The 70,522-nt window shown below is 43.0% G+C and overlaps 3 protein-coding genes and 1 long non-coding RNA gene across 9 annotated transcripts in view; 2 read left to right on the top strand and 2 right to left on the bottom strand.

Annotated features, from left to right (window-relative positions):
• Nucleotides 1-11,023, top strand: part of SLC44A5 (solute carrier family 44 member 5) — an 86,943-nt gene extending 75,920 nt beyond the window's left edge. For 4 of the 5 annotated variants that reach the window (XM_085512469.1, XM_015870851.3, XM_085512467.1 and 1 more), the window contains exons 17-22: nt 192-295; nt 1,519-1,592; nt 2,114-2,184; nt 3,652-3,740; nt 4,375-4,459; nt 6,046-11,023. In XM_085512469.1, the coding sequence (XP_085368595.1) occupies nt 192-295; nt 1,519-1,592; nt 2,114-2,184; nt 3,652-3,740; nt 4,375-4,459; nt 6,046-6,158 (536 nt within the window). In that variant the 3' untranslated portion in view covers nt 6,159-11,023. The remainder of the gene's footprint in view (nt 1-191; nt 296-1,518; nt 1,593-2,113; nt 2,185-3,651; nt 3,741-4,374; nt 4,460-6,045) is intronic. The other variant, XR_014933093.1, reaches the window with a different exon arrangement.
• Nucleotides 11,024-18,437: 7,414 nt separating this feature from the next.
• Nucleotides 18,438-29,490, bottom strand: LHX8 (LIM homeobox 8). The gene is made up of 8 exons (XM_015870893.3): nt 29,328-29,490; nt 28,889-29,047; nt 25,882-26,003; nt 24,227-24,447; nt 23,658-23,761; nt 20,801-20,896; nt 19,839-20,022; nt 18,438-19,041 (listed from the first exon to the last, which is right to left on the bottom strand). Exons 1-8 carry the CDS (start codon nt 29,406-29,408, stop codon nt 18,965-18,967), a joined length of 1,044 nt encoding a protein of 347 aa, XP_015726379.1. The 5' UTR covers nt 29,409-29,490; the 3' UTR covers nt 18,438-18,964.
• Nucleotides 29,491-31,571: 2,081 nt separating this feature from the next.
• Nucleotides 31,572-70,114, top strand: LOC146759094 (uncharacterized). Of its 2 annotated transcripts, none has more exons than XR_014933097.1 (3): nt 31,572-31,748; nt 40,881-41,079; nt 69,612-70,114. It is a non-coding gene; the product is annotated as an uncharacterized LOC146759094 (long non-coding RNA). The 2 variants fall into 2 exon arrangements; XR_014933098.1 differs by lacking the exon at nt 69,612-70,114 and adding an exon at nt 41,202-41,866 and having other exon boundaries at nt 31,610-31,748.
• Nucleotides 31,861-33,311, bottom strand: LOC146759095 (uncharacterized). The gene is made up of 4 exons (XM_085512474.1): nt 33,070-33,311; nt 32,810-32,989; nt 32,546-32,686; nt 31,861-32,182 (listed from the first exon to the last, which is right to left on the bottom strand). Exons 1-4 carry the CDS (start codon nt 33,165-33,167, stop codon nt 32,005-32,007), a joined length of 597 nt encoding a protein of 198 aa, XP_085368600.1. The 5' UTR covers nt 33,168-33,311; the 3' UTR covers nt 31,861-32,004.
• Nucleotides 70,115-70,522: the final 408 nt, after the last annotated feature.

Below are 70,522 nucleotides of genomic sequence, written 5' to 3'. Positions count from 1 at the left end.
TCACATGGGACATGAATCTCATCTGAGATCTACTGAGCTAAATTTGGTTAGGAAGTAGAGTCTGCACCCAGGAGAAAAGAAATAACGTTTCTGCTTTCGCCACAGTTTTAAGATTGTTTTCTCAGTATGTTTCTGTGTTTTGAAAACTGTTCCTAAGTTCTGCCTGTGATGTACTTTTTCCTTTTCTTCAGGTACACAGAACTCCTTCACTAGATTTCTACTCTGCTGCCTCAAATGCTGTTTCTGGTGTTTGGAAAGATTCTTAAAATTTATAAACAGAAATGCCTACATCATGGTATGTGCTGTCTTTGCATGTGGTCTCCCCTACCTGGGACACTAAGATACCTTAGCAACTACTAGTTGGTAAACAGCCAGCAGTACTAGAATCTGCTGAATAAATAAAGTGATTTATGGGAGTTTTCAGGAAATGCATGTGGTGCTGCGATGGAAAAGTAATTTTTTTTTTTCCTTCTTCTAAGCTATGCCTTTTCTTGCCTGTCCTTGTCCATTCTCCCTACCCTACAAAGAAAAGTGGAAGGCAATGGCAGCACTGGTTAATTTCCCGCTCTGATTCAGCAGCTTGAGTCCTACTTCAACAAGAATGCTGACTTGTTTTTTATTGCATGTTGATGTGACACTTCTGCTTGGAGGCAGTGTTTGAATAAGGAAGTCAGAAGGTGTGTGCTTTCTTCATTTGCTCTAGGTAGACAAAGGCACAAATTCTATTAGAAGCAGCAGTGATGTTACTCTAAAATAAATCTTGTTTAGCTTCTGGAAGAGAAATCCCAGACTGTCACCTAAATATATGCCTGTTTCACCTTAGGATGTTCTGACTTGAAATAATTTAAGTGATTGAATGCTAATCACAGGCATTATCTCAAAGTAAGTGGTATTAATAGGTCAATTTTGACCCATGTTATTTTTCTGAGCATCTTGTTCACAGCTGGCAAACTGATTGCACTCCAGAAGAGCTTTCTAGACACTACCAGCTCTACAGACATTATTCCAGAAAGATGAAATGGTTTTGTTCCTCTATGACTTCAGTGGCCATACTTAAAGCTTATGTAAATCCACTGATTTTGGTGCCAATATTGCTGATTTCTTTTTGAGACAGTCAGGTCCAAGTCATTACCTAAATGGCTCAACTCACCTCTTCAAGCACCTTTTCCATTGGCTATAAATCTGACAAGAATAGCTAGCAAAGAGAGAAAAATCCCTCAACACATAGTATATTTTGCTCTGTTTGTAATACGTAGTTGTGACCTTTCAGGTGACAGATTTGTAAGGGGCAGCATGCTCAATATCAAGTGATTTGGAAAAGAAAGATGAACGATACTTTGTCACAGTCTGATGGCAAACATTGAGAGGTAACAGGTGTCTGGGAAAAGTGCTTTATGTTCATGGTAGTGTTCCCAGGCCATACACTAGAGGGAGCTATGCGTTACATGCAGTGTGATTCCTAACTACAAGAGTGTATCCTAATCATTTAAAACACTTAACAGCTCTGTTATTTTGCAGATTGCCATATATGGTAAAAACTTCTGCACCTCGGCAAAGGAGGCATTCTTTCTGCTCATGAGAAATGTGGTGAGGTAAGGGGCCATCTCCCAGTCCTTGGAAATGTTAGGATTTGGCATGTTATGGAATCATGGAACGTGGCAAGATGGGACTGAGCAAAAAGAGGACCTACCAACAATCTACATAAACACTGCTTTTTGTTATGGTGTTTATTTTGTCTCTTTTGGGCTAGCTTATCTGTGACCCTAATAGGAAGTTTGAAATAAGAATATTTTGACACTTTTTTTTTCTTTTACTGACAACAGCAATAAGCAGTCTACAGACCTAATTCATTAGGCCTAATTCATTAAGGCCTAATTCAGCAAGATGCTTGGGTTGGTTTTTTTTTGTTTTGTTTTGTTTTTTGCCTCATTGGATTAGGCTATAATGAAGTTTGTCTCAGCATTGCTTTTCTGCGTTGTTACATTGTCAGTCTGTGAAACCAGCAGAAAACAGCTTCCTGTTTGCATTTTGTTAGTTATCCAAAGATGTCATGAAAAAGAATACAAATTTATGTTTTGTGATAACTGTATATTGTTTGTCCTTTGCTGAACAGAGTTGCAGTTCTGGACAAAGTTACAGACTTTCTTTTATTCCTGGGGAAAATTCTCGTAGCTGGTGGTGTAGGTAAGATAACTGTTTTTTTTTCCAAATTCCTATTTACTGTTACCTACAAGTATTCCTCCTGTATTCATATATGCCTAGTTAACATTTAGGAGGTTCTCCTTCATCTGGCTATTGAACTTTTTATTTTATTTTTTCTCACTTTTTTTATTCCCTTCGTGGTTGTGACAGCATCTTTTCTGTAATTGCTTTAATTAGGCTGGCAGTTGTTGCTAGCAGAAGGACTTCTGCAGCCAAAGCGTTATAGCTGGATCAAATCAAATTCATATCCATTAAATCAGCCGTAATCTGTTCTCCCTCCATGAGAATTGAGCAGACATTCTCATGACATTCACCTGAGAGTAGACTGCACGCATATGAGAGGAGGTGGTGCAGGTCTGCAAGAGATGGGCATGACGTTGTGCCATGTTCAGTCCCATTCAAAAGAATCTCCAACCAAAAGTAAAAGAAGATGTTTTTAATATCCATACAGTTTTTTCTTTGCTGTCAGTAGATATAAAAATATATATTTTTGGTATTTTATGGCTTGAATTGATTTTTAAAAAATGAAACACTTTCAGAAATTCAGGTTGGTATTGTTTCCTGACAGCTTATCTACGTTGTGACAGCAGTTTCAAAACATTGTTTCACTAATAAGCGTATTTTGTATCCTGTGTACTTTAAAAGATTACTAGTGAACAATATTTTTAGTAGAAATTGAAAATTATTATCAAGACCAGATATAATTTTTTCTGTCGCTATTATGGAATGCCTTGCATGCTGGGGCACAAAACTGATTTGAAAGGTTTTTTGAAATGTAAGCCATGAAATATTGAAGCTAATTCATGCCTTCTTTCTTTTCAAAAACAAATTATTTTGGCTACTTCCATTTTAAATGAACTGTTCTGTTCTAAATCTATTATTGTGTACTTTACTAGTGCTGCTATTTCTTTCTTTCTTTTTTTTTTTTTTTTAATATGAAAGAGGTAAGAATTTCTTCAAGCAATAAAATCTAAAGCAGGATTTTGCTGACTGCTATTATTTTGGGGGAAAAAAAGTCCACCCACTCATCTTTTGTTATTATCCCACATTATTGTCTTTTTCATTATCAGTTATTCATTTTGAAATTAATTCCAGTAGTCTGATGAAATAAAACAACTGTTTAAAGTCTTCCTTGACCAATGAATATCATTATGGTAACTGATTCATTTACGTCTCTCTTCTGTTCGGAATAGGGATCCAGGAGATAGTTAGGATGGAGGAATTGATTATTCACAAACTTGTATAAACCAACCTTGGATCTACTGTGTGCTGTTTTTGTCACATCCCTTCTTTAGGTGTTAAGAGATATGGTTTAGTGGTTTGTTGTAGCTATGGTAATGGGAGGACAGTTGGACTAGATAATCTTGTAGGTCCTTTCCAAACTTGTGATTCTATGATTCTGTGAAATCAGTTACCCCAGGAATTACTAATCTTTTGTGCTCCTTGCAGGTGTTCTTGCATTCTTCTTCTTCACACAGAGAATACCAGTCTTTGCCCAGGAAGCACCAGCACTAAATTACTACTGGGTACCATTGTTGGTAAGGCAACCATCTAATCCCCTGAACACAGAAGGCAGTTCAGGATGTTCAGATTAGTCAGGGTGTGTTCTGGTAACAACAGCTTCTGTCATGCTCTTCAGAGAGGAGTGATCTGATATATTCTGCTCCTCTGGGTTGCTCAGACAGAAGTCACACTGCAGTAACTCTTCACCTTCTGAAAAAAGAAAAAAAAAAAGGTTTTAGATTTTCTTTGTTCAGACTTCCCAAACAGCAAAGGCTGATTGTGAAGCACCAATGACATTGTGCCTTATAATGAAGAAAGTCTGTGATGTATCTCTTCTTGCTTCTGTAGCTCATGTAGACTCTGGAACAACTCCAGGGTGAGTTATTACTTTGAGATTACAGTCTTGAAGGAGTTCAGAATGTGCTTGACAGATATTCTCCATAGAGGAGGTTGAAATGTCTTCAGTTTGACAGCTGAAAAACTAGTGGCTACTGCATGCAAAGTCTTGGGTGTCTAATCACTTTCCACAGCATCAGTAGCATCTGATAGAGTTAAGGAGGTGCAATTAAATCTTCCATAATTTGCTTAGCAGACTAGGTATCTGACTTAACATTGCCACATTGGTGTCAAGCTAACATTTTGGGTTTTATTGTGGTTTGTCTTTTGTAGACTGTCATTATTGGCTCCTACCTAGTGGCACACGGGTTCTTCAGTGTCTATGCAATGTGTGTTGATACACTTTTCCTCTGCTTTTGTAAGTACTGAGTTTTCTTTTATTAACATCTGCAAGTCACAGGAGGAGTACAAAACTACCTTGTCTGTTGCTTACAGAATTTCATTTACATGGTTGGAGATTGCGTGAGGAAAAGTATTACTTTGCTTTTCAAACTCACTCTTCAGTACATGCTTGAGTGCAGAAGCGTGTCTCAGTTTTAAAGTAGCAGAAGAGAGCTGCAGCTCATATGGATATTTGGCTGTCTGGGAAACTGTTGATCATGGCCTGAACCTCTGACTGACCACCTGAGGCAAGCAATGAGTCAGCTGTGGGAGCACAGGTGAAGGTAATTCAGCTGTGCTACTGGGAGGGGTGGAGCCTGGTTCCACCTCTCCTAGATCCCATTTAAGGGCTGTCTGCCACTAAGGAAGGATCTTTCTGGAGATCACTCCTTTGTGGAGTTTACTGTGAGCCTTCAACATCGGTGAGCGTTTCCATTTGTTATAGATTACCTTTCCATCACAATAACCTTTGTTTAGTTAATGAATATACACCAGCTTTTCTTTTTCAGATGTTTTTTAACTATTACTAGCAGTTTGCTTCTGAGTGCTTTGCACAGAAACCTGTAAAAAAATCTTCTATCTTCTTGTTAACGACAGTTTTATATATATATATATAAACATATATATATATATAGGTAGCCTGTTTTTAAAAAAAGAAAAGAAGTGTGGGGGGGGAGGGGAGAAGAGAACAAACAAAGTATTACTTCTGGAGCTATCTACTTTTATAACCAGAAACTTTGCAAAATTCTCAAAGAAACTAAGTCTATTTCCAAAGTGCGTGATTAGTCAGTTGACACTGAGCTCCATCACCATTAAGCTCTTGTACTATTACTCCCAGATGCCCCTTTTACTACTGACTTTTCACTTGCTCCAGTTTCTGCCTTCACTTGTTCTGCATGAAGGCTGAAATAAAATCAGCAGTACTCTGTGCAAACCTGTCATTCTAAGGCTATACCACTGGTTCTTCTCAGCACATGTTCCACATTGTTTTATACGATTGACCAAATATACTAAGAATTTACATCTTTTCTCATGAAGTTTGAGTATTGCTGGTTATCCCTGTACTTTACTTTAAATCCATGTTTGTTTTTCTTCCCGTGCTTCTACTTGGTGTCCTACAGTAGGCAATACTGTAGGATATTATGCACTCACAGCATTAGCTTTTTGGAAGATTTCATCTCCAGCAGTGAAAAAAATGTCCAGTTGAAAAAAGTACTTACACCCAGAGCTACCTCTGGGTCAGAATGTCAAGCCGCTTTAGGAAAAAAGTGGCCACGAGCATGGAGGCATCATGAGTTCCTGAAAACTTTACTTATAGCACCAAGCCAAAGAAATGCTAAATGAAAGGGATATATCATTGTCATTTAAAAATAATTAGTCGTGTGCCTCTGCTTTATGTGAAACAGTGTCTGGCTTGTGGACAAGAAGTTTTTTTATGGTGTTCTTCAGCAGTTTAACAATTCAGCTACATTCCCCTGAGGGTTTTTAAAATGTTGATTCTTTTGCTCTCTCTCTCTCTCATGTTTGTGCTTGGTGTTCTGCTGCTTTGCTGCATAAATTCAGGTGAAGACTTGGAAAGAAATGATGGATCTACAGCAAAACCCTACTTCATGTCAGCTAGCCTTCACCGAATTCTAGGGAAGAAGGAGCTAAGTCCTAAGAAGGCAATAGGATAACATGCAATAAACCTCAGCATCAAAACAGTGTTACTTTTAAGCAAAATGTGTATAAATTAGGCACAAGTAAATACTGTAAATGATGTTTCTGGTTAATGGGTGATTCTTTTTTCCTCTTACTTACATCTTTAAGGAATCATCAACACTGATAATGTTTTATTAATTTAAAAGCTTAAGCTAACAGCTGTGAAACAAGGCCACATTTTAGTCTATAGAGTGCCTATGGAAAGAAAAATGTAAATTTGAAGCTTTTGTAAGTCTATAATAATGTTTTAATAACTTTTTTTAACACAGGTTGCTGCCTTAAGCGACAGCAGTTTTGATAACATTTCTTTTTATAAGTGTATATATTTGTAAAAGATATTCAGGCAATTTTTTGAAAGCACTACATGTACTCTAACTAGCCATAAAAAAAAAAAGATAGTTTGGGAGTCTCTAGTTAACGGGAGATGCTACTAAATTTGTAAATATGGTGCTATGATTGTATTTTTTGTATATGCTGGTTGTCAGCTATTTAAACTGTGATTATACATGCATTAATGGTTCCCTACTCTAAAAATGTAATAACATTTTAATCATGTTAACAACTGTGTTCTAAGAAATGATGGTACCCTGCAGTCCTGAAGAAGATAATCTAAGAGGACTACACAGTCTTCTGTTGGTACTGCTTAAAGTGAAGTTTTCTTTGAGTTGTGCTTAAAAGATTATATAATTGAGACAGGATCCTATGGTGCTTGAAAAAGTGATTTGTGGTTCACGCAAATGAAGTTTTGTTTGGTCCAAGGTGGCAAAGATATCATTTTCCAGCTGATGTGTAAGAGACAGATGCTTGCGTTAATGTTGCACCCTTAATGAGTCTTTGTATTCTACATTATGAGAAAGTTGAGCTGCACTGAAAGGGAAAACAAAATGCAGTATTGGAGGAAAGTCTTGGCTGTATACGTACACAAGGATCTCCATTGTGTCTTCCTAGTTCAGAAGGGCTTCTGAGTAGTTACTGCAGTGGTAGTGTGGGTTCTGAGAGCCAATGAGTGCACTTTATACAGGTCTCTGGTCACTCAGTGGCTTATACAGTAAGATAGGAAGATATTGAACTTGAGTCTCCTCATGATGCAGCATTAATTAGCTACTGAAAGAAGCTCCAAAAGATTTGGTGTCCTCTTTGATTATTAAGATTATTGGTTGCTAGAAAATACATTGAGAAAAAACATATTAACATTCTGTTCAGGTCTATGAACCTCCCTTTAGTAGAATTGTTGCTGGGGCTAGTTACAGCTTTGCTCATAAAAAATATCTTAGACTCTGTCTACAGAGTACATTTCAAGTTTATTACTTCCATGAGCTGAACTAAAAAGGTTTTAACGTTTTAGGACCCAGCTACACTGAGGCTGGATTCCACAGTACTAAATGAGGTATTCCATTACCCACTTTCAAGAGTTGGCATATGACATAGCTCTTCTAAATCCATGGCAGGAATTCAGCTGCTAGAAGTACTTTTCTAGCCCAAAGAGTCTCTTGCTATCACAGAGAGAAAGGCAAATTCTTTTCCAAATGATCTGAATTCATTTTTCTGGGGAAAATTTACTGACAATATATGTTTGAAAGTGGTTTTTGCTCTGACTTATGGCTTCAGATTGTGATAATTTGAATCACAACAAAGATAGAAAAATTATCCTTTATGCAATAGGTCTGGGGTGAATGCACGAGTGTTATCACCTACCTGCTTGAAGTCATGGCCGTGATAGGATCATATAGTCCTGTGAATGGTGGTACAAGTTGCAGGATGCTGGTATGAGTTCTCTGATCCAGCAGACACTGTAGCTCTTCCCCCTGAAATATAAATTAGTGGTTCACTTTTGGACTTAAATAACATAAAATAAAGGCATACAGTTTGCAGCTGAACTAGTGACTGAGGGCACCTTTGGTTTTTGAGCACCTCACTTGAGACATTATTAACTTGACTTTCAGAAAGGGCTGAGAAACATAGCTTCTGAAAACTGACTTATGGTTTTTGTCTTCATCATCTTTCCTTTATCATATGAGTGGCAGTGAATATTGAAACCCCTATAACTCTGATGTCATCTGAGAATTCAGCCAATAACATTATGGGCATATGTCACTCTTCTTAGAAATCCCATTTGTCTGTGGTTGCGGTCACTGCTCTACTTATTATTATCTCTTAACTACCACATAATTAGTTTGCAGCTAAGGAAACTGCATTAGGTAATCTGTATTTCACTACTGGACCCCATTGTCTTTCTGGGACCTCAGCTGAAAAAGCTCATTTCTGAATACAATGTGCTTTTTTTTTTATCATATGAATGTAACCATAGAGATTATTAGTAATAAAGTGTAACAGAGTAGTATACAGTTATTTGATTAGATTACTTTTGTAACGAACCTATGCATTTACTAAAGGAATTTCTAAAAGTAAAAGTTTTAAATTGCATTATTATTTATATACAGTAAATATATATAAATGTGTATAAATCGCTCCACTTGCTATTTTGTGAATATAAATTATTTAGAATGTAACTCATCATCATTTCTGAGAAGAAAACTTAAAAGCCATTTTCTTTATGATATAACTAAGAGAACTGTGAAAATAAAAGCAATACCGTATGAATTTTATAATCAATAAATGGAATAAATAAGTAATAATGATTTAATAGTAAAATTGGCTTAAAAATTAACTACTATTAATGATAAAAGTAGAAATTATGGCAAGTATTTACTTGAAAAAAATTCACTTAAAACTTACAAGACTGATTATAATGGCCCCTGATTATTACTGTGTACCTGTGTCCAAAGATTCACACCACAGGTACTAGTGGCAACATCTGTGGATTTGGACATCTCCCTTGTTGCTTAATTTAGTATAAAATTTAAAATTCTGCTCTCTGCTTTAGAGTGGGAAGTGTGGTTAATATAACACAGTGAAAGGTTGTTTTCTTTGATCCTAAGCCAGCAGGTCTTGGTGATAGAATTTCCACTCTTTCCATGAGGCACAGGGCATCCCTGCGTAGTACCAGGCGCTGTGGTGGATCTGCTTATGGTCAGTAAAGGACTAACTGGTAGGACCTGGAAGCCCAGAAGCTTGTCGTAGTGCTGTTGTGCATAAGGGACTCAGCAGGTGGTAGTGGGATTTCTGCCATCCTACCCAGCCCCAGGCTGTGCGTTTCTCTGGCTAGAGGAAGAACTGGAGAGATGGGATGGCTATGAAGAAAAACCCATTTATTTCCATAAAACTTATTTGGAACTTCTTGAACAAGCAGAATGTAGAAACTAAGAGATACTAGAAATTAGTCAGTATTGTAGCCGTGCAATACATTTGCTTTAGTTCTGGTTTAATTCATTGTGTCTCCCTGTGATATACTAATGGGTGGCTTTTATTTGCATGTCTTATACCAAAGTTTTAATGTCAAGCCTTCAGATTTTGTAAAGAAAACAAACAAAAAATGAACCTCCTCCCTCCAACTCCTTCTCCCTCCCCCCCCCCTCCAAAAAAAAAAAAGAATGAGATTATTTTCCATAATGAGGTTTTTTTTCCAAGCAGTATCCAGCAGTTGGTTGTTGTGGATCGGGTGCTATGAGGATGCTGAGTAGTCCTTCAAACATCAGTGTTTAAATGAAAAATGAAGTATTTTACTATTGCACATTCTGCAGTGGGCTGGTAGGATGATCTGGCAGCCACAGCGTCACGCTTATCCTGGGAGAGGTCACTAAGTGTTCTAAAAGTGGTTGTCATAGAAGTGACTGTAGGAGACTGTCCTCTATGGTGTGGAATGTCCCTTTGACCCATCACTTGTTGCTCAGCCTGGACGTCTGCGTCCTCTGACAAAGTGCCTTACCTGGCTGTTGTTTTACCTGGCTTCTATCTTGAAGTTTATTCGCATCACATAAATGACACAACAGAAAAGACTAGCTGGGAGAAACAGTGCTCTCTTTATTGGAAATTAACTGGTATGGAGTTTAATTTTAGAAAAGAAATGTTAGATTTATTTAAATTGCATAATGCAACATGCACCATTTTTCTGTTGCTGTTGTCAGATCATGAAAGAATGGTTTGCTGTTTGGCCCAGGAGAAAACACGTGACAATTGTGCTGTTGCAAATAACTAAATAAAACCCCTGTAAGAGCATTCAGTTCTTTATCACTTTTGATTTCTGGGATCGTGGACTTCCAAGTGTGGCCAATTCTGCCCTTGGTGGCAGTGTCCCTGTGCACTGTACCTGTGGCTGCAGGGAGAATTGGGCCACCGCTGCTTAGAATAAAAACAGCTGGGAAATGCATCTGGCACTACTGCAGTGTGTGTGTGTGTGTGTGTGTTGATCACGAGCATAAAGCTCATCCTCCGTTTTAAGACTGATAGTTTGCTATTCTGGAAGTGTTTTATAAACGATTCTAAATTTTTTATCTTTTGATACAGGTGATGATTTTTGAGGTAATAAGTAATTTGTACCGCACTGTAATCAAATGGGAAATATAACTGTTTCATCGTGTTTAATTAATATTAGTAGTACTAATATTTCAGTTGTCTGTTACGTTACACAAAGTCCACAGGCATTTGTCCCACATAACGAGGTGTAACACCACAAAAAAGCTCTCCGAGGATTAAGAAGTGGAAATTACTGTCTGTTTCAATAATTAATGTGATTGTTAAAGGTATATTATTATTGTGCCAAAACCAAATTAACGCGAGCACGTGGCAGTTTGAGCTCTAAAACCTGTTCGCTTCTGCTATGCAGAAATAGGAACGTATTGTTTAAATACTTTTGGTAACCGAAGTGTTTAATATTTAATTTTGTTGTCGCTCACTGTTTTACAGCTCTTGGGGATTGTTCTAATAAAGATTTAGATACAAAGCGGAGTGCGTGTGTTCGTGCCCCGCGCTGCGCACAGCGCTGCTCCGGGGGGGCGCGGGGCGCTCAGCGCGAGCCGGGCTCGGGGCGGTGGGACACGGGAATGGAGCCGCGTGTCCTGAGGGGGCCGCGTGCTGCTGGTGGTGCTGAAGTTCAGCGTTTGCATTTCGTGAGATAAAAGGTGGGATTTGGTTGGACCTGTTCAAAATCTCATTTCACCAGACGAGTTTAAAGCAGCCGAAGTCATACCCTGTAATTTGGTCTTAACGGGCGTGCCAAAAGTTGTGCTTTTCTCCCGTCCTTGTGTGAGCCCTCGGCTCGTGCCGGAGGAGCTGCTGGAGGCGCTGCAGCTGCACGCACACAGTCCCGGTTTCTGTGTAGGCCCTGTGTGAGAGTGGAGGAAGAGGAGCAGTGCTGCTGCCTGCAGTGCGGTTTGTCCGGGCTGACAGGAGAAATTAAAACAATTTCTTTGAGACAGTGCTAAAGTGCTTCAGAGCTGAGGATGGATTTCAGCAGAGGCGGCTCAGCAGCTCTGGAGCTGTGCTGTGCAGGCAGGACAAAGGCAGAATTCAAGCGAGGTGTTGACAGCCGCAGTATGGCTGCTATGCAGTGCCGTGCATTTGAGAGGACATTCTGCTCTTGAAGTCTCAGTGCAATGAAACCACACAGTAGAATGTGTTAGTTAACAAAACAGACACGATGCTTACAACTGAGCAAGTGCAGCTGTCTGTCTTGGACGTGGTGACTGGACAGCAAATGGATGCATGCAGATTCATGGGGTATATAGGAAGCTTTCGTCTCAGAGTTGCAACGTATGTCATTTAAAGCTATTTTTTAAGCACATTAGAGCTTGCATTAAGTGATAATTGCTTGGAGAAGTAACTGCTGTCAGTTCTGATGGGGCTGTCAGTGGGTTTGTGCTGCACCGTCCTCTTGCCGGTCAGAGACTGTGGTGGGTGAGCAGTGGTGCTGGTGTGGCACAGCCTGCAGCAGTTCCGCTCTGCTCTGCTCTGCAGTTCTCAGAGGGAAAGAGGAAAATCAAAGTGGTCACAAGACAAATGCTTACAGAGAAGAGAGTGAATCTGCCCCATGGGTTTGGATGTGGTCAAGTTCAGTTCCAGTTATATTCTAGAAGATGAGCTCTGAAAGTCAGCCTTGAAAGGACACTGGCTTTTCCTGACCCTGGTTTAGCAGCTGAGCCAACATGAGCAGAGAATTGCACCCTGCAGAAAAGGACGACCTTCCTGCTGCTGAGAAGAGGTAAGGACATTTTGCTTTACAGTAAGTCTTTGGGAAAACATGCTTATATCTTGTTGATATTTTATCAGATGCAAAGTAGTATGTTAAAGCTACACTACCATAATGTGAGTCCAGGTGGTGATGTATAGCCCTGCAAAGCCTATCAGTGTACTCAGCTGCCAGACAATGCACTTGTGATATACACATTATTATAAGGGGATGTTGGAAAAGGGAGGACTTTTACTATGTGCCTCATGTACATAGTTGCTTTAATGAAATTTGCTTTAACTACATCAGTATCTCCTTTTAACATACATCATCTGTTGGAACTATATATATATATATATGTATTCCTTCAGAAAACGACAGGCTTACTAACAAAATTGTCTTTTGCCTCCTTTTTAAAATGGGTTTTCAGACTGACGTGTTTTATATCTCACAGGCTTTCTTTCTTTTCATTTGTATTACCTTTAAATCTACCAATGGCTGCAGGCCATAGAAACTTTAACCTACATCCGTATGAGTTCAAAATGCAGCCTAGTTTTCTGGAGTGTACCAGGATTTGAATCACTGCTCTTTTCCAGGGATCCTTTTTCTTTTGCAAAGTTTATGGTTATTCTTTCCAGCTGCTGCCTCATACTACGTAGGCTTGGGTTGCCAACCAGTAACCCAGGTTACAAATGGATGAGAAGTGTGGCTTCTTGGTTTCAGGCAGTAATGTTGTTCTGTTGGGAAGTGCAGAGCTTTGCTTGGGGCAGTCCTGCCATGGCTGCTGCACAGGGAAATGGGAGGAGAAGGCTCGTGGCTGCCCTCGGTGCTGTGGGCGTGTGCACCCTGACTGTGCTGCGCTCTGATGAGGCAGCCAGGAGGAGTGGCTCAAACTGACTGAAATTTCTGCTGAGGAAGGAAACGATGCCAAAAAATGGACTTGCTGTAGCAAAACAGACTCTGGCCATAAACACGGGATTGAAATGCTTCTGCCCTTTGTGTTGGCCGGTATTTGATGTGTACCATCTGTGATGTCTTTGCAGTTTGACTTTGCAGATGAACGTTGCGCTTAAAGTATTTTCTTGTAAGACCTGGCATGCTGCTGAAAGTCCACACAGCTGCGGATGGCTCGAAAAGGAAGGGACTGTTTTATACAGTGCTTCATAATGTAGTTTCTGGTTGCCATCATTTTCAACACATCTGACCAACGTAATTTCCTGTGTTGAATCAACTTTCATTTCATCAAGTTCCAAATTCTCGTTTTTCTTGCTTTGGCTGTGCTGTGTGGGTGATCTATTTTAATTCTGCAGTCTTAAAGAGCCCAGGTTTGCTGTCTGGAAAATAAACCAAGTCGTCTCAGGAGGAAGTTGTGCATTTAATATGCTTCAAGTGATACTTAGAAAAAATATATATTGTAGTTGTTTTTTGTTTCACTTCTTTCCTTTAGACTTCACAGGCCTCATAGTTCATATGCTGCATTTAAGCTCACAAATCCTCTGTTTTGTGAGAATACTAACAATGGTCCAAAGCAGTTAAACAGCTTGTGAAGTAATTCTCAACTGCATAGGTCACAGGAGCTTAGAAAAGCAGATGTTTGTGAGTTTAATGTTACTGGTTTGTGGCACCCAGAGGTGGCGGTGCTTTCTGAACTAATGGCAAGAAACCAGTAACTGCACGTTTGTGTGTATCACATGGAGTAGGTCTTAGTATTGCAGTTCTCTGCCAAGAAGGCTCCGCAGCTTCCTACAGAAGACTGATTGAAGATCAAAGTGTATGCTGGAAGGTGATATTTCTACAGATTTGATTATAAATATCATACTTTTTTTTTTTTTTTTTTTAACTTAAAATCGCATTTTGGGAGAAATGAATGAACTTTCCACTAAAATGAAAAGAAATTAGCCCCATAAAGTAAAGTCATATTATAAACCTCATGGAGTTTGTTGTTCAGTGGGAACAAAACCAATTGTGTGGAGCAGCTTTGTGCTGGAGTTGTGCATATTCTTGATGTGCAAAAAGCTCGGTCTGCTCCTCATGTCTCCATCTAAATGTATCCCAGTTTTTGCATTTGTGACAGTTGGAAAGATCTGCATGATGAAATGGCAAAAGAGACAGACAGGAAAAGAATCCTCATCTGCCTCCGAAGATCTCAGCTCACAGAGTAAAACTCCACAAAAGAGGGATCTTTTTTTGTGGGGTGGGATCTGTCTCTGAGTTCCTCAGGTGGCCTATTGGCCTATACAGAACCTACTCTGAAGCAATTCTCTTGCAAGATGATATGATTTAATCCTAGTTTTAAGACGGAACTGCACATCTACTTTTGTCCTACCCTGTTTTTTCATACTGTCTTTGCTGCAGTTTCAGTGTATGTGAACATATGTGCTGGAGTAGGTGAGACTCACCAGCAGGAGTTGAGAGGGACAGAAATTCTCCAGACAGGGATGGCCTGCAGCTCTGTGGGCTCATGTTTGGAATTTAACAGCATTTAACATACGAGTTCAATGTCTGTATGGTCCACTAAGGAGATACGCATTTCCAGTGTCTTTGAGGCCTTGTCTGATACTCCTTTAGCATCAGATAACCTGTGTTTCCAAACAGTTTATTTAAATAAGATGTTACTTTTGTGATCACATGAAGTTAAAGTACTCAGCAGTGCAGTGGGTACTTGCAACAGTAGCTTGCTCTCTGATATTCTACTCAAGAACACATGAAAGAGTTAACAGATAAGTATGTTTTGAGTAACTGTTAGTTGTTTTTTACGATCAAAAGCAAGATCTCTGGAATCTTTCTGTCTAAGTGGTTTATGGGTAGCCTGGATCTGCTACACTTTGTCCTGAGACCACTGTGCTAGATTGTGACCTGTACAAATCATTAGTTCTTATTGTTGGGAGACACTTTCTGTCTATAGCTCAGGGAGTGAGAGGAAGAAAGCCAGGAAATTCAACAATGCGATTTAATTCCAGTTTAATTATTTTATTGGAGAATTTTAAAATATTAATGAGATTGACAATAACAAGAATACAAATGATTGTCAAAGCAGCCTAAATTCCTTTTAGCAAGGGTAGAAGCTGTGTGGGTGTTCAAGATGCTGTACATGTCACTTTCTGACAAAAGCAAGATATGGAAATAACCCAGGATAGAGAAGTTGAAAAGTAAGTACTTGCAAGCAGTTCAGATGATTCTTTCTCCTATTTAAAACAAACAACAACAACAATAACAACAACAACAAAACATAGAATTGAGCTCTAGTCAGTATTTTAGTTCATTACCTGGATGACAATATAAAGAGAGGCTCACTGAATTTTCTAACAACAGAGAACAGAAAGCACTGGGGAGTTCACAACTGGGATTCAGAATTAATGATAACTTTGGCAAGAAGTGAAAAAAAAACAAAGTGAAATTCAGTGTATTAAAATATAATCTGCTTACCTAGGCTGCAGTCATCAATGGAAGCAAGATAGTAGTTAAAAATGAAATGTGAAATGTGGTGGTGTTAGAAGAACAGCAGTCATCCCAGCAGACATGGTCATGAGCAGCTTACGTGCTCTGCTCTTCCACCTTAGCATCATTAAGGGTTTTGCTAAAACTGAGTTTTGTGCATTGAGATGATGGACAAATTAAAAAGCACAGGAAGAATCAGACTCCTCACAAATACATGGTGTGGAAAAAAAAACCCATAACCTCAGTGAATCAGTTTTGTTTGGCAGAGAGAAGAAACGTTTTGTTTTGGTGTAGGTGTTTGTTTCTTCATTTGTGTTTTTGTGTGTTTGTTTTTTGTGGGGAGGGGAAGGAGGGAAGGAAGAGAGCATCAGATTTCCTGAGGATTCTGCAAAAATATCTATTGTTGGAGACAATAAGATGTATGTTTATTTTGTTTGTATTGTATTTGTTTATTTCATCCCTTGAGAACTTCTTAACACGAAGTATGTTTTGTGTAATTACAGCTCAATTTTCAATCTCTTCACTAATAGTTCCAATGCCACATGTACAAAGTGTCCTCGTAGGATAAAAAAAAAAAATAAATTAGAGGGACAAATGCAGTTCTCTACAGAATTACACAAAAAGTAGAACACTAAGCATAGACCTGTACTTATCTCTATGACTACTTTTAAGAGGCATGTTAAAACAAATTTGCTCCATAGATTAGTTTATTCCATACAACATTGCTTTTCAGATTTGAAAATTGAACTTATGTAGTCTAGAAGGCTTGGCATGCTGTTTTGTAGTCATGCTGTCGCACTAGTCACATTCTCTTCCTAGAATGAAATCCCTTGAATTTGCTGAGCACAACAATGCCTGTTATTGCTTCCTACTGTAAAAAAATATAACATTGGAGCCAGAGTCAGAAGAACTCGGCAGCGCATCAAAAACACCAAGTGCACACACAACAAGTAGAAAAAGATAAGCATTCAAGTCTACAAAGTCAGGCTACAGCAACAGCTTCAGTCTGAGAGCATTGGAATAAACCTCCTGGTCTTCCATATACTTGGTCAGCTCACACAGCCTGGCAACTGAAGGTAAGCACAAGTAGAGCAACTTTCACATGCTCCAAGACAGTGCTCACAGCCTGGATCCACAACTGGAACTTCCTATTTTCAACTCCACATTTGCAGACTTGCTTTATAAATAGCTGCTTGAGCATTTGCAGTTGCCAAAGATAATTTATTCCTGATTTTTTTTTTTATTTTTTATTTTTTTCCAATCAGGAAATAGTACCATCACTCATCATTTTCTTTATCCTTCCCTGTCTTTGGAAAGGGATAGAAGAGGGAGGATGTTTCATAAATACATCTGCCTTTCTTTCTCTCAAGGAACCTGAAGATACTCAGTCCTTCAAGTCAGAATAAGTGATTTTCTTTTTTTTTTTTTTTTTTAGAGGGACTTAATGCAAGTCAAATTGCACTTTGAAACAGGACAGTTGAGTAGTATTTTACATTATGAAAATATGTCTAAATTATCATCACTCATGGTGTTTAAAACTTCAGCAGTCAGATTCTCCTACCTGCATATCAGGTCTAACAAAACAACAATTGGTTTGTCTACTACTATGCATGCAATTTTGTATCATACAGCCACAGGGGGTATTTTAGGTACAGAAAAATGACGTATTTAATTCAGCATTCCACCCAGCATATTTCAGCATGATGCATGTTAAAATGAAAATGTAAAGTTTCACTCAGGTTCCACAACAGCTTGTGTCTAGCATTATTTGTGGCAGGGTGTATCAGCCTAGACAATGCAATGTGCTTCTGCTACTCACTTGCTTGGACAACTGAGTTTAATTTATGGAACATGAATAATTCAGAAGTTGCCATTGAAGTGGTGGCTTTAGGGACCATAATCTTTCTGTGGTGACAAACCAAACTGAAATGCTTTGACCAGAACAGATAAGAAATTTTGCACATTAGACACTGAATCCACTGGGAGAGAAAAAAAACACCCACAACTCACACACCTTCAAAAGTATGATTTTCTTCTAATGCAAGTAAAACTTAGGTGTGCAGATGGGATCTACCAGTCTTAAATCCTTGAAGGAAGCTTGTCTGTGAAGACAAAGATCAGATCAGTTGATAGCATGCATGAGCCTTTACCCACTAAATCAGTCCTCCATATTTTCTAATTCTGGCTTAACAGTTCTAATTCACCGTAACAGTTAAATGCAGCATATTCTTGAGCATCTGAATGTACTGCAGTTTCTGTTTGCATGCAGTGTGGTGCAGGTCAGTCAAAACGCGGAACTGAAATGCAGACTATTTAAATATTGCATTAGTCATCCTCCTGCTAAAACAATCAAATGGTAAAACTATTGGAAAAAACAGAAGAAAAAAAAAATCAGAAGCTGAAATAGTATACATACAAAATATGAAAGCAGATCTCCACTCACAGACTTAAATCACAGTTAAGTCCATCTTGTATATCCACTGTTTCCCTTGCTGTGCAAGTGTGCAGCCTCACTTTGAGGAAAACCACTATTTTGTGTGTATTTACTTTAAAGCAGGCACCTATTTCTGGTGTTTCAAGACCAATCTAAGCCCATTAGAAAGATTAAGATCAATTGAGGCGGATGAACACTCCTGAAAAAGCCTAGAGCAGTGCAGCATACCTGGGTATAAACTGGAGTTTTCTTTTGAAGCTGAAGACTTAAGCACTTCAAAAACGCTCCCAGTTCAACCAGACACAGCAACGCTTTTGCTTAGCATGCTACAGCAGAAACTTTATTTAGTTCATTTTGAAAATATTTCCAACCAAAATTTATTTTTGCAAATTCACAGAAATAAGCTTTAACATATAGGCTGTATACAACTCAAATACAAGTAATACTTTTAACAATAACTTACCAATACAAACTAATGATAAGCTACAAACTCACAAAGATTTGTAAACATTTTGCACAACTGTCAGTCCTTTCTTTTAGGCAAAGTGCTCTTTTGATGACAAATAAATTAACAAATACATAACTAGAGTGATCTACTTCCAGACAATACAAAAAGGTGTTTAATAAGGCTTGTAAACAATGTAATATGTAATTATGCAGAATCCATAAAAGTGTCTTGCAGGCTAAATGTATACTTACATTCCTGGGCAGCAAAAATGTTCTTGAAAATGCTTTAAATGTTAAATAAAAAGTTAACATTAATATCTTTTCCAATGATAACTTTCATACACAGTAACTGACTTAAGCTTACATCCTTAATAGCTTATTTCCCTGACAGAAAGAAATTAGGTGTGACTTATTGGCAGTTGTGTCATTGAATGGGGTATCAAAGGCTGGAGTCCAAGAGCTGTAGGTGAATGAGCTACAAAAACAGAAAAATTTACTTGTTAACTTCATTGAAAGTAGAAAGATATAAACCAGTAAAATCCCACTGTGTAAATAAATGTTCACCAGTCCCAACCACCGTGGTTATGCACTGTTTTTCTAGACAAGTCTGATGCCAGCAGCTACTATTAGGTGGCATCACAAGTGCTTCTGCCAACCCCATACTCCAGCCTCCAGGTTGGAGGCTCATTTGCCTCCAACCACAGCCCACCTCACACACTACCGTGGAGAAGAACGAGCTCAGGCCACATGTGCAGCTGAGAGTCCAGGTCTCCCAAATCTTTCAGTCTCTCCAAATCACAAATTTGAGCCCAATTTGTTGACTTATCAGGTCAAATAATGCACAAAAACATTTTTTGAAAACAAAGCTCCCCCCCCATTATGCATCATTGTGAAGCTTTCAGTACACTAGCAGTTTGTGGGTAAGGGTCAGGGGGTGGTTGGTCAGCAGTTTTCTTTTAAATTAGATATTCTAGAAAATACAGCATGAATACTACAAAAACAAGTGTTTGAATTCTTTCTACTAATGTTCATGGTTTGGAGGAAGCACAGAAAGTAGTCTTCATACACAGATCTTCAGCTATGCTACTACAGTTAAGTGCTACTGATAGAAGTTGTGCACTTCTTAAGAAGGCACAGAGAGCAAATACTGCATTAAGATATTCTATCAAGCATGAAACAAGAAATCTGGTAAGCTTCTGTAATGGGAGCCTGGTAAACTGTTCTTGCTACAGTCAAGAATGATTTTACTTGGATATGCAAAGTTGTACCTACCATCCATATAACTGTGCAGGGCAGTTAACATAGTCCCATCTTGGGGTACATATGCTGAATATGCCATTTCTTCTAACATGGATGGAGACAGCCTGGAGGGCTGAACTGCTGTGACTGGAGCAGTAGATGAATGATTAGGACTAACATGTTTCTTGTGACGTGCTCTGCAATTCTGAAACCACACCTGAAAAAAAGGAAAAATATTTACATCATGTAGATCAATTGCATTCTGCTTTGACATTAACTTGATATAAACCTCAGAGCTCAATTGGGCCTCAAACGTAGCACTGACAGTCCAAAAGAATAAATATCTACTTTGAAGATGCGTGGTGCCCTAAGCACACATGAGCAAGCCAGGAGAGGTTCTGTAGCAACAAATAGCCCACAGAAAACAGGCACTGTGAGAGACTGCATGGTTGCCGGGGCAGGTGCCTGGCTGGGCACACACAGCTGCTAAATGCAGGTACATAGGAGGGATGCAGTCATCTCTTGTGCCTCAACACTGCTGGCAAAGTAAGAACCATAAGAACCCAAGATTGTGCTTCTCAGTTTTAAATGGCTTGGGCATATGTTTTACCTCTGCTCTCTAAAACAGATCACTAGGTAATTGGTCCTAATGCCTGTGTTGTATATCATAAGTCATCTTCAAAAAACCCAGCTCTTAAGAGCATGCTACTGAATTCATAAATTTAAGCTCATGAAAAGCTTAGTGCCAATTACATGCTCTTTAGGCAGGAAAGTATCTTCCTTGACAATTATTAATCTTCCATACAAAGTGCAAGGATACTGCAAATCGTCTGCAATGACATTTTGGTTCTAGACCTACTCCTAGATAAGGACAGTTTTAATAAACCACCACATTAGATCTTTCTCCACCACACAATAACTACATTATTACTGTTAAACTGACATTAAGCATTTCCAGCAGATGAGCAGCAGACTCGGTAACTTAGAGCAGTCACCTGTATAACGCGCCTGCTCAGGCCTGTTCTTTCTGCCAGTTTCTGGAGTGTTTGTGCATCTGGATTGTTGTCCTGCGCAAACTGTGCTTGCATAACCTGAAAAGATAACAGTTGGGTTTTTATTGTTTTGTATAGCACCAAGGGCAGCATCAGAGACTTATCTCAGACTACGATCCTTCTCTGTTTTAAGGAAACTGTTGTAACCTCTAGTCCCCAGACAGTGCCCAGTAAAAAGGAGAAAAATATATTTAAATAATCCACAAAATTCGCACCCAAAATAGAAGCCTCTTATACTGCTTAGCTGAACTGAGACTTTCATGAGAAATGAATTATGCTTGGAAACAGTCAGAAACAGATGAAGTATTCAGTTATGATTGTACTAAAGGGACTGCAGAAGAAAACACACTGCAAAGAAATTCAAGCATACTTGATAAAGAAAATGGTTACAGCAGCAGACCACAGCAAACAGCAGAAGCTTTGGTTGGGTTCTTTGAGCTTGTAAATTCTATCTGCATCTTGCACTATATGGAGCAACTTGATGCTCTTTTCAGCTACATGGATAATGGGAGGAACTTGGAAGCTCCTTGTACTGCATTTGCTTTCCACTGATGTGACAGGCACTCAGGCTGCACCCTGACAGACTTGCACTGTGCAGCTATTTGGTTGGACTCGTCTTTTGTTACAAATTATCACATTATCACCTGAACTACAGTTCCTGAGGAAGTAGATGTCAGCATGACCTGCATCCTGAACAGCTCTGGAACATGTAAAATTTTACCTTAGTTAAGAAGTAAGGCTTCACAGATTTCTGCAGGACTTCAGTAATTTAGTAAGCCATAGCTTCTCATTTCTGGATTTTATTCCTTGATGGTTTGCAAATTTTGCCTTGCTTCATCTTTGAGGAACTCGGACAACTACTCTTCAAATTCAGAAACATTTAAACTATTTATTTTCCTGATGAGTTTCATACAAGAACATCAAAAACATGGACCTCCTTCTGCATCCTTAGGCACACCACTGGAAGTCCTCTGTCAAGAACAGGCACTGAGACAGATGCACTGAGCAGACAGCAAGTGTCTGTAAAGATCTCGTACCTGAAGTAGGTTACAATCCAGTAAAATGGGAAAAGCAAACATGGGAATTTAATTGACGTCAGAACAGAAGAATCCCTGAATCCAGAGAGCTGGACCTGTCACTCATTCAGATTATGTTGGAAAAGAAAGTCTCCTTCCTGCAGAAATTCACTGATATCTAGAGCCTTTGCACCTTAGCCCCCTTCAAGGTAGTGCTCTTGTTCTAGGTTAATAACACCTTGACTTCAGTCATGGATCAAACAGCAAATCAAGCATCATACAACCGTGTGCCATGTTATGCACTGATTATAACACCTCAGCTTAACTGTATTTGACTGCTTTTACCACAGATAAGAGGAGGACACTGTGACAAAGCAGAACAGTAGAAAACTAACACCACAGTGACTGTGCATCCAGAAACCCACCAAAGGAATATCATAAACTGAACAAGAAAGATGCATAGCTAGAACAAGGGAGAAAGCTGCCGCTTCCTTTCCAGTACAGGTTGGCACTTCTTAATGTGGTCTTGCTGTTACCCTCCTCATGGTGAGCCAGCACTGATCGTGGTGTTCTTCCCTAACAGGCTAATTTGGGGAAATGGTGATCCAGAGGCAGAAATTACTCATATTTGATGCAATTCAGAGTCAACTCTTGTCAAGACAGCAACAAGAAACTCTGAGATACAGGCAGTTCCAACCCCCACCAGAAGTTTTGATTTCATAATTCCAGACTTCCAAGGCTCCCACTTCCCTTTTGTCCTGACACTGGGAGGGAATATAACTAGTGATTGAGCTCGTACAACAGGATATTGAAAAAACATGTTTTGATAATGCATGATCAAGAACAAATTGGACAGTAGAAAAACTGCTGCCAAGAACTTCAAATGCTCTTCTCTATTTCACTCCACCCAGCTCTATGGAAAAGCTGTCTGCCCCCCCACTCTCAAACATGCAGCATTACATAGTGAAGCTGGGCTCTTGAAACATGACACCAAGTCTACAGAATTCAGTATGTTTAAACAGGCAGCAGCAAAGCTCAAAGATACTTCGAGATTGAGCATGCTTGTGAAGCATTTTGGAAGGGCTGAGAGGAAGGGAAGAGGGAATGAAAGCAAAGATGAGTCCTTCCTATGAGTCTGACTTCCCAGTGCACATCAATATAGCAAAGACATGATCTAAAAAGAAAGTATGGAGGAAAAGTGATTATGAGAAATAAACATGCAATTATTCCCCTTCCTCTCTATAAAACAAAGAAAAACAAAATATTAATTAACTGGAGTTCAGCTGTATTCACATGAATATTAACAGGAATCGATGACTTACCTGTTGTTTTGAGAAAGCAAACTTTTGCAGTCCTTTACTGAGCACTGCAATAAAATCGAAGCTTCCTGCCTGTTAATGTCTTGAAGTCATATCCAGTACCCATCTCTAGTACAACTCTTCGTATTACGTAATTCTAAAAATATTCTTTATTATGTGCAGTGATGCAAATGTCTGTTTAAATAGATTTCATCAAACAATCAAAATAGATCAGCCTTTTTGTTTCCACTCTGCAGTATTACTGGCTGCCCCCAGGGAAATAAAAAGCTTGAAGGGTAACTATTTCATGTGAAACCGCTGAAGCTAACAAACTATTCCAGAAACATGCCGTGTCTTGATAGTTTTTGAAAAAGTATAAAGCGTACAAGCTTACTCTTTCCCCACATATGCATCTGATTTCCTATCAGTTCAGAAGTTACATCCTGCATAAACCTGAAATACTCAAGTTTTTAGCATTGCCTCTACCTGGAGTTGATCTGCTGTGAAGCTGGTCCGAGCTCTTTTCGCTGGTTTTGGATGATTAACATCTTGTTCTGTTAGCAATGCTCCTTCCACACTAACCCCATTACCTGAAGTATTAAAAAGAAGACGCTGTCTGCTAAGTATTCAAAATGATGTTATTCATAAATGAGACGGTCGTCTAACAACTTACGGTGGCTGGCCAGCTGAATTTCACATGCAGAACAGCCAGGTTTTGTTCAAAGTTAAATTGATCTGACATCACCACCCATTCCACCCCCACTGACTCCCTTGCAAATTGATGGAAGAAACAGATGAAGCATGACATTTTATCAACTAGATACGTTTTGCTTTCTTTTCCCTAGGATAGGAAACAAGTTAAACAAACTAAAAATAATAATAATTTTAAAAAATTAAAACATCAAGTAATTTACACAGTATTTTAATTCAAGAACCTGTGCTTCCAGCCTTAGTAAAGGCAGATAGATAATTAGCCCTTTTAAGATGGAAGCTGAAGTAAAATCCAACAATTTAATTAAAACTAAACCACAAACAGTTCTTAAAAGCAGCATTACCATTTTCAACTTCTCTTTTCAGATTGTCCAACATGCAGTCGTAATGTACTCTACAAAGGACTTTCTCTTCAACCAAAGCGAACTCCTCTCCAGTAGAAAGCTGCCTTTTGCAGGAGAAGCAGGCAAAACATGCCAAGTGGTACACATTTCCCTTAGCCCTTCGGACCCAGTCTGTAGAATGAATGTGCCTCCCACAGCGGGAGCAGCGGGTGCCATACCGCCTGCAAACAACGAAGGTGAACAGAAGACTGAAGTCAGATGCTAACCAACCCAGGCACAATGGTTGCTCCAGGAGGGTTAGTAGAAAATAGACATGGAAGCACAGCTGAGATCCACAGCAAGACAACTGACCACACAGGGCTAAAGGACTGCATAACTATATTTATACAGCAACAAAATCAGTCAAGTTGATAACTCAAAGCAAGATCACTACTGACCTATAGAAGTTAATAATTTACTTAAGGCAAAGTGCAACATTAAAACATTTAAACCGCTATGTGAACTCACAAATCCTCACCTTTCCTTTTATGAAAATCATCTCTGTAAAAGCTGTGGGTGGGAGATAGGAAAAGCTGGCTTCATGCTCAAAATCCCCCAGTTATTTAAATGTATTTCACTGTAGTGGTAGTTAAGGTTATTTAGCTACATCAGTCATCACTGTTCATTGTCCCTTCCACTGAAGGGGGGAAAGCATACATCTCCACAGTTTTTTCCTTAGTTGTCATCACATTTATGATTTTATCATCTTCAATAGAAGTTCAAATATAGGCAGACATTTACAGTGTTACTGTATAATGTTGCTAAAGAGGAAAAGGAAACTAACAGCCAGGATATGCTGGATTATGTAAATGAGCATAACTTTGTTCCTTCCCCCTCCACAAGTTCACCATCCTCAGACCGTTCCATCCCTCCCTCTTTCAATGTCAAGATGGATAGTTTACAATAATCCACTCACTACACAGATGAGAATCCCCATAAATGTTTTGGCTGGAGAAAGTACTAGTGGTCACAGCAAATTTTCTTCCTGCTTTCTGGACTGAAGATTTTCTATCTTGAGCACTGAGACCAAGAAGTCTTTCTATGCCACTCGGAATATCCTCCCTTATGCAATTAGATCCTAATATTTATTAAGAATGCTTCATATTCTAAATCAAATTGATCCTAGAAAGGTGTAGCTGCTGAAATCCTTTTTAAAGATTAAAAGATCGACTTAGAGGTGTGTTAATATCAGCATGTGATATCCTAAGTCTCATACCAGAGTGCTAGTCTGAAAAGAAAGTCATCTCAGCTTGGCCTTGTCTCCTTAATCAGCATTACATTATGAACAATTCTTTGCACATAGGCTAAATTTACAGTTATTTTGACTTTGACTAATACCTACCACTGCTTCATGTCCTCAGAGGTGAATGATTCTCAAAATTCAGTAGCTAGGCACAGATTAAGTAAGGTTTGTTATGTAGTTGCATTAGACAGGTGTGAGGCTTCCACCACAGTAAACATCCATTTAATTTCTTATAAAAGTAATAATCTACATGCATATAAATAAGTGAACAGAGAGAACCCCTAAACACCCATTCGACTTACAGATTAAGTAAAACCTGACAAGTGAGTGTGAAATTTTGTTAAATAAAGTGTTCCACTGCTGCATGGCATACCTGAAATAATCAAGTTTGCAGAAGATATCTTTATCTTTGATATAGCAGCTGGTGTGCCTCCCAAGAGACGTCCTGCAAACACTGCACGAGAGACAGCGGACGTGCCAGCAGAGGTCGTTCACCTGCAAAAGCACCAGAGGAAAAGTACTCCTCAGAGTCTGTACTACCACTATTCATATTTTGTATTTACAAAAACTATTTATTTTTTTTCATACAACCAGAAAAGGACAGAAACGATGTGTACCATGATTCACAGAAAATGTATCCTCAAGGCAAAACTGCCTATAGAACTGCATGCATTAGGAGCCAATGAATGTGACAAAAGACTTCAAAATACGCTTTCATGCCTTTATAATTGAAAGCACAGGAAGAGGAAGCAAGAGATTCAAATTCTACGTGGATATTTGGTGCCTGGCTCTGTTCTCTCACATTACTGGGGTAACGGAGCAAGTTCTGGCATCACATGATCTTACTGCTAAGTTGCACTCTTATTTCCCAGTCTGCAAAAACCTCCTGTCTAACAATGAACAAATTCTGCAAAGTGACTTGAAATTTTAAAACGCAAATACTGAATAAAAAACAAAACAGTCTGACAAGTAGGAACACAACATGAACTGCATCTCACCAGAAGGCTGGCAAGCACAGTTGGAGTGGAAGCTCCAAAACATCAGCAGTTGTTTTACAGCAAGCTCAAAAATAGTTTAAAATATAACATCCATACTGAAATTACAGCCCTGGAAAGCAGCAGCAGATCAGGAGTTTTGAAAAGGCGCATGTAAATTTTGGGCGAATAAATTATCTGGAATTTTCATTTCTTCATCCTTATAAAGACAATTCTTTGTCATGCAAACATTCTGCACCACCCATTAGACAAATCATTTAATATGAAAACCCAGTATTCCCACCATCCAAAAAAGCCTGAGTGAAAACCCTGTGGATAATTCTATATTGTACAGGAGAACTTACATAAACCAAACAGTAAGTACTTTGAGATGCATACAGTTTCTTTTAACAACTTCCATGACAATTTCTCATCTGATAGGGAACAACAGGTTCATCAGCCCTTATATGAGGAATGGCAAAGCCGTGATCTACCTGACCCAGGGTGTGCCTTCTGTCAAAGCGCTGCCAGACAAGCCGCAGGGAAAATGAGATGTTGGCTCTGACAGATCAGGCTGAGACAGACCATTTCAGTCATTCCTCAGGTTATAATATTATGGCTTGCAGTTGCCCAGCCCTCTCCCAATATTTGTCATTGTTGGCAGCCATAGTTTCATACACTGACAAATTTACACCACAATATAATGTGAAACCGTTGATAACAGCTGTCACCAAATTGATCCTCTCAACTATTTTGTGGAATGGGTGCACTACAGGCAAAAAGGACAAGAGCTTCAGGGCCAGTCGGAGCCCACTCTGCACCTCTGCACAGAGGGGCTCCCAGGGGATCAGCTCCCCCCAGGCCCTCAGGAAGCAGCCGGCACATCACTGCACAGTGCTGATCACATCCCAGCAGCACAGACTGCTCATCACAGGCTAATGCTCCTCCACGGAGCTTTGTTACATGGCTTGTGTGATGTCACCCATCTGCCTTCCCATTTACAGGGCTGAATTTAGGAGACACAACTGCTGCTGATCAGGAAGGCATCTCCCGGCTGTCAATCTCTACCTATACAGAAAGGAATGGTGTTTAAGTTGAAGTCAAAATAGTCAGTTGGGGATCTTTTGCTCTGAGCCTCATTTAATCAAGGTTTTCCAAGAGCAGACAGCAACATGCAGGAAATGAGCAACCAGGGTGTCACTGGAGTTAACAGAACCAGAAGAGATTTCTGTCGTCCCTGCTCCGTTATCCTGCACCGTTTGCGAACACATACAAATGCGACTGGGGTTTAAAGGAACAAAAGGCATACAGAAGCACTCCACAACCTGCACATACCCTGCTTTAAATGAATGCCAACCCGGCAAACACATTCCTTTGACCTCCTCATTACAACTGGGATATAAGGAAAATGACCTAAAAAAGAACATTTACATTTTTTACGATGCTACAGACTTTCACTTTGCAGGGTATACGATGAAGTCTGCATCTGTTGGAATCAAGCGACTGAAAGCACAATTTTCTGATCTGACTTTTGAAAGGAGAGAAGGCAGGACTCTGACCCAGCATAACTTCAGTGGCTGCAATCCAGATGGAAAATAGCCACCTCCAAACTGCCTTAACGTCTTATATTTAAAGCCACATGTTTGTGAAATAATCTTGCTTAGCCCCAAATGCTAAAACCAGCAAAAACATTTTTCTATCATGCCAACTTCTCAGAGATTACGATAGCCCCTTTTTAAAGGAATGCATCATTTCCACACTTCTGAACAGTCGCTGCTTTCCCTTCAGATTCACAGCAGCTCACTGAGATTCTCCTTTTAGCTGACAACAAATGGGTCAGTGCTACCAACTGCTTTATCGGGAGCGTACAGCACAACCGAGCCGTTACCCACACGCTGACTGAGCCGTCTTTCTCATCCCTTACGGAACGCATCGAGAACACGCAGCCCCAAAGCACGAGAGCATTCTGACAACACACGTATCACTTCAGTTCTCCAGTGAGGCCCAAATCTCACAAACACGCGGTTAGTTTCAGAGCTTTAAAAATGCCCACTTCTGCAGTAATTCTGCTCATCTCTGCAAGTCGAAGAACCGGCTCAGATCGTTACAGACGCCGACTGCACAACAACAGCGATGAAGGAAAGCAGATGAGAAGTGTGCGAGATAAAGGGACGGTTCTCACAGCCCGGCTGTCCGCCCGCAGCGCCATCGCGTTTCGCCACCGAGCTCAACTCATCGCTGTCAGGCGCCCGGGACCCGCTACGGCTTCGAGGCGTCGGAGCCCCGCGGCCCGGCCGAGCTCACCCCGCACAGCGCGGCGGTTCCCCCTCCCCGCAGTTCTCGGGGTACGGGGCGATACGGCCACCTCGGCGGTGGGGAGGCGCAGAGCGGGCAGGACGCTCTTACCTTCAGCAGGTACTTGTCCACGATCTCCAGGCCGCAGCTGCTGCACATACACTTGCTGGGCGCGCAGCCGGAGCCCGAGGCCATGGACCGCGGCGAGGAGGAGGGCGACAGGGCGGCGGAGGAAGAGCAGGAGTCCTCGTCGGCCGCCGCGGGGCTCTCCTACAGGGAGCGCACGGAGAGCTCTATCAGTGCGGCCGCCGCCGGCCTCGACGGGCAGCAACGGGGCACGGCGCAGGGAGCCCCGCCCAGCCCGACCCTCCCGTCCTGCAGCACCTGCGGGGCCGTGCCGAGCCCCACGGGGCGGGTCGCGGCAGGAGCCGGGGCTCTTCCGCCGAGCGGAGGCTGCGGGACTCGAGGGGGGAAGAGACGGAACCCCCGGCGGCCGCGGAGCGCCGGCTGCGACTCGCCCGGCGCCGGGCAGCGGGGCGCGTCCGCTCACCTTCTCCGAGGGGCCGCCGAGCGCGGGCAGGTCCTTGTCCTCCAGCCTGCACACGAACATCGGGTCGCTCTTCCAATACATGGCCCTGCCCTACCGCATACCAGCTCCGCGAGGGGCGGCGGGGCGCCACGAGGCTGCTCCGGGAACCGCACCGCGAGTGTCTGCCCTCAGCGCCTGCCAGGAAAAAGTTTTGTTGGTGAGGGGGTGGGCCGTGCCGTGCGAGGGCGGCCTTCAGAGCCCGCCCGCTCTGCCCTCCCGAGCAGAACCCGCCTCCGAGCGCTGCCGCGGCAGCAAACCCGAACCAGAGCTGTTAGACAGCAAAGAGCTCCATCGGGGAAGGGAAAAGAGCGAGGAAAAACAAAAACAAACAACAAAAAAGAAAAAAAAAAAATACGCCGCATACTCCTCCTCTTTTTCCCCTCCTCCCCTCCCCGTTTATCTTCGTCGTCTGTCACAGCTTCACCGCCTCCAACCCCCGAGACTAAACAAAAATCCGAGCTCCATCTCCCCCCGTATCAGGACGATCGCAGCGATGTGGGTGCGCGGCTTTTCCGCGCCCCGCGGCTGATCCCAGCCCCGCAGCTCACACGCTCCAAACACCGTCTGTGCAGCGTCCACGCGTGCGAGCGCCGTTATAAAACCTTTCTCATTAAGCCAAAGAAGAAACACCTGAGATGCCCAACGGCCGTAGTATTACTTTAGTTCTGAGCTCACACCTGTTGCTAATTAACGCCGGTGTGTTTGTCTGCCCCGCAGATGGAGGCTGTCAGGAGCCGCCTGCCCGCAGTTCTCCGAGCACCCGGCCGTGTCCCCTAACGGGGGGACTCCACGTGCTACTCGCGTGTTTTTTCTGCGGTTCCAAACGCTCCTGGAGTTTCCCCAAGTCCCGCCGCGCTCGGGACGGTGCGGAACGAGCAGCTCAACCCGCCGCAGGTGACGGCAACAGCCGCGGGACCGCACTGTGAGCGCGCCGAGCCGGGCAGGTGACGGCAATTAACCCCGCTATTACGCCTCTACTCTCTGCGCCTCTTTGAGCACTTATTCTAATGACAGATGGTGGAGTTTCTACAAATCGAATGAGAGCTGCCGCTACTCTCTGAAGTTTGAGGAAAGGAAACTCGGTTTTTGAGACACTGTAAGAAAGAATGAACCCTATACTACTCGCTCCTCACTCCCCTTTTACAGCCCCACGTGCTGCTGTACCCAGCTCGATGCCCGGCGTTCTAACCGATCAGCCCGGGGAGAGTCTCACTTATAGCAGCCTTAGGCCCTAACTGCTGTAACGTAGTCGGGACGCCGTGAGACGCGGTGCTTTGTTCTAACTGTAGTGAGGTTCGGGACGGTGCGGCGGAAGCCGCCTTGTTACCGATGGGCAGAACAGGAGTCAGCGCTGTGTCCGGCTGTGCTGCCCGCCCCGGGGGAATTCTGCTCTGCGCCCCGACGGGAGGGGCGCTCCGGAGCGCTCCGATCCCCGAGCCGCACCGCCGCGCTCCGGCCCCACGCGCTCGCCTGGAAGCGGCTTTCGGGCGTCTCCCCGCCCGGGTGCCCACACGCCCACCGCGCTGAGCGGATCGCGGAGGGGAGGGGACGGTTATGGCACGATGCGCCGGAACGGGGCCGGAACAGACCCGCGGGGCGGTGGCTGGGAGCGCCGAAGGAGAAAGACGGCCGAGCTGCGTCTCCCCGGGCCGCGGGGGGAGCACCGAAGAATCTCTCCGTCCGCCCTGGCAGCCCGACCTTCCCCGTCAGATAAATCCCAGCTACCTCCTGTTCCAGGTGGCACCGCAGAAAAGCAGCGCCTGCCCTGGGGGTCGCCAAAGAGATGCGACCTGGAGGAACCAGAGAACCGTGGGGGAGGCCGGGGGCCCCCGCAGCGCCCTTCGTTGCGCCGTGGATGCTTTCCCCGCACTGTTAACGAGTTTACTAAGCAGTGTTGGTGTGCGCTTCACAGACGGCTGCGTTTTAGATTTCTATGAAGCTGCGCCTTCCTGCACGCGCGCACCTTTAATCTCTAATAATACAGCACTAGGAGCCAACAAAATCCATTCGCGTGTTGTTCCCCGCAGCGACAGCAGACGCGCAGCAGTTACTCATAAGACGCGCTGGAGGAAGAAAACAAAAATGCACGGGAGATTTATCGGTGTTTCTTATTCTCGGTGCACGCGCCCGAGGACACCCGCAGCCCCCGCCCGGCTCCGCGCGGCGCCCGCAGCCCCACGCGCACGTTCTGCTTCGTTCCCGTTGGTGCCGCGAGGCGCTTCTGACCCGCCCGGGGCTGATCCCGCTGCCCGGACATCGGCGGCCCCGGCAGCCACCGAGGGACGCGAAGACGACGCGCCTTGAGACCTCAGCGGAGCTCGGCTACTTCTCCGAAGTCCTGTCTAAATTTCGTCGCTCTGGTTACACGCTCTCGGAATATTAGTAAGTATTGCTGGAGTGGCGTCGTTTCTGAGGAGGTGAAAGCAGGCGGACGCACAGAACTTTGTGGCAGGGAGCAGCGGGCCGAGGGGAGCGGACGGGCCCGTGTTCAGCCTCGTCCCGTAGGGACACAGAGAGGAGCAGAGCGCTGCGGGGAACCCGGGAGGGAGCGCGGTGCTCCGTGTGCGGAGGGCTCTCCGATGAGGAACCTCGTCTGTTCCTTTCAGAAGTAAAGCAAGGACGGGGGAGGGAGTGTTAATCATCTGCGTACGGGAGAGATCTTGTAAATGTGTAATGGCGGGGCGCAGAAAAGAGTTTTAACAAGAGGGTGTTGGGCTTCTTGAGCAAAGACAGCACCGCGGAGCGAGTGCGCGCGGCAGGACGTCCCTCTGAAGGGGTTCCAGCGAAACGTGTCCACAACGAAAGCGAACGGGCTGCTGAGAAATTAAACGTGGCACCGCGGTCAGTTTGCAGAAAGCGGACGCCGACACCGAACCGCGGACAATCTGAGCCGCCGCTTCCGCTGGCCCCGCCGGGCTCGGCCCGCTGCCGTTGCTCACCGCTCTGGGTGTCCCCAGAACGACGGACAACGGCTCTGCCCCACCGGCCCCTCCGCCGCATCCGGGCCCGGGGAGGTGCCGCGGGTTTGGACGGAGCGCGGGGGCTCCGAGGCCGCGGTGGGACGAGCGGGACGAGCTGCGCTCCGCTCGCGGTGTTTCACGTCGCCGCCGAGGGGAACACGGCGTCCCCTGCGGGGCTGAAACGAGCTCCCGCTGCGCGGCCCCGTCTCGCACCCTCACCTCCCCGCTCGTTTATGTCCCGCGGGTGTCCCCGCGCCCCCGGAGGGCGAGGCGAAGACCGCCAGCAGATGCTGCCGTGACTCCGTGCAGTCCGGTCTTTGTGCAGCCCAGATCCGCGCGGTCCCTTTCTTGGCCAGAGAGCTGTCTGGCAGGAGAGATGGGTTAAAAAGCGGAGCTGATAGCCGTGGGGACAAAGTTCACTTCCATGCACGCTGCCTTTCCTGTTTCAGGCTTCCTCTTTCTCATGCTTTAACATTTGCCCACCTGTGGGTATCTGGAGGTTTTTCATCTCTGGATCTCAGCATCCTGATCTCGGGGGGATGGGGGCGGGGTGATGGCGGCTGTTGCTCTGTGGTCCGTAGTAAGGCAATAAAATGAAGGCAGAACACTTGGGCTTGCTCTTTGTGAGCTCGCGCTCCCCCTGGCTCCAGCCCCTGGTGAAAGCTGCAGAGTTTGGGCTATTCCTGAATTCCTGTTTTTGGACTGGGTTAGTGAGAAGTAAACCAACCCAATCAGTTTCTTACCTGTAACTTGTTTTCCATACCCGTGTAATGCACTTTCCTTGGGCCAGGCTGTCTGTCTCCAGCTCTTGGGTCCAGTATTTTCTGTAGCTTTTGCTCATGACTATTTCAGCGTGAAGCTCTGTATCTCTTGGTTGGGAATGACCAGACGGGCCTGAGCAAAAAGTTTCTGTGTCCGACTTGGATGTGTGAAATAGCGGTTTCCTCACCAAAGTTCAGAACCTGATGCAATGTACGGTTTTGTTTTGTTTTTTGTAGGAGGTGTAGAGGCAGAGGAGGCAAAGGGCAAGCAGGGTGCTAGTGGGGTGGAGCCCTGCATTTTGTTATGGCAATGGCCCTCGCACTGCAAGAGGAAACGTAGAGTCGTTTCAGCACCCTGGAAAATAACGGCAGTAATGCTGCCCTTTTAAATCCTTGTTGCACCTCTTGGTCCCTGCACCGTGAACTGATCGTATTTGTGAAACTCGTGCACGTTCGAGTGGAGCGCTGCATCGGTGTTCCTGAAGTTATGGAGAAAACTTGATGTAGAAGCTGACTTTTCGAGTTTATAAACGTCTGTGCTAGTTGTGCCACACTGTCCTGCAGACGGAGAAAGTGTTGTGGACAGAGGAAAATAAAGAAGCAATTGAATGTTATGAAAGAGCACTTTGCCCTTAGCAGAACCAACACGGAAAGCGTGGATGACTGTTAATAAATACACAGCTACAAAACTTACTGCCTGCTTTCCGTTGTAGGTAACTCCTCTTTTCTAAGAGCGTGGTAACTTCATGCTGAAGGGTCCGAAATGTTTCCCTGGCCTATCGGATCTGCCCGCTTAATTCCTTTCACTTTTGTTTATGCGCTGAATAAACACTGTTCTGAGGCAGCAGACCTGAGCCCTCAGATGGAATCGGGGGTGGGCGGGGGGCCGCCGCAGCGTCTCGCACAGCAGCTTCAGACGCCGCCGGTGAGGACAGAGCGCTGCTTTTTTTTCCTCCAGGCGCCTTTGCCGCGGAGGGGCGGCCGCGTTGTCCCTTCCCAGCCCCGGCCTCGGCGGAACATCCGAAGGGAAGGAAGGCGGGTCGGATCCGCTGCCCGGAGCCTCCCCGCTCCGCAGGGGCGCGGTGACGGCCCGGAGCGGAGCTCGGGGCTCCTCGGCTGCGCTCCGCCGGACGCCGTCGGGCTGTCCCGGCCCCGCGGGTCGCGGCGCGCTCTGCCGCACGAGTCGGCGGAGACTGGAGGGAAACAGCGCTGAAACAACTGAGATGGCAGAGAAAAATATTTGGAGGCTGTTGAAGCGAAACTTCCTGCTGACTCCGGAATAGAGACCCCGGAATAGGGCGAGAGAGGGTGTGGGGACGGCAGTGCGGGGCGGTCCCGGGCTCTGCCGGGCGCCGCAGACCGGGGCTCGTGCCTCCGGCCGCTGGGAGCTCCCGGAGCGGCGGAACCGGAGCTACAGCTTTTCCGACAGACGAGCACCCCTCTGTAACAGCTCCCCGATAGGAAAGTTAGCACAGGGGCAAAAACAAGTTACAGACAGAATAGGAGCTGCGGATCTCCTCGCGTGAGCTCACTTGCAGAGCAGGAGGCTGCCTTTGGCTTTCACAGGACTTTCTCTTTCATCCGAGTCATAGCACTGAATGCCAAGCGCAGCTCAGGGCAGGAATCGGAAGCTACTTGTTTCGATGAATGAAAACTTCTCTCCCTTACACGGCAACAAATGCTTTTCAGAGAAAAGCTATATTTGCTGCCTTGGGATGACATCCCTTCTCTTTCCAACATCGAAGGCTGTGCTTTGGTAGGCAGCATGTACGGTGTGATCTTTAGTCCCATCTTCTCACACGTACCGTACTTTGAGCACAACAGAACTGTTGAAACGTGCTTGCTTTTGCTTGTCACTTAGTCGGGGATTTCTAAGTTGCTAATTATTCACAGATTGTACTTTTTCCCCCCAGATGTTCAGGGGACTTTGCTTCAAGTAGTGCTGAGCTTGGTAGAAAACAGGAATCGGGGAAGAACGCTACCTCTGAGGCTGACAAATCCCTCAGGCTCAGTGGTGGGACTTTCTGGTGAGGTGTCACTACAAGGAACTGTTCCTTGCAATGTGAATTAAAGGACAGATTCACTTCTTTTCACAATGTAAGCTTTCAGAATTTTCCACGGCTAATCTCTGACTTTGTAGAATACTTGTAGATTGAGAATACACTTGTAGAATAGCGTGTTCAGTGTAATGTGTATTAAAATGAATATGGCTGCCAAAAAAAGCACGTTTGGGCCTCCCTAGCTGGAGGTGCTTTGTTTACTGAATGGACAAGCTGGGAAGGAAGCTCATGGAAAAGGTGATTAATTTGTACCACATCTGAAAAGTCCAGAAGCAGGATCTCAGTTTCCTACCCACAGGTTACAATTGCCAGAATATTTGCAAGTATCTACAAACAAAAAAATCAAGATTCACTCAAGATTTATAATTTTCTGACTGTGTACAAAGTGCTACTGTAATTCCCTGAAATAAAATACATTTATTTTGGAAGTGCAGGCTGCAGGTGTTCACTTGGTGTCTTAAATAGAAATAAGGGACCTCTCTGTGTTTGTCGTTTTTGTGCTGATGTGTCTTCATTAACCCTTGACTGATACGTGATAGGGTAAATTGGGGAAATTTTACTTAGTGCCAGAGTTATGTTGCTCTAGGGGAGAATTGAAATGATGTCTAGATAGTGTTTCAGCCTAGATGTTTACTTTTGTTGAATTCTGTGCTTGGAATTAGGCAGGTACTTCTGTGCAGAGGGCCTGGTATGGGAAATGTCAGCTAAGTTTAACTCAGTCCTTTTGTCCACCTGCTTGTTTGTGGAAGTTTTCTGAGACTGACTATCTGCTTACACAAAAGCACACTGCTCAGGATGTGAAATGCACAGTGAATCTGTGAGCACACTGCAGCTCTGTCTCTATGACACAGAATCACAGAATCACAGAATCACAGAATTACCCGGGTTGGAAGGGACCTCAAGGATCATGTAGTTCCAACCCCCCTGCCTAGCAGGGCCACCAAACATACACATTTACTAGATCAGGTTGCCCAGGGCCCCGTCCAACCTGGTCTTGAACACCTCCAAGGACGGGGCATCCACAACCTCACTGGGCAGCCTGTTCCAGGACCTAACCACCCTTCTAGTAAAGAACTTTCCCCTAACATCCAACCTAAATCTTCCCTCCTTCAACTTAAAACCATTTCCCCTAGTCCTGCTATTATCAGCCCTTTCGAAGAGTTTACTCCCCTCCTGGGAGTAAGTTCCCTTCAGGTACTGAAAGGCTGCAATGAGGTCACCCCGCAACCTTCTCTTCTCCAGGCTGAACAAACCCAACTCCCTCAGCCTGTCTCAGACACTGGATCCAGCCCTATTCCTAATGTGACCAGGAGGACCTCTGGCTATTCTGCTTTTGAAAGTAGAGTTTTACAGAGCGTGTTATAAAGAAAAAAATACGGAACAGAGCAATAACTTACAGTATGTTTTACTTTGCATGCATGTACCTTAAATTCATTGCTCACAGATATGTGAGCATAAACAGCATATAAACACTCAAATACATAGACTGTCAGCAAATGGTCCCTGATGGCATTCAGTGGCAAAGTTACAAAATGGAAAACCCAATGGACATGTGCTCAGCACACCACTGTGGGCTTCACATTGTCCTACTCCTAACTGCTGGAGGGTCCCAGAATGTGGAGACCAGCCAGGGCTGAAGTTCATGATCAAGTGGAAAGATGACTGCATGAAAGCTGATCTGCCTTGAGCTGCTCACACCAGCCATGCTCTTGCCAAAGTCTATTTGCTTTTGCCTCCCACATGGCTGTGAGCAGAGAGGGGAAACCTGGACCCTTTCTGTTTTATTTTACTGTTTATGCTCTGTAGTGGTTTTTACTATGTATCCACTCCTACTTTGCACTGCCATTTTGGGAGCCTGGGTTTCCTGGTAAGACAAGATCATAGTTTAGAAGTAGAAATTACATGTACCCCGTCTTTGCTGCATCCCACCTGGTGTATCTGCAGTTCATGTTGGTGTTTGGGGGGATTTTCAGTAAGGTGACTGATTATACCTCAGATGTTCTCATGTAGGAGCAGGCCAGGGCATGTGATGCTGCTTTACGTCTCAGTGGCAATGTAAACTGTGATATGCAGGATCCCATAGCAAGCATCCCAGACAGCTCAATCTCTGCAGAAGCACAAAAGGAGAACATACAGATTCAGTGCTAGAAGTTACAAAAAGATGCTGTTTAGCTATGATAGCTATGAATAGATATTTTATACAAGAAGAATGGTGTTTGACCAGGCATCTCTTATATCAAGAGATGAACAAAGATGTCATTATAGTGAAGGACTCCTTCCCATGATAAATGAATAATGAAAGTAGGTTTAGAATGACTGGCACAGCAGATACATTAAATGATAAAATGTGTAGCGCCTCCTAAACACAAATACATCTAGAACAGCCACAGGCACCAGTTAGGACTCATCCCTCCAGCCAGATGCTGACTGGTCCAGTCCAGAGCAACACTCCTTGAGTGGATGCAGCTCCCTGGTATGCTTGCCAAAATGACAGACAATGTACTTTGCTCTCTGTGTATAGTTAGGAGCTTTCTCTGCAGTGCTTCTTAACTTATGGCATCATTGGCCATCTGAAGTATAAAAGTTGATTTTGGCTGCTTCTCTGGTGTATCCCAGTGTAGAGGCCTTTGCTGTTTGGCATTCAGCTACCAGACTGGCTGAAGATCAGTGGCTATGCAGCAGATTGCCTTTCTCAGGCTCCCTCCCTCACATGTGCATTGCATGCAGCTGCAGGCTCCAGTTCTTGTTAGGCTGCAGGAGCAGCCCTGCTGTGTGGGTTCATGTGTGCTTGCTCAAAGTGACAGGCTTATCATGCTGGGGAAGATGCTGGGCACCACTCAGGAAAAGGCCAGATGAGAGGAGAGACCCATAAATCACACCTAGTGGTGGGAAAGCGCATGGACCATCCAATTCCCTGCTTCATGCTGTTTCCCATCCGCTTTCTAGCAGGGGCATGACTTCCAGGTCAGGACTCACACTGTGACTGGCAGCAGACATGTGGATGTGTGTAGGCAGTTACATGGTCCTGTGTACAAGTGCAGGTGGGGCTAATCATCAAGTCTAAGAGGGATTAAGAACCTCCATCTTCTAGCAACCATGCAGGTATTCAATTTATCTCTGCAGGAGTTTGTGGGTACTCTGCATCTTTCTCAGCTCACAGCAGAGAAAAAGCCTTGTTCTGTTCTGGCTTTATCTGGATGTAGCAATTCATGATTAGGATTTGGAGAGAGGACTTAGAACAGCTTGGTTGAGTTGTATGTACTTATTATTCAGTCAGCAAAACAAATCAAAATGGGATTCAGCAGTTATAATTTGCTGTCACTAATTATCAATTATCTGATTTAAACCTCAAATACAATGACATTTTTATTTGAGTTCGAAAATACATGTTTAGAAAGAAGCATGTAAGAGGAACATGATTTATTCTCAGGATCATTCTTAAAAAATAACATTCTGTATATTCCTGGATCCTTCTTTTCCTGTAGTTCAGATCACTGGAGGTGTTCTGCTGGTACATCCAGAGCTCTACCTTGCAATCTGAAACCATGGATCCCATCAGTGATGTCTCTGCTGCTCATGTAGAAGTTCAATTACCTGCAAAGTGCATCTGAAAGATGTAATGTAGACCCACTTTGGCCTTGTGTGAGATTTATCCTGCTCTGGGTAAAGACAATGGATCTATTGACTTAAATGGAGACGAGCCTGGGCCTGCTGCCATTGGCACAGGACATTGTCTAAGCTAGCAGGTCCCTGTGTAAATAGCTTGCAGAGCCTTTGATGGCTGCTTCTGCTGTTCCAGCCACTTGCCTCATATGTGGTTATTCGGTGATGGGAGGTTTAGCGCAATATCCAGTTCCAGAGCTCTGAATGGAAAACACTCTCTCATGCCCAAGGCGCTCTGCAGCTGGGTGTTCAGAAGCTCCGCACTGTCCTTCCCCGGCTGTTGGTCCTGGCACTCTATGTGCAGGAGCTGCTGGCCGCCGTGTTGCTCGGGGCTCCGTGCCAGGTGGGCTCTGTGGGGCGGCAGCCCCTCCTGCAGCACCGTCCTGCTGGGAACCCGCAGAGACCCCGTGGTCACGGTGAACCAAAGCATGGCTGGGGCCGGCTGCTGCCACAGAACACTGCGCCATAGATCTCTATTTTTGCTGTTTTTACAGTGTGTGTAAAGCTCTGTTCTGCAGAAAAACGGTGCCTGTTTTACTTGGCGAGGCCAAGCTTGGGCTCGAGGACATTTTGAGGCTCTTCAACTTGCTCTGTAAAGAGCAAACTGGTTTGGAGTTCAACAGCACCTCCCGAATTGGAGCCACAGCGATTCAATTGACTGCGTTGTCAGATTGTTTATATTCCTCTTAATATTAAATCTTTCATTCCTAAGAAAGGCCACCTTAGACAAATGGTTTATTTCACATAATGGGTTATTTACATTTTTGGATGCAAAAACCAGTTACGTGTTTGGTGATGACAAGCGTGGATGTTCTGTGTTTAAAAACCAAAATTGCAGCGTTGTTCATGTAACAAACCTCATGTTCCGCACTCTGTCAAAGTGCCCACTGCCTTCAGCCTGAATAATGACTGCAAGATTTGGTCTTCTCTCTGAGGATTTTCAGTTTCTCATGGAAGGATGCTTGTACACAGATGAAATACATATGTTTGTTTGGAAATGAATGGTTACAATGATATTTTAGATATGCTGAGTGAAACAGTATAATCCATAAATATGGGTGAACGCTTCACAGTACAGCAGCACTTGTGTAGTGTTTTTCATTCTGTAGTGAAGTTTATGATTTTGGCCTTTCATTTCAAAACAGATTTCTTTCTTCTACTTTCCCCGTGAGCAAAAATTCTTAAAAAAAAGAAAAAAGAATTGAGCAGTCTGATCAACGAAACTAAAATTTGTCATTGAAAAGTTTCATTTTATTTGACAGTTTTATTTTGCAGTTTATTTTACAGTTTATTGAGCAATGTTAGTTTCAAAAACTGAAGAAAGTATTTCCAAAGAGGTGGAAATGGAATGCTTTGTTTTAGCTGAAATAATAAATCACTATCTTTACTTAAAACTGAAGTTTTCTCTGGGATGCTGTGTGCTCAGCAGGCTGCGTGCCGTGAGATAACTTTGTGCATTAGAACATTTCCAGCTGACACTGGCATAATTTTTTTTGTTTCAAGACAAAGCCCAGTTTCTCTAATCAGTCTGCCTGGGCTCCAGGCTCCATGCATGAGTCTCTCTCTGAACATGGGTGGGATCCAGCAGTGCTGTGGGGGATGGGGAGGGATGGCTTTGCTAAAGCAGAAGAGGAGCTGAGGCCAAGTGCTGGCCTTGCTGAGGGGGAGGCCAGGTCAGAGCTGTGGACAGTTCCATCTGCACTGTCAAAATGGAGAAAACACACAAGATTATATCTTAAATATTCAATTTAACTTCTTCTGGAGGACTAGCAGGTTTAACATCAACTATACTAGATTAATGCGTGTTCAGCTGTTGTACTGCTGACATAACATATAAGAGATCAGTCTGCATTGTTTCTGAAACCAAGGGCATTTTTCTATGGAGGTGAGTGGGCAAAGCTCTGCTGCTGCGCTATGGACTGCAACAGTCCTGCTCGTAGTGCCACCTCCTGCCCATGCCACAGGGGACGTGCTGCAGGCCTGCAGGTGCAGGAAGGGTGGGAGAGCTGGGTGCTAAATCTGTGCATGCTTCAGGTACCCTGCATGACTAACAGTACTTATTTTTGGCAGACAATGCATCCTTTGGTGAAAGCCTGTTGAGGACTATTCCACCTCTGCTCATGGAGTACTTGGAAAGCCTCCGAATTGAAGTATTATTGGTCTTGATACAAAGCCAGTGGAAATATCCACATTACATTTAATGGCCTCTGGAGCACTTACAGAAATGTGATGTCTTACTGGCCCACTTGGTACAACCGCACCAGTGAAGGTGAGTTGTCTAATCACTTCCAAATTACCAGCTTTAAATGTGAATGTGCCAACTTCTCAGTCTCTCTCTCTCTCTCTCTCTCTCTCTCTTTTTTTTTTTTAATTCTCTCTTTGGAAGGACAGATCATTCTAGTCTGAAATGTGAGAAGTTTGACTTTAAGAACCAGAATGTACCAAAAAGGGAACCCCTGACAGCTTTCACTCTGTGCCACAACAGATGCTCCCCTGCTCAGACAGCTCAGGCTGTGGTCCTCCTTCCTGCAGAGAGAGCCCCTCATGATGTTCCCCTCAGACCTTAATGAGTTTAGTCTGCATGACTTCCCCTTCTGGTGACATTATCAGAAGGAATTACTGTGTACCATTACCTTTCGGCAATGAAGGCTGACAGGTCTCCCTCCTCTCTCCTCTACCAAGCAACGTGCAGTTCCCCAAGACAGGAAGGTATTGTCTAGATTTGACCCTTTGAAGTTTCCCTCACCTCCACCTACAGCTTGCTGCAATTTCAGTTCGTGCTGCCCTGTCCTGTGTGCTCAGAGGTGGTGGATACCCCTGTGACTGTTATAGCCGTGGTGCCAGGGACAGGGGATGCTGTGCAAGGCTCCCCGTGACCCCTCCTGTCCAGTCCTGTTAGCGGGGACTGCTGACGAGGGGCATGAATCTGCAAGCTGGGAAGGCTGAAAGGATGTAATGTAATGATTTCTCAGGTGACTTCAAAACCGTTTAAAGAAAGAAAAACATGCCCACCCCAAATGACCTCTACAGTGGCAATAAATGAGCATCCTGCCAAAGTGCCAGATTCAGCCTTTGTGGTTATTTCCACTGCCTTATTGCTCACCAGCATCCACTTTGAATGGAGCTGGTGCTAACTCTGGTGTTTGTCCTGTTACCAGGCTGCCCTTGATGGCCTCCTGGGCTAAGCCCATGGAGATGCACAGCTTTATGGCAGTTTTGTGACACTGAACCCAGGTTTCTGTCCTATTTGAGCAAAAAAGCATTGGATTGTTCATAAAGAGTCAAGTTTAACTCTGCTTAGAATAACTGCATGTCATCTCCTTAATGTATTTTTTGCAGCAGATAGAGCAGCAATGCTGTCTGGGTGCAGAACACTCCAGGTTGTGCTGTGCCGTGCTGGGCATGCAGCACAAAGCCAGCCTTCCTGATCCCCAGTGGTGCACTGCAGCAGCATAATTGGTGGGGAGATGTGAGAATCTGCTGCCTTCAGGGTGCAGCTTGGGTGATCTCAGCACTGCTTGCCCCCATAGCACCTCAGAGGCAAGCATGACTGAATGTGTGCTAGCTTATTTGGTGGAGACAGATTGTCATAAACATACTCTATGAATGTTGAATTAAATCCTTGGTGAATGAGGGCTGCATTTGGACACAGCTAAGTATGTCCGACTTGTGCTGTATATTCTGTTTGTATCCATGATTGTTCAATATCTTACAAACTTTCTCACGAAATCAAACATCACCCCTCTTAAGGGAGTGGTTTCCCAGCAGTTATGAAAAACAAGATGATTTTCATCTGGAATACACAGAGCTACAGCCAAACAACAGATTGTTATTGAGTCTTTTCCCTCTGATTTTACTTTTAAGCATTCATTGCGTGTCCGTATCATTTGTATTGAACGTTTGTGAAGAGTGTGTCTCAGGAGGGTTTTCTCTCCTTAGGACTCCTCTGGCCTCACTTTATGTCTTTTGGCTGTGTCTGCAGCCAGGCATTGTTTAGCCTGCGTTATGTGACTCAGAATGGTTTCAGTTTACATCCACTTTATCATTCTGTATCTCCAATAAAATCACTATACCCAGATATTTAGACCTCTGTACAGTTAGATAAAGAACTGTAACTGTATGTATGAACTCCAAGGGCACTATAAATGCCTATAAATATCTATCTAGGAAAACAAAGAGGTCTTATCGCAAAAAGGAATATCTCAATTCCTGTCTGGTAACTCTGAGTAACAAACACACTGTTCTGTGGCATCAGAGCTGGAAGAGTAAGAAAAGGCTTAGGAAAATGTTTCCATTTCAAAGCCTCATGGCTTCAGCGCTGACTTGGTGGGTGCTCAGAAGCATCTTTTTGCCTGTGACTTCTTTGCTTCTTTCTTTCACCTTGTTGGGTTCACTCTCCAGAGAAGGAGCTAATGCAATTATTCACAGCAGTTCTGGTATTGCTTTCTTCCCTGGCCCAAGATGCTTCATTGCAGGCAAATTCTGTGGCAGTGCTTGAAATCACCTCCCCCTCCAAGCCCCACAGACAGGGAGGTAATGTGGCACGGCTGCCTCTGTCAGGCATGGAGAAGGGCAGACGCTGCTGGGGTTGCTGCTTCTCAGGAAGCACTTCTGGCTGCGTCTGCTGTTTCCCAGGGGAAACAAAGGACCTTTCCTGCTCCCAGGTATGACTGCAAGTCTCAGATCCTGAGTGAGGTGTTGCTATGGATTTCCATTTCTATCACTCTTCCTAAATCTACAGTTTATATCAAACTTCATTAACCGAGTTACTTGGTTCAGAACTTGGAGAATTAGTGTACTTCCCTGAAACTGAAGATTTCATGTAAAGGTTGATCTTGGTGTAATTCTCAGTTACTTTGGTAGTTTTTTTGGGCCTCAGAGTTTTCTGTGTCTGGGGGAAATGCACTATGCAAAACTCAGGGTTTCATCTGGTAGTGATTTGCCATTTACCATGTTTTAGGCTTGCTGCCAGGTCAGCTGTCACCAAATGAAAGGAAGACCAAGGAATAAAATGATTATCAGGAAAAGGCTTAGAAAAGTTGCAAATGAAATAAACGAAGAATAGTTTAAAGCTGAGAGGAGGATATGTATAATCAATCACAGAAATCACAGGGCAGGCAGTGAGGGAGCTCGGGTTTCTCCTAGACTGGAGTCCTTTTCACACTCAGAGCACTTCATTGTTATCCTTCAAAGATATGTGATGGAGTGGACCACCAAGACAAAAATTGTACTGAACCTGTAGAACCATGATTACCTCCACTTTGTGTCTCTTTATATGAGTATCTGTTATTAGTGGTTATGGTGTCTGTTATGATTATGTGTTCTGGGGTGAGAGCGGGAGGCTGAGAAGCAGGCAAGGAGAGAACAAAGGGCCACCCCCAGAAGTGCTGCACAAGGCAGAGATCAGAGAGGGATGTCCTGAGGTGCACCTCTCACACCTGGAACTGCTGAGGGAGGTCCTGAGCGTGAGTCAGTGTGAGATTTGGTTTGAAGGAGTAATCAGTACAGAAGAAAAAAACTGTAATTTGTGCATCAGCTTTCAGTGATCACCACTTTATTTAAGTTTATGTAAGGGGTTGTTTCTTTATGTTTTGACTACTGGGTTTTGGATTCAGTGCACACTTAGACAGGGATTGTGAGCTGGTGTCGTGAAAAAACAAGAGGCCAAAAAGATATGGATGGTTCAACAGATACTTTATGCACCCATCAGCCTCTCCTTGGGCCTGTGAATCTTTTCGGGGACAGTTCTGCAGCTCTGTCACAACTTTTGTTATGCTCCTAGTTTAGTAATTTTTCTTCTCAGCTAAATGTGGTAAGTCAGCAAAATGTAATAGTTGCAGAGGCAGACGAATGGCTGGCAGAGGTCTCACCACACCAGTGTGTGGCTGTGCTGTGCCCTGCCGTGAGGGTGCAATGGCGAGGTGCAAGCGTGCTGTCCCACCTGCTCGGATTGCTGCACACTGTATGAGCGTCCCTGTGCAGATGGCTGTGTTGAGCACTGGGTCATGAAGGCACAGGGGACAAGCAGGAATTCAGCCTTCCGCTGCTTGGCAGGGATGCGCTGAGAGAATGGGCACGCTGAGAGAAGCAGTTTCCCTTATTCACCCTCGTGCAGTGGCCAGTGGTGAGGGATGAAGTCTGGACCCACAATAAGACCAGGAGCACTGTAATCCTCCTGCTTGGTACCTGATGTGCAAGAATAAGCTTCTCTACGTGTGTGTCGTCTTTTGGTAGAACAGTGTATACAAAGCAGCAGTAATTCCGCTAAGCTCACCTTTTTCCAGAACCCACCTTTCTACAGGCTCCAACCCTGCTTATATTGTCCCATTTTTCACAGTCCATATGTCTCCTCCACAAACAAATAGCAAAGATGGACCACTTGCTGTCCAGTTACTGTGTACTGTCACTGCTGTGGAAGAAGGACTCAACTGTCTCCTGGGCTTCTCCCAGTGTTGATGCTGTCCTTGGAAAAGCCAGTAGGAAAATGCAGTTCTGCTTCCTTCCAGACCCAGAAAAGTTGCCTCAAGAAGATGATTGTCTGTGGGATCAGTGTCCTGGGGCACCAGGGAGGAAAGTAGGGAAGGTTGAAAGAATTTTTTCAGAAACTTTCATTTAATCTCTCTGGGAGGGAGGATGAGCAGGGATGTTCCTATGCTGGTGGGACTGCAGTTCCTGCAGCCCTATTCCCACTAGCAATAACATTAGCCTGGAAATTTGCTGGGCCAGAGAGGAGCAGTGCTGGAGGCAGCATTCCATCGTGTTTGGAAGCCAGTGCCAGGCATGGAATTCTGTGCAGTCAGGTACACCCCCTGGGCTGGTGAGTGGGCCTGGCTGGGGCTCCTGCACACCAGCACAGAGTCTGCAGAGCTGCATGAGGTGGGGAGGAGCAGACTGAGCTCAGATGGGATGTGTGAGGAGGCTGCGGTTCTGACCCAAGCTCAGTTGGAAGAGTAGGAATTTTCTTTTACTTGCACTAACTGTTGAAAAAATTTCTGTCAGTGTATGGAGTGAAGCTGACTTTCCCTTGCCACTCAGTTCATGTCCATCTAATCATGTAATCATGTCCTTACCTCTTCTGTTAAGATGCTTTTTCTATCTCTCCTTTTTTTCTTTCTTTCTTTTTTTTTTTCTTTCCCTTTTTCTCTCCTCAAATCCATTTTCTCATCCTTATCTGCAGTCCTTATTGTCCTTATTGTAGTTATCCTTCCTGTGGTTACTAGTGCTACTTTCCTCTCCTAGATTCCCTTCCAAATCTACTGGTGCTCTTCCTGCCTTTAATTTTTTCCCTGCTTTGAGATGCATATTGCCTTAGCTACCTTCCCCCGCTGTGCCAAATTGGTCCTCGAGGAAGGCAGTGCCTTTCCTCATCACATATCTTTGCTGATTTTCCCTTGCAGAAAGCAGTGGCTGCTGTTAAGTGAGAACTGGCCTTGAAGAGAGGTGACTTGATATCTTTGATGGCTGTCATCTTCCAATACATGAAAAAGAGAAAATTTTCTGTCGTGTCCTGCCTTGTGGTCTTTTTTTTCCTCTTTCTTTCTTTCTTGAACATGCACTGGTACACAAAGAATAAGGAGCTTAAATTGAGCTGGGGGCAGTTTCCTTGTGATATCAAAACACTGGAATACAGCTCTGTCTTACTCAGGAGAGCAGAATACTGCTGCTTTTGATGTCAGATACACTATCGCAACAGCTGTTCTCCCCTTCTGAAGATTTTTTGGTGCTGAATACTTGCGTTTAACAGTAGTGAGCAAATGATTCTGTACCTTTTTTTATATATAGTTAAAGAAACGTGAATAGTGAGCCAAATGGAGGACTACGATCAAGGAAATATGTATTTCTTTTTTCCAGACCTTTAGACTGACCTCATTAGTAGTAATGAATACAGTGTTACATACAAACCTAACTTAGGAAGTGCTAATTCAAACTGAAACTTGTGGGTACAGCATGCACTTGAAGAAATATAGGTATATTGTTCTTCAGTTTTAGTTAGTGGAAGTCAGGATCCACTTATAAGTAGAAGGAAAGACTGCTGAGATAGTTCAGAAATGTTGAGATAGACTGCTGGGAAACACTGCAGCGATAATTTAGAAATGGATTTGTGTTCTGTATCTGTAGAGCAGTGACGTATCTACTTTCTCATATTTGGGAATTGTGGAACTCTTATTTGTGTCATGCTCAAAAAAAAAACCAATGAGGATCCAGCTTTCCTAACTATGAGAATGTCTACAGCCATCACACTGACAACTCTTCTTTTTCAAGTTCTGGTCACTTTTTATCTTATTTCTGGTCATGTGAGGCCACTTGCATGAAGCGAAGTCTGAAATGAGGCAAACTTATGGCAGCAGTTGAAATAATTCAGCAGATCTGCAGAGGTCAGCCTTTGAAATGTGTTTTAGTTTGTCTGAGTGCATTACTTGAGACCATGTAAGAACCAAAGAAATTAGTATGGTTCAGCTCAGTCTGTTCCACACTGCAGCATGCCATAATGCACCAAAAAGAAGAATTAATGGGAAAAGATGCCAGAAAAAGAGGACGTGTTGTGTTCTGATCCCAAACTGAGACTGTAGTGTTCTTAGATTTGCACCCATTGATTCACTCATATATGTTGGTTCCCAGCTAATACAGTTAATAACGAGAAGGTGCATTTACCTCTTTATTGCTGTTGTTACTGGCATTTTGAATAAATGTAGGCTACAGGGGTTCATACAGCAGCTTTACAAAGCAAGTAAAGGTAAATGATGTGGGGGTTGGCAGTCTTCATCTGCTGCCATCCTTGGAGATGCTGAAACCTGATCTACTGTCAAAGCTCCCTTGCTTAGAGCAGGGGTTGCCGGGATTCTGTGATTCTATGATTGCCTTCCAAGGTTTCTTCCAACCAAAATTATTTTATGAGTCATGATAACAGCATTAAAAAAAAAAAAAAAAGGTTTGTGTTATTCAGTTATCCTCTGCTACTGCTGCATTTCTGGGAGAATATCACATTTTGAGTAACTGCTTCAAAAGATTTCTGAGTTTTTAACGATACATTTATGAGCAACTCGTGCTCCCTCTGTACAGGTTACGAATCAGTAAAAACCCACGTGTTATGCAACCAGTTAAAACAAACAGAAAACCATATTCCTTTATTTTCTTAATGTGAACTGCAAGATTTATCTAATAATTTTGTCTTCTCACAAAAAACTTGAATGCTGATTCTAAGCTTTCCTTAATAGAATAATAATAATATTCTTTGAAAACAGGAAAAATGAAAAGAAAATACTTACAATTCTAAACAAAACATCTATCCAAGCAGGCATCAGCTCTGACAGGGGATGTCCTGAGGCTGTCAGTGTAGTCGTGTGGGCAGTAAGAATGGCAGGGAAGGGTAAGAACTGTCAATATGTCACTGAGTTGAAATAATTTATCACAACATTTTCACTGCACTTTAAGTAGTTAACAGAATAAGTGCAAATTAAGTACACTTCTAGGAAGACTTTCATAGCACATTACAGGCTTTTTTTTTCTTTCTTTCTTTCTTTCTTTCTTTCTTTCTTTCTTTCTTTCTTTCTTTCTTTCTTTCTTTCTTTCTTTCTTTCTTTCTTTCTTTCTTTCTTTCTTTCTTTCTTTCTTCCTTTCTCTCTTTCTTTCTTTCTCTCTTTCTCTCTTTCTCTCTTTCTTTTTCTTTTTTTTTCTCTCTGTCTTTTTTTTTTTTTTCCCAAGGTTACAAAGAATCTTACCACTGTTTTCACTGAATCATAGCTAGAATGGCAAAATACCTGTGGCTGACTCTGATCTCTGCCAGGTATTGCCCAGCATAACCCTCCTGCTCAGACAGAGGAAGACAGAACTGTGTCCAGATGAGCTGTGAGCATCTCCACAGATGGAGACTCCACAGACTCTCTGGGTAACCTCTGTCTGTGTTCAACCACCTTCACAGCGAAAACCTTTTCTTATGTTCAGAAGGAGCCTTCCGTGTTTCAGTTTGTGTCTGTTGTCCCTTGTCCTGTATTCATGCATACAGTAACCTTGTCCTAAACACTTTCTCCCTGAGACTATAGAGTCCCATATCCCAAACTCTGCATATTGTCCAGCCCAGGAAAGCAGCTTCCCAGTGCAAAAAGGTGCAACAAGCTTGTTCCTGCAAGATTTTCATCTCATCTCAGATTTGTCACCTTAATGAAATTCAGTTTGTGAAACACAGAGGAATTTCTCAGAGAGCTCAGTGTCCTCAACAGATGCACTTGCTGCCTGCAGCCTTCCTGGCATGCCATCCTTGGGACGCAGGGGGTAGAGGCTCTGGGCACAGCCCTGGCACAATCAAGCAGCTCAGTGGGTCCCCTGTTGGAGGCTGTTTCTGGACAGTGCCCTCTTCAGTGCTCCTGCCTGAACCAGCTTTTCTACTGCTGCCAGTCAGGAGAAGCTCAGCTCAGCCTGGTTCAGCTGCTTTGAGCATATTTGGGACATGTCAGGTCAGAATCTAGGCAAAGGTCAACTGTTCCAGACAGAAAGCAAGGGCATGCTTTAGTTGGTTTTCCTGTGCAGTGAGCAGTGAAAGTGGAGGAGTGAGATCAGTCAGCGTATGGAGCATCCATGGACACATGGGCAGTCTCATGTATAAAAACAGTTGAAAATTAAAACTGATTAAAAAAAGGAAGAGCCACAAAAATGTGATTCTTTTTGATGACAGGATAGGCTTCCATTAAACTATCCACAGCTGAGAGTTTGCTGCCTTAAAGAGGCAAAAGGCAATCTTGATTTAAAACAAACAAATAAATCTCCCCTTTTTCCTGTTTGCTTATGCCACTATTCCCACTATGTAATCTGAGCATAAGGGAAAGCATGCTGCTAAACTTTCTGAAGCTTTAATTTAGCATCTGCATGTAGAACTTTAAAAGAAATAATACAAACAAGTTCAATGTACATATGGAGACTTGGAAGATTGTATCACAGATAAGGAAAATGCTTAGGATTTTCTTTTTGTATGTGTAATGCCTTTGCAACCTACTTGCAACATTATTCCCTGCATGAGGGCCCCCTAATTATTTCATCATGCAGCAGGAAATTCTGGTAGGTCATATATAAACAGCCTGAGGCAGAGACCTCTTCATCAGATAGAACGTGACATCTGACATCTGTGCAGCCTGCCGCTCGCATGCCACAATTAGCCAGGCAGCCCAAACACTAATGCAGGAGCAACTGGGAACATGGGGCTAACCGGTGGTGGCAAAGGTCTCCCCTAATCCAGAAGTCAACCCTCTGCAGCCTGTATTCCTTCCCAAGGTCCGCACCCCACACTGGTGCTGCCTGACAACACTCTGTGCGGCCCTGGCCCTCCTTCACAGCAAGCTCTGCCCACACATGGGGAGATGTGTACAACCTTCTGTAAGCTCCAGGTAGCGCCAGCTGTCCATAGAAGCTGTGCGATGGCCAGGATGGTGTGCCAAGCCCAGCAGAGAAGTCACCATGCTGTGCTTGGAGCATGTCCTGGCACTGGGGCAGCGCTGGGGATGGCATGGCTCCACCAGCTGAGAGCCAGAGATGTCATGGTGAGGAACAGCTGGAAGCAGGAGACAGCTGACAAATCAGGTGACTCTGTGTCAGACATAATCCATGATTGCTTAGTTTTTCTTTTAATCCCACTTATTTTTAGAGTTTCTCTGTTAAAAACGAAAACAAACAAAGAAACAAAAAAAACCCAAATTATTTTCCCTAAAATAAGTAATTGTCAGTAGTATTTCCTTGGCTCCTAAGAGAAACTGTGCAGACTTGCCCAGGTCATGCCATGAGCTCAGGAGGGCTGGTCAGCACTGCTGGCTCTGGCACTTGTTTAGCTCATGTACCTTTCTTGGATAAAAGAGACCCCAGGAGTAACAAAGGAAAACTCCAATAGAAGGAATGCCTCAGGGAAAGAACAGTTCTCTAACGTGACGTATTTCTTCCCTCTGATGTGTATTTCCACTGCCTTCAAACATACAACTCCATTTCATTACTATCAATATTGTTGTTGTTCAGACTATTGGTTTATATTTTCATACACTGTGCATGCATTGAATTAAATCTTTTTTCCTAAATGCACTGTTTGACTTCAACCTTAAGTCCAGTTCTAGCAAAATCTATGGTTAGCAGTTTTCTGAGGTCTTTCAAAGTCTATTTACATAGGAAAATGTTCTTTTCATTAGTGTGCATTTAAGAACATGATAAATTCTACAGGTTTAAAGAAACTGAGGAGTGCTTGAAGGCAGCCTCTTGGGGCACGAGCTCTGCTGAATCTCGCACTAAAAATCTTCATACAAACAATTCACAATTGGTCTTTTGTCAACTTGCAGTCATTCAGTAATGCTTAGGATTTCCTGAAAAGCCAGCTTCAGCCTCCCCCCCCCCAAGGGTAAGTGACTTTGTCAGGTTAAGTTTGTTTGCTGAAATCAGCCATTTTACTGTCAAAGTGTATCGCTACTGAAATACCTGTTTTCTTCTGCTCTTCTCCAGCATACTGTCTGCATTAGCTGTATTTATAACCAGCCAGTTCCTCATTAACCTTTTTTTTTTCCTAAGCTACCATTCCCTTATTCCATCACGACAAATTTAACTATGAACTTTTAATTTGGAAACTGTAGCACAGAATATTTTTTTTCTGCATTTTGTGGAATTTTAAAATGTAATATCTGTGATAGACTTTCTGTAAGCTTTCTGTTTAGAGCTCTAATCCCTGGATAACTGTGATCTTATTCTGTCTGTATTCCTGACCAAGGTGGTATTCTTCAGCATCTCTTTTTCTGTACAGTTAGTAAAGGGAAATATTCAATCTTAAAACTATCAGATTTTCCTGTCAGTGAAAAAAAACAAAAACAAAAACAAAAACAAAAAAAAACAAAAAAAAACCCCAAAACTTATTTTACACAGCTTTTAAGGGTAAATTCTCATTTACTTGTAGCTTTCTCTGCTGTACTTTGCAGCCTGAGACCAGGACGTTTAGCTGGAAGCAACATCGTTTCCATTTTTCTTTAATCCATAAGCAAGAACAGTATCCCATGAATGTAAGGACAATATTACCAACAGCAAATGATGGTGCACTGCCAAACTTCAAAGCATTCCGTTTATTGTCATCTTACTACTGAATAGATAATAGATCATTTCCCCCCTTCAATAAATATTGAAGCATCAATTGTCACAAGGGCAGGGTGAGAGGGAATCCTCTCAATCAATTATTTAATTCACTTTTCAGTGCAAAAAGGAGCCAGCATGCTGACGGCAATACACAAAGTGATTTCCCCAACAAGAGTTATCAAATGGAAATTCATAGTGTTCACTTAGCTGTAAATGACACTACCAAACATGGAACGCTCCTGTAGCTCTGGCAGTGGATTTGTCACTTTGTGTGTTTTTTTAAATGTTCACAAACATTGTGAATATTTAGAGGATACACCAGAGTCAGTTCTATGATTCTTTCTGTTTTGCACTGTCCTACTTCTGACAGCTCATGATAGGTAACTGGGGAGGCTCAGTAAGAACTCCCTCTAAGCCTCCTCGCAATTATTGTTGAACCGTGTAAGATGATTCCTCCACTCTTGTCAGGAAGTGCATAATGGCTCCTTCACTGGAAGGGGATCATGATTTGTGGGTGCAACGTTACCATTACAGCCCCTTTCACGAATCTGGCTATGATCCAGGTCGGGATATAATTTGAAATCTGGTTAAATAAGTCTGAAATAAGTACAGTTACAATGTAAGTAAGAACCTCTGCTTCAGCTGTGATCACTATTTCTGTTGCTTCTCCTTTTTACTGATTGATATACCTCAGACATGGTGCACCATAAAATATTATCACATGATGTGTGCATAGTAAAATTAGCTTATTGTCAGAGTAATCCTATTTGCAGTGTTTCTAGGAAAACTACAGTTGTTCTGTTGATACTCCTCAGTTTCTCTCTAATTTTCATCTGTTTCCAGAATAATTTCCTTCTGTTGCTGGTTTCACTCTTTGCTATGAAGCCTTCTGCCAAAGTCTCAAGAGTTCAAGCCATAGACTTTACCCCAAGGAACTCACGTTCTCCTCAAGTAATTGCCTACTTGTATGATGACCACTGATGAGCTCTCCTAGGTCTGACTCAGAAAGCCTTAGTCTTGCTGGGAGAGGCTGAGCTGTTACCCTGATTCCAAGCCCTGTTCCCCCAAACTTTTGCACTGTAAAATCTTAGTGCTTTCCTTTGCAAGAACAAAGATACCCAGGGGCATTTTTCACAAGGTTCCTTTGTTGCTCGTCCTGGTCTTTCCTTAGTTTTTAGTGCGAAAGCAGACATCATGTTTGAGATCTCTAGCCTGCCAGAACACAAAACTACATATATGGCTTTTATCTGAGGCATGCAGATAAAAACCTTGGGACAGCCTAAGGGCTCTGGGATTGACTTCTGTGTAATGAGTTGGTTTCTTCTTCAGGCTTAATTTCACAATGAAAACAAGATTTAACTGCCCCATTATAGACATGAGCCAGGCATCCACTCTAAGGAGGCAGAGCACCGTGAGAGTGTTTTGCAGATGTGGAGCAGGCTAGGGAAACACAATCCTGACTCAGCAGATTGGGATAGGAGCATTGCTAGATGCTGCTGTAGAGCCAGATACCCTTCTAGGTTGCTTGTTGTCTGCATGTGATTGGGCAAAGGTGGCCTTTGGCAGTACATGGATCATTCAAGTGGAAATCAAGGGGAAGCAGCATTACTGTCAGCACAGGAGAGAGGCCAATACTCAGCCACCTGTGAGCACTAATAGCCCTGACCTGCCTTATCTATGGCTTGCAACCATCCTCCTGCCCATAGGACCAGGAACCTCTCTTAAACTCAGTCTTTGCCTGAGTAATATTGGAGTGGTGCTTTTCTGCTGGGTAGTCCTTCAGGCCATGCTGGTTACCTGATCAGATCTCAAATGTACATTGAAGCTTATCTCCATTCCTCTTTGATTCTGTCTTCTGGGCAGGCTTGAGTCCACACAGTGCACTTTTTTCCAGTCCTGTCTCTGGCACCACCTCCTTTTGATCCTTATTGGATTACCTGGCTGAATGTTGGACTTGATTAATCTCCATGCCTTATCTGGGGCAGTCAATAGATGTAGTTACCAGCCCCTGGCTCTGCCTGCTCTCTTCATGTGCAGGGTTGCCCTCAGCTCATCCCTGATGTGTGCCTGCTGCTCCCTGTAGCTCTGTCCCAGCACAGCTTTTCCTGATGCAGGGGCAGTGAAGGCTGCTGTGGCCAGATCTGGGGACAAAATACAAAGAGAACAAATAACTGTGAGAGACCTGGGCTTGGTGGGGCTGGGCATTATGAACTATGTACTTTACTGAGGATGTATGGAGGAGAGGCTAAGAAAGGTGCCATCTCAAGCAGCAGTGCCAATAATGATGTAGCCTGTGGAAAATAACGAAGCCAAAGGCAATGTATATCATCTGCAAACAGTTGCAGGTTATGTGTAGGCAGGACTGTGTAGGTGCTGAAGGGAGAGCATGGCACAGGTAGAGGGGATGAGAGAAGGAGCAGACAAGAAGACCAGTGAGCATGAGGTGGTTGGTCCTGGTGCTGGGCTGCAGGCTGCCATGGGCCTGTGTGCTTTTCCAGGTGCAGTAGGAGGGCAGCTGCAGTGCAGAGCTCACAGGGCTGAGATGTCGTGCTCTGGCTTACAAAAAAAAGATGGTTTGTAACAGATACCTGCTGCTGGTTATGAGATTAGTCCTACACATCAGATACACCCAGTGAAAACACAGCAGTTTCAAAATGTATCTTTTTGGTAAGGAGCAGGACCAAGTCACGCTCCTAGAAGCTGCCTCAATGAACAGCAGAGCCCACAGCTGAAGCAATTTAGCCTGATTGGATGGGGATCGGGTGGTGGTCAGAACTACAGCAGGACCAGGAGCTGTACTAGGGAAAAGTCCAAATGTTTTCTCCAAGTCCTAGTTTCAGATCTGCTCGTAGTGCACTGTAGTGTGTGTTTGAACAGATTTTTAATGTAACTAGAACAGTTACAGCAAGAGCTTAATAGATCCATGGGAATAAAACCTTTCCTGAGCTTGGCGCTGTCTTGTGCCTCAGTTGGATGAACCTTCAAAACTGCATGTATTTATTTATTTATTTATCTGCCTGTCTATTTATTTATTTGTTTGTTTAAAGTTTCCTCCATTGGTAGGATGCTGTTTAGGAGTTAATTTTCTATTCCTCTACCAAAGCCAACCAAAATTGGTGAGGGGTTACAAGATGGTGAAGTGTGAACTGACTGAGAGTCTTTGAAGGCATGAATATGTACAGCTCTGCTAAATGCTAAGGCTGGTTGGCAGGGATGTTTTTTGTAAGCTGTTTGTTTGTTCTTCTGTGTAGCTTTGCAGAGGGAATGTTTTCTGTTTCCTGCAGTGGGAGATGCTGGGGAGAGATGGGCAGTGCTGAAAAGTGATTTTCTCTGCCTGGCATTTCAGCTTCTGCCAGAAGCTGTAAGAAAAACATGTCACGTGTTTCTGTGTGCTCAGTGGTTCCACTGGGAAGTGATTTCTACACATGGCCATTTGTGATTAGTACCTGAGACATTTCCCCATGAAACAGAACAGGTTTTTTATAATGGGGAGAAAGAACCAGAGCTCAGGCTAAAGCTGAGCAAATAACAGGCAATTCTGTGTGAGTGAAATAGCAGACCTGGGGTCGGTGTGAGCGCAGCGGAGTCTGAGTGTGACCTTGTTGCTGATGTATGGTGTTAATGGAAGAAACACTAAGGTACACAATGAAAACTAGAGGAACACTGTTGCCTTTAGTGTAGCTGCTGTGAGAACTGTGTGAAGCACTCCTTACTCAATGAAGTGCTTGAGAAACTGGTGGAGTGTGCTGCTTTGTCTGAATTAGTCGTAGTCTCAGTGCTAAATAAAAGTGCCCAAAAGAGCATTGCCACAGCTAGCATGGATGTATTTGACTGTTGCTTGGCTGCAATGAGAAGTGTGCTTGTGCAACAGAGGTTCTTGTAACAATGGTCTTTGTTTTAATTTTAGGCAGATTACATGTTCATGAAATTCTGTCATGATGAATGGTTATTGTTTTGATTCTTAATTATTATTAATTTTTCTAGGAAATGGTGGCATAGTATGAATTAACTAATAATATACTTTAGATAGATAAGATAGATAATTAGCTGGGCTGGGGTGGGGGGTTGGGGAAATAAAAATCTGAGCAAATAGTGCTGAGTCTCTGTGGAAAACAAAATCAAGGCTATTCCTGTCAGATATTTCACCAGGAGATTCTGTTGCGGACTTGTGACCTTAGTGATGAGCAGATCTGTGCTGTCCTTCTTGAAGAAGGACCCCTTTCCTCCCCCTTCCTCCTCTCTCTTCCCCCCACCCCCTCCCCACCCTCCACCCTTCCATCTCCTGGTACACAGATAGGCTTCTGAGATCATCTGTGTAAGGCTCTTAAATTGACTTCTTCCGTGTGCATGGAAGTGCCGGGCAGGGGCAGCATGATCTTCTTGGTTCTCTGTTAATGGCAGACGTGTTTAATTGTATGAGTGAAACATTTGGCTTAAAGTTAGTCTTTCTTCATATTATAGCACCCGTGGGTGATAAGCTTTTGAGTGGCTGTATGTCAACAGAAAAGTATGGGTAATTGTCCCTCTGTCTCTATGACCTTGTTAAGCCTAGCATCTTGCATTTCCTTGCAGGGGCCATTGAATTCACTTCAGGCTTCAGCAGTGAGAATGGGAACAGGGTGTTTTCCAGTATCTGTAGGAAACTTACTGTAAATGCAGAAAGCGAACCATGGAATGGATGGAAGTGAAATTGCTGTCAGGGTGGCCCTGTTGAAGAGCTCAGTCTGGTCTTGACTCTGCTCACCTGTGTCTTTAAAGACCCTTCACTAACAAGTTGAAATTTAGTCATTAGTAATTCTGTCATCAGCACCATCTGTTGGAAATAGTTGAGATGTAAAAATGCTGAAGCTTTTTTACTAATTCCACAGTTCTGCACCATCAAGTATATGCAGTGAATACCCCCTGCAGTTGTCTTCCTGAGAGAAGATAAAGATCTGTATTTCTTTGCTGTCTGCACAAAAATCTTGTAATAAGAGTTGAAGCTGACTGAGAAATATCTTATCTTTATTAGGCATTACATAAATGTATGTATAGTGTGAAATATTGTTGGAGGTGATACTGGAGGAGTACTGTATTCCTACTTAGAAAGTCTAAAGATGTGTGTGTTGAGTGTAAGAGCCTCAAAAATAAAAATCCTTTAAAAATAAAAGTCCTTGATGTGGGTGGGGATTTCATGAACGACTCTCTCTTCCTTTTTACCCCTTTAATGAAAAATACAGGTAAAATTGCAGATTCAAACACTTTTGAGTACTGGGGCAGGCAGGGGGTTGATTAGAGTTCTCTAATTATAACTAATGACAGAAATAACATAGGCTCCTGTTTTGCCTAGATGATGTATGAATCAAGCTACCTCGCATAAATACAGTATACTTCCCTTTATTTTCCTATGGTATGTTGTACAAAACCAACTCAGAAAGACATGCTGCTCTTTTGGATTGAGAACTGGGCACCTCAGTCTGTCTCTTGGAACTCGGCATTCTTGATGATGAAAGGTGCAATCCTGCAATGGTGTAACAGCAGGTATTGAAGATTAAAGCCATTCTGAGCGTGCTTGCTCCCATTGCAGCTATAGCCTGTTACGGGGCAGGCTGATGGCTTAGAGCTCTGTGTGGCTCAGTCACTCTGACTTCGGTGTGCTATGTGAGCAGTTAGCAGCAGTCAGACTTCCACTAACTAGAAATGGCTATGCTGCTTTTGTAGGGCTATTTGGAGACTCCTTGTTTGTATTTTAATGTTTACGTAAACTTCAGTCTGTGTGCAGCCCCCTCGGCAGCACAGGAAGAACTGCTTTTCATTTGGGATATTCACTGAAGTGTTTATTACCTTGCTCGTACGTTGATAAGTGCTCTCTCTGAGTCCTATTTGATGAGCAGGGTGGTCAGGTCTGACCATGGCTAACCATGCTGCTGATACTGCAACCAGCTTGCTCAGCACAGGTGCAGGGCAGGGCTGTGCACTCACATCTCCTGAGCACGATGTGGGGAGTTGTCAGAAAGCCCAGCAGGACATGGCTGCCCCCGAGCAGACCCTAGTGTGTTTGCCTGGGTTGCCCCAGTGGCTGCTGCCTCAAAGGGGTTTGTTAAGATCAGCTGGAGCCACAACACTACAAATGCAGAGAGCTGCAAGAGGAGATGCATGTTCATCTTGGTTAACATTGCAAGAGCAGTGAGACACAGGAGTGCTGAGAAAGAAAGCCAACAATCTGGCATGCAGACTGCAACAACTGATCTGCTGTGGTGTTTTTTTTTTTGGTTTTTTTTTTCCTTTTTAATTTCCCCAAGGAGTTGCATGTTTATTAAAATATTAAAATCTATTGTATCACACTTCCCTTAGGCTAGTCCCAGAACTTGCTAGAAAAATCCCATTTTGTAGAGAATACATAGTAAATCCTGTTTTGTTTTAGTAGGATTCATTGCAGAACTCGGTGCAGCTCATCACTTAAGCTTTGCAGTTGCACATCTATATGAACAGCATGGCTTTGCTTGAAATGAGGGAATCCATGCAGACAAGCAGCAGAGTGCCTTAAATCTCAGGAGAAAATAAATATGTGCAATAAATGTGGTGAACTATAACTGTGGAAGTAGCTCAAAAAACTGTTTTATAAAAAAAAAAACAAACTGATTTTTTCTTTTTTACTCCAAGACAGAAAGAAGCAGAGTCAGTGTTTCCATTTGACATGGGGTGCAAAATGGGAGTTACTTTATGATGCTGCAGAAGAGCAATTAGAAACTTTTCACAAGAATTAAGTATGTGCTTTGTAAGTGCCTTTCATGGTCTGTACACCTAAGTGTTAACACCAGCCCAGGCTTCCCCGGCGCTGGAGCCCTGGGCTCCTTGGCACTGTCACTGGAGCACAGCAGGGTGCTGGCAGCTCCTGGAGCAGGGCAGGAATACAGCTGGCTCATGGGCAGTGATTCTCCTGTGGGGCAGCAACTTCGTTGCCTGTAGGGCCAGACTCTTGCCTCTATTAAAATCATATATGGGAGAAAAAAGAAAAATCAGTGGTCAGAAATCCTCAAAATACAGTCTAACAGAAGTTTCCTCGTATTTGCTTACTTTCTTGTTGTTTGCAGACTGAGTTAGAGCTGATTACTGCACCCAAGTTGAAGGGTATCTCTTAGAATGGCTGTGTTGAAAGAAACAGATGTGTACTACCTCTGCTGTATCTGGAGTACAACTTACACACGTACTTGCTGCTTGCTTTTTTAAAAAAAATAAAAAAAAAATAAATCCCCCAATTAAATTTTTAATATAGAATAAATTGCATTTTTGCTTCGGTGGTCAGAGGAATTTCAGAGCTGTGCTTTCATTCAAATTACACATTTATTAAGTTTCTGTCAAATACACAAAACTGTTGTGCCTTTTGGCCTCACTGCAGTAGAAGATTGCTGATGATTATGCTTCAGACTTCCTGAGCCTTCCCCTAAAAACCCTGTACCTGTTTAGCTGTTGACATGTTACCAAAGGTAAAATGCTTTAAGTTTGAGCAACACAAATTGTGGCTACTTCCAGTCACACTGAGTAAACAGGTCATAGAAGACTGTAAGTAACCTACTGCCCTGAAAGACTCCATGGTAGCCTGTAAGAGTTGATTAATAGTTCATACAAATGTGTTTGTTTGTTTGTTTTATTTATGATATTTTATCAATTACTCATAAATAGAGCTTTTGAATGAAATCTGGCTCGTAATTCCCTGGTAAATACTTAAATTTCATGTTTATTGGGAGCTGATAAAGCCTAGAAGTAATCACAGGACAATGAAAATAACAACAGTGTAACTAAAAGCATAAAACGCTGGAACAGAGCAATTGTCAGGGAGCACAAAGCTGGGATTTGACAGGAAAAGTTTCAGTTCTTGGTTTTCTGTGTGCTGTAATGTAGAAAGTGGGATTTAAAAATGAAGGGCAGCTTAACTGATTCTATACAGTGTATATTCAAAGCCCTTTGTAACTGTAACAGACAATTCCTTTTGTGTTTGTTTCTGCTTTGGACCATATTGGACTTCTGGAGAGGTATTTTCTCAAGTTGTGTTTGCTGTTGCTCTGTTCAATTAACAGCCAGTTAGTCCAAGCAGAGTGGTAGTTATTCTTGTTTAAAATTGGTTGAAGAGTGGTAAGAATTCTGCTAACCTGGATGACTCACTTGTTTAGAGCTGCCCATTTGTGAGACCTTGCTCTCTTATATGCTGCTAAGTAAATCTACTAGACTGATTCTGAATGTCTCATTTTTAAGTTAAAAAGTCCTCTGCCTGGGGAACTCTCTTCTATTCTCATCAGCTTGTGCTGTGCTGCTCTGCTATGGAACTCCAGAGAGAGAAGCCTGACTTCTCATGGTACTGGCTTCAAATACGCGGCTTGTTGCTAAGGAGCTAGAGAGCAAAGCAATATCAGTCCCTTCATTTGCAGCTGAATACAGGAGATTCTTGGACTGTCAGGGCAGAATTATTCCTGTGTTTCTAAACGTGCTATAGCAGAGGATGGCTCTTATGACTCTGTAACGTTCTCAAAGTCGCGCAGCCATATGACTATTTCTGATATGTATGGTTGGTATCATTCAAACAATTTCTAAGGTTTATTGCACAGTGTAATTTAATGGGTGTATATATACGCATACACCCAATAAATAAATGTATATGTAAAAAAACTCCTTGTTCCAAAGCCTCACTGTGCATAGCAAGAGAATGGGAGTTCTTGAAACTATCTTTTCCTCTCTTCCTAAAAAAGCTCAGTTTTCTATTTCTGATCTACTTTTGGCTTTATGATGCAGTGCCCTGCAAATGCCCTCTGCACTTGTTAGTATTTTATGTTTCTTGTAGGGCTGAGGAATGATACTGAGTCTCTAATAATGAAGTGAATGTCAGTTGCTAGTGCAACATGCTATTGCTTCAAGCTCTCTCTGGCTTCCCTTTCTGTTGGAAGTGATCTTTATTTCTATGTGTTGTGGTTGCTGGAGGCCTTGGCAGGCAGTTCTGAGATGACTCAGTAGAGGAGCAGAAGAAACAGAGAAAGCAGATGAGATGTAGATGACTTTATTTATTTATTTATTTATTTTCCTTAAGGCTTTTTATGAGAAATGACTCTCTTCTGGGGCTGGAAGGGAAGGCAATGATTGGAATTGTGTCCAATGGCTGACATCAGTGTCTGCCTGTAGGCTAGTTATAAGGAGGGGATTTGGTTTGAAGCAAAGAAAGTCTCTCCATCCAGATGAGCTTTGCTAGCTTTAGTAAGCAGTGGGGTTGTGAGGGTTTATTGAGAGCTCTTCCTAGTCTTCCACGCAAAATGTCACAGCTTCAGCATTTAAAGAAGGCATAAAGCTCTGTGTTTATAAAATTCTGTGTGTTTCCTTTAAGCAAAGGAGATACTAAGATGTCCTGTCTGCAGTAGCCCTGGAGGTCTTCAGTATCTGTGAAGACCTGCCTACAGTATTCCTGCCTACCTTTGAATGGACAGTGTACTGATGGTCAGCACCATTGTCATCCAGGACCACGTGCTTAGCTGTTGAGGACAGCTTTCTGCTTGTGATTTGCATACGGAATTTTCTTGGACATTAGCCCTGTTTTCTGCCTTTCCCTAGGCATATAAACAACATTTTCAATCTCTGAAAACTTATACTTCCTTTTGGACTAAGTTTTCTGTCATACATCTGCTGTTCATGTTAAAGTGAAAGCAAAGAATATTAATTACATATAATTACAAGTAAAATATGTGTCAGTGGCGCTAGGAATGTGATCCATTTCACTACTGGTGGAACCCCTACTTAAATGAAAGTTGTAACAATTACATCTGGTCCAAAATATTTTTGTTTGCAGTCAATGGAGCAATGCTCAGCTGTGGTGCTGTCATTGTCAGTATTTTCTTCCATTTGCATGTTATGACTCTTTCATGACTACTGAGTGTCTGCATGCATTACAATACAATAAAGTCTTTCCTTACCAGGAGAACTTCATACATAGAAACAGCCCAGCTGGGAAACAGCTTCATAACATTGACAAGATCTCAGTCCCACTTATGTGTCACATAAATGTTGGCCTTGAGTTTTATACCAAGTCATGCTATTGCCAGAATTGGTGCTTCAGTGTGAGCTGCTGAGAAGCACCAACTGGACCAGTGGGACAGCTCTAATATTGAAATTATTGGATTTCTATGGTCAGATAGAAATAAATGTTGTAAGGACTGACTCCAGACCAATAAATGCTTTGAAATGATTCTGTGAGCAAACAAAGAACATACAATGAAAAGAGAAAAATCAATTAAAAAGTTGTGCCTTAAAGGGAAGTAATCTTCATCTTGTCATACCAAACGCAATGTGAACAATGTTTCTATGTCAGAGTTTCTAATATTTCAAACTAAGTATTCATGGAGGCTGGAAAAAATGTATTCTAAAATGCAGCATATTTTGAAAATAAGCTAATGCTTTGTCCAGGTTTCTCATTAATGTGACTTCAGCTGTGTGAGCAGATACTAGATTAGATGGCTAGTGAGTAGAGAGAATAGAGAAGAGGACCAGAATTTGAGACAGTCTGCTTTGGATTAACCCAGGCCAACAACTGAGCAGCCTCTTGCTTGCTGCTTCCCACCCCCAGTGGGGTGGAGAAGGTGATCAGGAGAGCTAAGATGGGAAGAATGAATAATTAGATATAAAGACAGTAAGTGAAGGAAAACAGAACCAACTAATCAACCAAGTGATGCCAAGGCAATCATTCACCACCTCTCAGCTGCAGACCTGTGAGCAGGCAGGCTCTGAGCAGTAGCTGCCTTGGAAAGATCTTTATCGATGTGATCAGTCAACTTTAATTATTATTGGTGCTTGCAAAAACCAGAAGTGTGCTGGAGAATCTAGAGATGGTACTAAACAGAGAAGGGTAGAGATGTCATGCAGGAAAAAAAGCAGCTTTTCTGGACTGGAATGTTGTGAATTTTTGAACTTCTTATTGCACAGGTTCCTGTATTTTTGGGCTGTTAATTAGTTGTTCTGCAGTAAGTGGGGAATTAGGTAATTGGAAGCGGTGAAAATGGTGAAACGTGACTGACAATAATCCACTTGTGAGGTGTAGTGAGAAACACAAGTGTGTGGGGTCCCAGAGATTTGGGTGACGGAGCTGACAGCACTGAGCAACTGAGTGAACACCAGCCTGCAGTGTTAGTTCATCTTAACTGTGCTTGCAGTGTGTGGCATCCATGACTCCTTCTAGATTCCAAGACATGCTGGGCATCATTGTGCTCATATCTCAAGCTCGTACCTGAGTACTTTTACGAAAGTGGAACAGGAAAGCTGTTAAACTGTTTGAAAATATTTGTTCGAGGTAGTTCCCTCTGGAGAATGGCTGGGAACAACTTTCTGTCTCTTTAGAGACAAATGTCTAAATTTTTCCTATTTGAATTTGCTGCTCTAATCGTGTCAGTGTGTGTCAGCTGTTGTGAATGCTCTCTTCTCCAGAGAAGGGACAGTAACTATAGCAAGAAGACTAAACCAATGCTCTGAGAAAGCTGCACATTACTTTTCTTTCTTTTTTCCTTTCTCTCTTTTCTTTTCTTTTCTTTTCTTTTCTTTTCTTTTCTTTTCTTTTCTTTTCTTTTCTTTTCTTTTCTTTTCTTTTCTTTTCTTTTCTTTTCTTTTCTTTTCTTTTCTTTTCTTTTCTTTTCTTTTCTTTTCTTTTCTTTTCTTTTCTTTTCTTTTCTTTTCTTTTCTTTTCTTTTCTTTTCTTTTCTTTTCTTTTCTTTTCTTTTCTTTTCTTTTCTTTGGAAAACTAGCTGCTAAAACATTCCATGTTTTATTACGTGAACATTAAAGGTTGCACTCACTGAAGTCTATAAGCATTTGGCAGCAAAACTGCTCAGGTTAAGCAGCAGTAGATGGCTCAACAAGTGATAACCTGACAAGATCCATTTTTTCTGGGTCACCAGTTCAGATCCAGTCCAGATGGATAATGGCCAGCTGTTCTTTGAGGAAATGGAGTGCAGCTGCCCATCCTGAGCCAAGTGCTGCAGGAAGGTGTGCTGGCCTCCTGTTTGTAACTTCTGTGCTGCTAAACTCATCTTCAGTCTCAAAGGCAGATGCATGGGTGGGAAAACAAATGAGCTGGGAAAATCATGGTAGGATTAGAAAAGTGTAAGAATGGGGGTGGAAGTCTTTCTTTGCTGGTATGACACTTTCAATGTATTATTTCTATTGAAGACATTTTGGTTAGCATCAGTATCCCACTTAGAGAGTGATGTTTAAATTTCCTTTACAGGAAGGGAGAGAAATGGAGAAGTTGATTTTTCTTCCCCTTTCACTGTATCACCCAGAAGTAACTCCAGGGAATTTTCTGGATTTTACTCTGATTTTAAAATCAGAGAAATAGAGAGAGATTCTGCATATGCTGTTCTTCAAAATGGCGTTTGTTGGAACTTATATCACCTCATAGTGCCACATAAATAATTACATGTTGCAGTCTAAACACTGTGTTTATCAGAAGTGTCCCAGGGAGGAACACAAAAACATGGCACTGGTGCTGACAGAAAGAGTGGCCTGCAGTGATTTGGCAGGGAGTTCTCCTTCCACCCAAGGGCTCACAGCGGGGGGTCAGGTTGTGGTGCTGCTTTCCCTATCTGTAATGCAATGCTGCATTTCCCTTCTGGAGGGGGAGAATGCTATTACATCTGGTAATGATGTTGTTATTATTGCATTCGTGTGTTGTGCTGCTGTACGGACCTTGAAAATACATATCCAGAGATCTGATACAGCTTTTTTTCACTCTATGCATTCATTTGCTGTTCAGCTCTGAGGCATATTGACTTAATTCTCTCTTTTCTAATGCTGTGTGTGGTTTAATCACATACTCAGGAAGAGGTGTAATTATTAAACCACAGGGAAGTTAATGATGGGTATTTGGTCTTCAGCATAGTCAACTTTGGTGTCCAGAACTTGGCATGCCATTCAGCAGAAAAACCAGCTTGGGCACGTAGTCCTCAAACCACATACGGTTTTCCATTGACTTATGCATCCTTTTTCCCTTATCAGCTGGAAGCATAGTTTGCTGATTGTTTTAGAAATCTGTTTTTACAATCCAACTGCATGGTGTTCACTGCTGGGCAGAACATGGTTCCCTGGAATTATCCCATCTCTTATATGGGGGATGGGTGTTTCACCATACACAAAGTGGATGCTACATAAAATTTGCATATTTGTGTAAGTGTTGCCTGCAGTACTTGTTATTACACAAATGCATAATTCAGGGTGCTTTGTTAATTCTAAAGCTCTTAATATACTTTGCTTATTATGTATAAAATCCTTAAGAAATTGGCTAATAATTTCTCAGTGTTTACTGAAGGGATCTCTTGGTAGTGTTGCCAATGGCAAATTCTCATTTGTAGCTCTCTTTTTTGAGTTCTACTTAATCATGGATATGCTAAATTCTGTCAAATTTTGTATTTGTTGAAATGAAAGGAATAGAATCCATTAGACTACAGTGTTTTTGCATTTGGTTGGTGTTCTGCATAGCAAATGATGTTCTGAAGTGCTCTGCTTCTTGTCCCCGAGGTTCTTTAATAGTAATAGAAGTTTAGAAACAGGACCAATTTAATCACCTTTGTTACTTACCACATAGTGTTTGGAAAACTGAAGAAGTATGGATTTACAGAGGGATTACCTGAGGAGCTCCTGCACTGGTCTCATCACTGCTTGCATGTGTCTGAGTCTGTCCCTGTCTTTGCTCTATTATCCATTCAAACAAATAAGTCAAATGCTGGAGAGAGATTTTATGTGCAGAAGATCAGGGAACAGTCAGAGTTCTGCTTTGTGTGTGAAGGGGATTTGTGCAGGAGCTGTGCTTTTTTGTGATATATGAAGCCCTGAGGGAAGGATTATCAGTAACTGGGTAAACACCCATGCAATAAGGTGCTATTTGGCATGAGTGAAGGCATCAGAACTGCAGTGAGCAAACTCAGAACCCATCTGTTTATAGAAATTGGGTAATTGCTGTGAAAATAGAGGCTTTATAATTTTTTTAGGGTGAGATGGGCATGGTTTACTTTCTGTTTCTTTGAATGAAATAAACTAGAATTAAATTAGTAAGTTCTTCAGTTGTATTCTGATACTTCTACTTCTTCAGTGTTTGTGATGCTTATACTTTTACACCGTGTGTAATTAACTCCCTCTTATTACAGCATTATGAGGGATGGGATTGCTATTAGAAATTACAGAAACACTGAAGGGCTGGTTCTGGGTTCATGCACAATCTTTACATCAATAATGTTCTACTACGTTCACTGGAAAGACTTTTTGATTTTGTGTATCTCAGTTCAAGAATGTCAGGGCTTCTGTTTTAAAACAGTCCTTACAGTGTTGCTTAGGATTTTCTGGCCCTTTGTGCAACAGGGAGGATGTAAAGCTTTCCCACGATGAGGTGGAGACTCTTGGGGGGTGGGGGTGATGATGAAGGTATCTCCTGCTCTGGGCAATGCAGAACTGAGGTTTGGAACAGGAATTCATCCTTCTTCATACTGAACACCTCCTCTGTGTCCTCATCCTGGCAGCTCAGTAAGGACAGGTGTGGTGCCCTCAGCACTAACGATATTTCTGTGCCCTTCATGTATGGGCGAATTGCACCAGTGACAGTGGTCCTCAAAGGAAGCATTAATTTCCCGTATCTTATTTGAGCTTTTTATGGGAGCCAAGAAGACAAGGCTCCTGGGAAACCGGCTACATGCTGCCAGAGGTGTGTGTGTCTGCGTCAAAATCTTCAGGAAAATCAGATGATTTCTCAGTGAAAATGTATATGGCACTGGAATTGTTTCCATGCTTAATGTGAGGTGAAATCCAGGAACGTGCTTTTGTTTTCATACCTTTGGGTCTCAAAATAAAAGAATGTGGCTGAGGAGCAGGGAAACAGTTGTTCGGTTGGAAAGTTTGAAAGTTGTTTTCGAAGCAAGAGAGCATTTTTTTTTTTCTTTTTTCTTTCCCTACCTCCCTTCCCCCCCCCCCCCCCCCCCCCCCCCCCCCCCCCACACTCTATAAATAACTCTTGGCAGGCAGAAACAACCTTGATTGCATGAGATGAAGTAGAGCAACCAGCAGGCTCTACAGCAGAATAAATGGCACTGTGCCAAGAGCTTCATCAAATGAATAATAGCTTCCACTTGACAATCAGTAAAGTGCCTCTTCTCCTGTGGATTTAGTTTTAATGATGATTAGAGAGGATGGGCCCCTAAAATTTCTCTGGTAGAAATGACCTCCTATTAATTTCTGTTACTTGAAATGCTGAATTTCAAAGCTATTTTACAGCTGCAAAACCAAAGGCACTGACATAAAGGAACTATTATCTTTGTAATTGTAGCAACAAGTACTAAATTTGTCATTGATTAGCAGAGACTTTTTTAACTTCACGATCCTTCCGCTGACTCTGTCCCTTATATGATGTTCTGCGATTTCCAGATTGCCATATTTAAAAAGTAAAATGTTTGTTAGAGTGTGAAAGTCTATCTCATGGACTAGAACCCCTTTCTGCCTTTTCCTAATTCAGTTCCTCGTGTTTGGTTCTGATCGTTGTGAATAGCAAAGTACGTATTTCAGTCAGTGTGTGTGTGGTGTAGAAGAGCCCCCCCCAGCTGTGTGCACTGTGGGCAGGTCGGGGTGCTGTGTCAGTTGGGTGCCTCATGGATGATGGCCCAAACACCAAAATCCTTCTTGCTGTTGTTCTTCTGAGCAAAGGGGTCCTCCCAGCTCAGCTGAGTAAAGAAACGTGGGGATTTTAATGACAAAGGAGTTTAATTACCGTGAAAACATGGGTGTGCAAACATATCCACTTATCCCATACCTCATTTCTTTCTTTCTTTTTTTTTTTTTTTTTTGGTAGTTTGATTTATAAAAGCAAGGTAGTAGAAAGAAAGTTTGGAGAATGCTCTTGGAGCCTCTTTGCAAGGGGGAGTTACAAGAGCGGCTGATTACATCTCGCCTCTTGATTAAAATATAGAAGCAAATTGCAGTCTGTCTGGGCTTCTGTCCTTGGGCTGCCACTGCTGGGACAACACACACTTCACGGTGTTTAATAACACAGTGTAACTTTACAAAGATATAAAACACTTTGTACAGTCACCCCAGTGCTCGAAACATCCTGAAGGATCCTGTTTCACTGCCAGCAAGGAGCCAGAGGTGCCGCAGTTCTATGTCAGCGTCTGTGCTGCCCTGCCCTGCACGGCGGTGTGCGGAGAGGAGCCGTGCCCTGCGGGCAGTGGGCCGGGCTCCTGTGATGGGGCTGGGCACCACTGACGGGTGAGGGTGATGGAGGGTTCCCCATCTGACTCTGAACTGTGCACAGCAGGAAGCTTCGATGGCTGCTGATGGTACCTAGAAGAATGTTTGAAGGAGCAAATGCAATAAGTCCCACCTGGGGGGGAGGAGGCACTTTGCTCGTGCTGGTCAGAATAGCTGAAGGAAACGTGCTAAAAGCAAGAGGCAGAGAGATGGAGCAGAGTGAGGTGGTCAGTTGTGAGCATTTGCTGAGGATTTCTTAAAATATTTTGTTCTGAATTTGTTTTGCTTTCTTTTTCTTTCATATTCACATAGTAAAACAACAAAAACACCCAACAACAAAAATCTGTTTTGAACCACAAGTTGGAATTTTTCATTTAGAATATTGAAACTAGATGGTCTCACAGTTTGTCATAACTGACCTTTTCCCTCCACACAGAAAAACCAGTGTTGATGAATCAGCATATTTATTAACTAAACATTTCTCAAAGTGTCTTGGCAGGCAATGTAAGTAAACACAGCAGAGCAGGCAAGCAGAGATGGTCATTTGTTCCTGGAACTGGTCATTCTATATGTGTATGGTGGGACTTGGGATTTTCTTCCATTTTGTCATGGTTGAAAATAGTTTTGCAAATCACTTCTGTAGATATTTATTTTGGCTGCCTTTGTGTGTTGAACACTACTGTGGTTTTGCCAAGCCAACAGGAAAAGCTCAAACTAGAATTCTGGATTAAGAGCTTTGCATTTGCAAGTTCAGGTGTTGGGCAGTCTGTAAAACTTGCCCAGTGCTTGCTTTGATTTGCTGTGGCTCTGGTAACTGCTGCTGTGACATCGCCTGGCCTGTGTAGGAAGTGAACTGCAGAGGTGCCATGTGAGACAGAGAAAGGTGCCCAATGAACCACAAGATGTGGGGCCCAGGTCTCCCTGAACCTGGCAGCAAAGGGCCACATTGGTGCTGGTGCCATGGGAGCCGTGGATGGGACTGTGCCCAGGTCATCTTGCTGAGGGTGATGGGGGGGCTTGCACTGAGCAGCGGTAAGGATATGATGCATGTGTTGTGAGGATGCTAGTCTTTCATCTGTTAGAGACTGGCCTTAGCTTTTGGTTGCCTGTTCCAGGCACTTCTGCTTGCATATTTACAGCATTTTCTGTCTGCAGCACCAGGGTGTAATGTGGAGGTGCTCAGAATAGTGGTGGCTGTGTTTGCAGTGATGGGAAGTGGTCTCAGGTGGACAGTGCATCATTCAGGCAGCAACTCTGCTCGCTGGTCTGTAGGGTTGCCTCCACCCTGTCTTTGCAATGGGATCACAGTCTGTTTTTTTTCCTACAGGCACTGGGATCTGTATTGTACTCTAACACAATCATGGTTTTATGGTTATTGGCAGAAGTTTGCTTTCATTTAGCATGGAGTGCCCTATCACTTAATCTCAAGTTCTCTTACAGATGATATGTTATCAGTTAACAACATAAAAATTATGTTTCTAGCCCTTCAGACATGTACTCCAGGAAATTCTCACTGAAACTATTGGAACTCTTATAAAAGTTTGGAGAACACAATGGAGTATCCAGTGCTGGCAACGCTGAATGTCTTTCATGAGATATCACAACGCTTCAAAAATAATTTCCTGCTTGGAGTTTGTGGAATTATGCCATTAGTAAATGCTTCTTTCACTGCAGCTGTGTGTGACTGACACAACATTAAGCAGTGCCAAGGTAGTCATGTAACCTCAGTCTGCTGCTGGAGAGCTGAGAAGGTGAGCAGATGCAAAGAAGTGCAGAGAAGATCATGTTAATGTGGTGGTGGTGGGGATTTGTTTCTTCTCTCAAGGTGTTGAGAAGCTGGTAAGCTCTGAAGCTGAAAGTGGGATGTAGCCATGCTTATTTCAGTATTCCCAAGGACCGCTGCATAATAAGTGAATGTATTTGGAACTCTGCTTTGTTAATGTGGGAGTAATAATAGATATATTTTGGAATGAATAACATGAAAACTTGCATTCCTCATTCTTTTTGTGGTAATCAATATAACTGTATTTCTCCATTACTGTGATACTGATCTTACAAAGTGTGGAAGCTGTGCATGATGCAGCTCAGTGACTCACCCAAAAGAGAAGAGCACTTAATTATCTTTTTTCTTTTCTTTTTTTTATGCATTTTTTTTCCCCAGGAAATTAAACCCCTGAACAGCTGTATTGAGGCGATCCAGTGTTTATCAATGAACAAGGCCTTTGTGGGGAATGTGTTTGCCACAGTGTATGGGGAAGGACTGGAGGATCCCTTACCTTTGGTGTTTGGTGGGGGGGGAGGGGGGTGATCTCTGGAGCATGCCTCAGGCACACGCAGCCAACTTGCTTTGTGCTGGCTGGATGGTTAAGAAGTTCCACAAGTAAGTTTACTGG

Source organism: Coturnix japonica, chromosome 11 (genome assembly GCF_054131305.1).
Source record: "Coturnix japonica strain WE chromosome 11, WE-NBRP24, whole genome shotgun sequence".
NCBI classification, from domain to species: Eukaryota; Metazoa; Chordata; class Aves; order Galliformes; family Phasianidae; genus Coturnix; species Coturnix japonica.
The sequence above is the reverse complement of the archived record's forward strand: the minus strand, read 5'-3'. Positions and strand labels throughout refer to the sequence as shown.

What these genes read in the sequence shown, in the direction of transcription:
- LHX8 (XM_015870893.3), bottom strand. Translation starts at nt 29,408, where the DNA reads ATGTATTGGAAGAGCGACCCGATGTTCGTGTGCAGGCTGGAGGACAAG. An exon ending in TGCAAACTTGATTATTTCAG is followed by an intron (nt 24,448 to 25,881) that starts GTATGCCATGCA and finishes CGTTGTTTGCAG; the next exon opens with GCGGTATGGCACCCGCTGCT. An exon ending in GAAAAGAGAAGTTGAAAATG is followed by an intron (nt 23,762 to 24,226) that starts GTAATGCTGCTT and finishes TTAATACTTCAG; the next exon opens with GTAATGGGGTTAGTGTGGAA.
- LOC146759095 (XM_085512474.1), bottom strand. Translation starts at nt 33,167, where the DNA reads ATGAGCAAAAGCTACAGAAAATACTGGACCCAAGAGCTGGAGACAGAC. An exon ending in GTATGGAAAACAAGTTACAG is followed by an intron (nt 32,990 to 33,069) that starts GTAAGAAACTGA and finishes CAAACTCTGCAG; the next exon opens with CTTTCACCAGGGGCTGGAGC. An exon ending in GGACATAAACGAGCGGGGAG is followed by an intron (nt 32,183 to 32,545) that starts GTGAGGGTGCGA and finishes TTAATTTCTCAG; the next exon opens with CAGCCCGTTCGCTTTCGTTG.